Below are 72,089 nucleotides of genomic sequence, written 5' to 3'. Positions count from 1 at the left end.
TGTGCAGTTAATTGAGCTTGCTTCATATGACCAACGCCCCCCAGACTATGCTAGGCAGGAAAATATAGATTTGGCTTGGGAAAGAATTTCTCATGAGACGAAGGAGTCTGGATCCCGTTTCAGTTCTTTCAAATCAAAATAAGCGCCTTAGTTCAAATTGTCATTTAAGAACGGATGCACCCAATGTTTTCTCTTCCTAATATTGGTTTTAAGCATCCTGTTGTATTAATATATCGTTTATTTCACATATATTTCCGTCTTAAATACAATTTCTTATACAGTCACCCTTTTTCCACATTACAAGGTTCGGCTGTATACAACTATCATTAGGTGTCTTCCATCTTGCTAAAACGGTTGCATTAAATGTCAAAATTTCGTATCGCGTGTGAACGCGATATTTCTTGATTAAAATAAATTGACTTTAATTAAATAAATTAAGTAACATCCCAGTATTTTTCTTACGGTCATCGTCCTCTCTTCTCACGCCGTCGCAACCGATCTCAACTACCACCATATTATGACAGTATCAGCATTATTATCTTCCATTATAGAAGGTAAGTGCACGAAATTAAAAAATACTATCATGCGTTACGTCGGACGAACATACCCACTTAGGATGTGAGCAACTAATCAAGCGTAAGTTTCCTCAGTGTGCGCCTACTAATCTGAAAACCAGTTTCCTGTTTGAAATTGGTGATTTTTCTCTGAAATTGCCGTTGCGTTGCAGTTGCCAGTTTCCTCGGTGTGTCCTCGCCCTAACCCTGACCGCTCACTTTGGTTTGCTACTCGTACTCATCCATGACTCCATGACGTCCATGACTAGTTTCCACATTCTAGGTTTGTTACCTGAATGGATATATGGAAAATAAATGAAATGAATGAATGTCTTGTATAATCACTTTCCAGACGTTCCAGACTGGGGTCGTCTCAAAATAGTTTCGATCGTTTCGACGTTGCCAGCTTAACCAAATGGAAAATATCTCGAACGAAAATGGTACTATGTAATCATAAAATGAAATGTATGATGTGATACGCGTAAAGAGAGAACTGGAATATGTTGCATTGCAGCTGCCACTACATATTCTTAGAAAATTTTTTCTCAATGTATAATGTTTTTGAGTACAATAATATATTACAGCTGTTGCAGAGCAATTGGTATGACAACTGCCGAGCGTAATACAGATCATACAGATTAGCCGATGCTGGCATATGTGTGGCAGATGGTACGGAAAGTTTGTTGTTGATATCAGCCGCATTAGCTTTTAACAGCTGTAGAAGAGTGGATGCAATGGCAGCTCAGGTAATACAACAGCTATTGTTAAGAATCAGAAACATATTACGTGAAGCCCAATTGCATGTATTTCATAAATTTTGTTTCTAGGTGCACGAGTTCAAAGTGGAGATGACGTGCAGTGGTTGTTCGTCAGCAGTGGAAAAAGTTCTTGGAAAACTGAAAGGTACGATGTTTGGAACTGCAGTGGGGTTATATAACTGCCAGTTATATTTTATTTTCTTATACCATAGTTGTATAGTTCAACTGCCCAGATTGACTGCAGTATGTACCAGTAGTGTTTCTGGCTGAAAGATAAGGTAAAGATGTCCCAGTTCTTAATTAATTAAGCATCATGCCATGAAGACATGGGGGAGTGGAGGTATAGTTCCACCATTCTTGACTTCAGATCTAGATGGAGGTGAGTGATAAACTTCATACCTGTGCCGCTTTACACCCAGGAAAAGCCCCCCCCCCCGCTACCCATTGGACAGGAGGCTGAGTCGCCCCAGAGTTGGTCCAGACTCTGTGGAGAAGAGAAAAATATTGTTTCTGCAAGGAATTAAACCCCAGTCATCCAGCCTGTAGCCCATTTCTATACTGACTGAGCTGTCTCAACTGCTGTGTTGATAGGTATTTGGGTGAGTGAATTCTGTTAAAGTGTCAGTCCCTCATGGCTTGTGAGAAGCACACTGCAAAACAGAAGCTTAGTATATGGTTTTTTTCCTTCCTGCACTAAACTCACTTGACTTTATCTTGCAGCACAAAGCCCAACCAGGAATATTCACTGGGGGATAAAAATTGTTCCAAAATTTAGTGTAGTATGAGGGTCCTATGCCATACTGAACATTTTATACCAGCATACATTTTTAAATAAACTACTTTCTTTGTGTATATTGACAGCCAAATTCACTGAAACTCAAATGTGTCATAATAAAAGCAGACAGCATGAAGTTCCAATGGGATCTGTGTATGCTCATATTTTTACATTGGTTTGTAGTGTAGCTCTGATATGGAATTTTTATGCAAGATGTTACTATACTCATAGTACATAAGTAACCAGGTATAATCAGAAGTGGATAACTTTTACAACATGAATTTTAATTTCTCTCATATCTGCCCTACTCACTGAATTTCTGTTCCTGTTACCTACTGAAATTTTATTATGCCAGTTGTTTAGAATATGCATGGTACATATGTCTTCCTTGCAGGAAATGAAAGAGCTCTATGAAATTAGTCCATAAGGCATTCATGCAAAAGTCACAGAATGTTTGCTTCCACTAGAGAACTAAAAAAGTTTTTGGATTATATGTCTGTTGGTGTTACCTAACCCAACATTAATGTGAAGAACAAAACTTAATGATAAGAGGGAATCAGTGTTATTCCAAGCTCATCAGTGTCCACAGCTCAGCATCCATCCTAATTACTCATTACTCTTAAACCTGACCATCAACTCATCCATGTAACAGTGATACAGAGTTTATGCAGTTTTGAAACAGTTCCTTTAAATTCTTTATTTATGGTTACTTTTTATGATCAGTGTAGCTTAGACTGCGTGGCACCAAATGGTAAAGAATTGGAAAGGATGCAATAGGAAACAGCCATGGCCCAATTTGAAGAACTGCCCCACATTTGACTGGAGGGATTGAGGAAAACCACAAGATCATCAATCATTATAGCCTGTATCCTTGCCAAGATTTGAACCACATGCCTTTCACACAAATTAAAAGTGTTACTATGTGATCCACTTTGCTCAGTAAAACATACCATTAATGACAGGCAATTGCTGAGTCCACCTGAGGCCATTTTGCACAGTTTTAGCTATGTATATATTATGAACGCATGAGATATTCCACACACATGCCTTGGTGGCAAAAGATGTAACTCATATTTAATGATATAAATCCTTACCGACGACAACTTTTGACAGACATTTTTATTGGAATTAGTCAAACATAATCACCTTATTCAGCTAGTTACAAGAGTGCTGTGTAACATAACATTTAAACACACTGAATGTCAGTGCCATAGTTTAATTTCTTCATACCTTCCAGGTTGCAGGTGCAAATCTTGGTCCACTGAGCAGCTACTCAGATTTTTTTTTGTGTTTTTCTTCAGTCACTCTAGTAAAACACCTGGATAATAATTACTGCTCCTTTCCACACACTGTCCAATTCATTATTCACTCATAATTCTACTGTCTTACACTGTTTCATCACAGCCTATGTCAGCATCATTGAATCTCTTATATTTGCCTGTAAGAAGACTGTCCATTTCTTCTTCACAATTTTCCTGTGTTACACCTGTTTCAACTACATTTGGCTTGAGGACCCTCCTGGAGAGGTTTTAGACACTTCCACACTCCTCGCAGAACTTCAGAAACCCCCAAATTACAGTCTTTTGTGTATTGCTCAAGAACTATTGTCCTAACTAACTGACTGACTCCATGGAGTTGAGCCCTTCTTTAGAAGCCACCATTTATGCAGCTACTCAAGAATTTCCCAACATTTTATGGACCCAGAGGTTCATTTCCATGTTCACAAGAGACCTCCACTGATCGCTAACCTGGTGGATACTGTTTAGGTGTGCATTCAGTTCACAATGGAGACTAAAACTGAGGGCCACCTCCTCTTCCTGGATATAGATATTTACAGGAGACCCAACGGTTCTCTGGGCCAAAACCGCAAATCCACCCATACAAACCTCTACCTTAATGCTGCATCCCACCACCACCCTTCCAACAAGCAAGCTGCACTTTCCACATTGGTGCACAGGGCTAGAGCACTGTGTGATCAAGACAGCCTACATGCGGAGTTGGTGCTCCTGAGGGATGTATTCAAGAAGAACGGATACAACAACCGGCGGATCCGCAGAGTTCTCAACCGTCAGCCCAACATCAGCCGGCCTGAAGATAAACCGGGCTCAGTCGCTTTCCTGCCCTATGTTGGGTCTATATTCAATGGTATGAGCAGAGTTCTGTCCTGGCACAACATCAGATCAGTGGATCTGCCTCCAAACAAATTATCCAGTTTCCTCCGGCCAGTCAAAGATAGCCTGGGACTAAGGACACCGGGTGTATACAGTATCCCATGCGAGTCCTGCAAGGTCTATATTGGGCAGATGGGCTACTCCGTGGACATGAGGTTGAAGGAGCACCAGCAGCACATCTGTCTCGAACATCCGGACAAGTCAGCTGTAGCTGAACACAGCATCAATTTGGGACACCTCATTCAGCTTCAGAATACCTCCATCCTTGCCACCAAGACCCGATATATAGAGGATCATTAGGGAAGCCATTGAGATTGAACTCCATCCCGACAGTATGAACAGAGAAGGGGGTTTTGTCTCAGCAAGTCATGAAAGCCTCTCATCTGTTCCCTAAAACCCCCCCTTGGGACATGACGCCAGATCCTCAAGTCCACACAGTCCATGACTGACCCACATAGCAAACCCCTTCAGCTTAAGGGTTAATGCCCTCCAATTAACCTTGCCTTTCTCCCCCAACACAATATCCTATACCTGCTCTAACCTTGCTACAGTTTCCTAGACCCTTCCCTTCTCCCTCTCCACTGATTTCCCATGTAGACTTGTCCCTTCCTTTCCTGCTCTCATATAGCTGAGTTTATTTCAAACATTAGTCTGCTTGCACCTGTTCTCACTGTCTCTTCGCTTGTGGATTTTCTTATTTTTCCTTCTACCCTGAAGATGGAGGTGATACGTTCCTCCGAAACGTCGGTTAACACCACATCTACACAGTGCCACATCCCAGAAGATCTTCAAGGCTTCACTTGCTGTATCTTGTATCTGTTATAATTTTTAAGATTTTTGTTTTCGGTTTTCCAGAAATACTTGTGTCGTATGAAAGGTATCCAAAATAAAATAATTACATCTTAGAAAGCATTTATTGTACACATTTATGGGTTACACCATTACAGAGGGAAACTATCAGAGTTTTTTCTGATATATAACTTTCTCAGTAAATTTCAATGTGGGCTCCCTTGGTGACATGACAGATCTCCAGATGATATTCAACTTTGTTCCACATTGCTTGAAGCATGTTTGGTGTTACCATAACCACAGCATCTCTTATGTGGGCTTTCAGGTGTTGAAGGTCATTGTCACCAATTTTCCCATCCAGAATGGTCTAAAACAAGGAGATGCTTATTGCCACTTTTTCAACTTTGCTTTAGAATATGCCATTAGGAAGGTCCAGGAGGCCAGGTGGGACTGAAATTAAATGGGACACATCAGTTGTTGGTCTATGCTGATGATGTGAATCTACTGGATGATAACGTAGATACCATAAAGAAAAACACACAGACTTTGGTCTAGAAGTAAACATAGAGAAAACTAAGTATATGTTGCTGTCTTGTTACCAAAATGCAGGGCGAAATCATGACATAAAGGTATGTGACAGATGCTTTGAAAATGTGGCACAGTTCAGATATTTGGGAATGATGATAACAAATCAAAACCTGATTCAGGAGGAAATTAAGAGGCGATTGAACTCTGGTAATGCTTGCTACCATTCAGTCAAGAGCCTTTTGTCTTCTCATCTGCTGTTCAAAAACATAAAAATTAGAATATACAAAACTATAATTTTGCCTGTGGTTCTGTATGAATGTGAAACATGGTCTCTGACATTGAGGGAGGAACATAGACTGAGTGTGTTTGAGAACAGGGTGTTGAGAATATTTGGAACGAAGAGAGATGAAATGACAGGAGGTTGGAGAAAACTGCATAATGAGTTCCATAACTTCAACTCTTCTCCAAGTATAATTAGAATTATGATGAGATGGGCAGGGCATGTAGCATGAATGTGGAGAAGAGGGATGCATATAGGATATTGGTGGGAAAGCCAGAAGGAAAGAGACCACTGGGAAGACCATGGTGTAGGTGGGTGGATAAATATTAAAATGGATCTTAGAGAGATAGGTTGGATGGTATGGATTAGATTTAGCTGGCTCAGGATAGAGATCGGTGGAGGGCTGTTTTGAACAGAGTAATGACCCTTCACGTTCCATGAAATGCTGGGAAGTTCTTGAGTAGCTTCACAATTGGCATCTTCCTAAGAAGGGCTCAGCTCCATGAGTGAGTGAACTCCTATGCTCCAGTTTTACTGGTGAATATTTGGTTAGATTGCGATAGATGTAATTTTTATGGAAAGTGACATAAGTTTCCTTGCAAGCCTATCCACTGGAACACAATATTTTTAGTCTGTTGTAATTTTTATGCAGTGTAAAGCGGTTCAAAAGAGAATAATCCTGGAATTCAGATGAATTTTGTCTAACTGTAGTTGTGAATCAGAAGTACAGTTTATCATGAAATTATACTGATAACTGTGTTCTAATATTAAAGACTTGTGACAGAGGTCATGTTTTACCCTCTAAAGACATCATTGTAACTGTGTTTGTTATCTGTATACAAAAATGTTTACATCATTTTCAGATGGGAAGGAGAGGCCTGTTAGATAAAGCTAATTCTTATCACTAGTGATAAGGCCATAATGCTAACTTGAGGACTGTCTGTCTTCTTATGCTTCCATGATTGCAACTGTAATTTTGCTATGGTGTAAATACATATTGTAGTTTGTTTCAAAGAGAAGAAGTAGACATTCCTTGAACTGATGAATTAACGTTTAAACAAGGTGCAACAATTTATTTCCAGGAATAGCCCTGTGAAAGCAAAATTTCCTTACCTGTGCACTAGCAGCTTCTCTCACCTTCGAAATACTCTCCTTGTGAAACTATGCGCTTTGTAAGATGATGATTACACCACCAACAGTCTTCAAAATTGTTTGCCAGAACACCCCGCAGTAACATTGTCATGTTGTGTTGGATGTCAGGAATGTTAGGACATATTTGTCCCATCAAGGCATTTTTTAAATTTGGAAAGAACCAAAAATCGCAAGGGGCTAAGTCAAGTGAATAAATTTGATGGTACATTTTTGTAATGGATTTCTTAGCCAGGAACTTGTGAACTCTTAACACAACAGGGGCATTGTCGCAGTTGTGAGTCCACTTGTCAGGCCAGAGTTCAAGTCTTTTCCTCTGAACAGATTCCTGTAACCTTTGTCAGCACTTCCAAATAATACTGTTAATTCACTGTTGTCCATGTGCAACAAATTGATAATGAAATATCCCCATGCGATCGAAGAAACACACAAGCATGTTCTTGAACTACGAGCAAGACATGAGTGCTTCTTTTGGCCAAGGTGAATTCTGTGTTTTCCACTGCATCTTCTGGCATTTCGTTTCTGGGTTGTATTGAAAACACCAAGTTTCATCACCAGTAATGACCCTATCAAACATCTCTGCATTTTGTAACAGATGAGATGAAATGTGAAGCTAACATTTCTTGTCATCTGTCAAGATTCGAGGCATGATCTTTGCGGACATTTTTCTCATTCCCAAATCCTCCATAATAATCTGTTGCACTGTTTCCATGTTCATATTCAATTCTTCTGCTATTAGTCTCACACCTAAAATTTGATTTGAGCGCACCATGGTTTGTACTTTGTCCACATTTGCATCTGTCCTTTGCATTTTTGCCTGCCCGCTTCTTGGGTCATCTTGCACATCTTGCCCTTCCTTGAACTGCGTATGCCATTCAAAAACACTAGATTTCTTCATAGTGTATTCACCATAAGCTACTATTAATAGGGCTAACATCTCACCAGCAGTTTTACGAATCTGCACATAAAACTTGACGTTTATCCACTGCTCCAGATTCTTGTCACTCATTTTTCCACCAACAGTATACGATAGTTCTTTGTGCTACTGATTTATCTAATATGACATTTCCACATCCTAAAGTGTTGGATTTTTATGAAATAATAGATGAGTAATGAAAATGAAAAAAGAGCTTGTACTGACGCCTGAAACCTTTGAGAGTTCTATAATATGATGTCTTGGTTCTTTTTTTTTTTGTAAACTGCGGGAGTTTTTGTTGTGTATATAGCTGATATGTTCTTTTTTTATTTGTTTTATATTATGAATGCCTCGACTTGTCACCCATTTTATACTGTGGATGAATTTTTTGTATATACTAGTTGGTAAGATTAATTGTATTCTGGTTCTATTCTTATGTCTTGACTTAGTTCTTTGTACTACTTATCTATCTAATATGACTTTTCCACATCCTAAAGTATTGGATTTTATGGAAATAATAGATGAGTCATGAGTTCTATACTGGGGGAGTTTTGTTGTATATATGGTTGATATGTTCTTTTATTTTGTTTTATATTATGAATGCCTTGACTTGTTCCTGTGGGAATGGAATGCTTGTTTTTTGATCTGTGACTCATTCTATATCCAGTGGTTGTTTCCCAGCCTGTATCTGGATCTGTTTTTTGAATTTGAAATAAATTGAATTGAATTGAATTGATGGACACATACTGCTTCCTCTGCTGCTTGGGAGCAAACAACTCATTTGGTCTGTGGCTCATGTAAACGCAGGTTGGAACATGCCCAAATGTGCTTGGGTACATGAGTTTGCCTGACTCAACACCCTGGCGACATGCTGCGGCCATTCCAGAAATTAAATTGTCGCACCTTATATATGGTTCAGATTACAGTCAAGTGGTTTGTAATACTGTGTAGTCTTGTAGGCAGACACCAGTATCTTGGAGGAACATATTGCCTCCAGCTTCCTGGTCGAAATGTTAAAGGTGAGGAAATGGTCCATTTAAATGTGTGACTCATGATGTGGGATAAGGAAATTGGACCTAATTCAGGCCAATGGAATTGGTTGGTTTGGTGAAAACATATTGGTACCCTGCAAAGGACCATTTTCCTGCATACTGTTCCCACTGACGTAGACAAGGTTTTATTTAATTACTTTCTTCTGTGCATCTGAGCAACCCCCTCTGGTGCAACCTGTGTATATAATTGGACTCATTCCTCACCTTAGACACTTCAGCCTTCACCACCATTCCCATAGCTAATTTCCATGGCATCCATCTTAATGTTTTTCTGTATTTCCTTCTGGTTTTAAAGTTGACATTTTCGAAGAGGTTTCACCACCAGAGTCTGGGGATGTTTGTTCAACATGAAAGATTGAGTAGCATAGAGATGAACTTGGACAAGTTTGGTTTCCAAAATTTGGGTGTTTGGTGTTTGAAAATGATTTATATTTAGAAAGGAGGCTGATGCACTGTTCATAAGGTTTAAAATAACAAACATATCTATAATTCATGGAGGTTAAAATCTTTGTTTCTCTTTTAAGGCCAAGGTGTGGAAAAAGTGGACATCTCATTGGAAGATAAAATTGTACTTGTTACTTCTACATTATCAGCAGACCAGCTGCTGGAAACCATCAAGAAGACTGGAAAGGAAACTTCTTATGTTGGTGTGAAACAGTAACCAGATGGGTCATTTTACCACAACATTCCCGCTTTTAAAATTTAATATATTATCAACAAATATTTGTGTCCATCTTCAGCTTGTAAAATATAGTTGTCTCTAAACATGATCCGTATCCTGTTTGTTACCAACAGCATAAGACTGGCAGCTTATAACATCAAGAACGATAGTCATTTATTGTGATATAATGTACCGGTAAGCATGTTCATGTATGAAAAATTTATGTTTAGTTACAGTAAGAATTTCCCATAAAGTAATAATAATATATAGTTGTTTGGGGAAAAAGTATGTTTCTAATATTTAAACAAGGTGTATATGTGTATAACGTACTGTATATGTACAACTGTACTCAACAATTAAAGGCCGAAGTAATGACATGCTTAATATGTTCTAGATTATAGCACAGTATAATTGTTATAAAATAGGTGATCAAACATATTCATATGCGATCCAAGTGCACACGGCTGATTTTTCTCTCATTAATAGAATTGACGTTTATTAATTGTTTCCAAGTTTTACTGGGAAAAATTTTCTTGACTTGAAGAAGTAGCATAAAGCAAACTGGTGTAATTTTTTNGAACCCTTTAGGCCGTGGGCAAAGGATTCCCGAATGATTGTACTACATGTTATGACTTGTCCATGTGTTACTTTGTAACAGTTACGGATGTTAATAAAGATGAAGATGAAGAAGATGAAGATTAATATGTAACATGTGTTTTCAGTTAGCAGAAGAGCAGCAAGTGTGAAGAAGGCAAAATTTATTTGTTATTGCATTAGTTTTCTTCCTTATTTGTGATTACAATAGGCTAATTTATATCTCTTTGTTTATTCTAAAGAAATTCAGTAGTTGTGTTGCACCATAAGAATTCATTCTTAACAGCAGACATAATTCATAATTCATAATTTTATTTACATCCATAACTGTAAAATATACAATCGGATAAAGTCAAAGGGAATATATAGATTTAATAACAATCACACCTAACATAATCAAAGAATGCATAAATACTTAAATATATTATATAAAAAACCACCAGCACATGCATTAACAGACAATTACAGTCATTTAATTCAACATCTTACATATAAAAAAACTCCTGAAGAGAGTAGAAGGCATTATACAACAAATAACACTTCAATTTCCTCCTAAACACTTTAAAATCAGATACATTCTTTAACTCCATAGGAAGATTATTGTATAGTTTTATGCCCATGTTTATCACACTTCTCTTGCAACGATTTGTATTACAATGTTGGGCACACAGATTATGTTTATGCTTTGTATTGTAATTATGCACATCAGAGTTCAGAGTTGTATAGATTCTATTTTTTATGATAAAACATAAAATCTCCAGTATATACAAAGAAGTAACAGTTAAAATTTCTAACTCACCAAACAGCCTTCTGCAGGATGCCCGATTATCAACGCCCATAATGGCTCTTATGCATTTTTTTTGTACTTTAAAAACTGTATCTATCTCTTTACCTCCACCACCCCAAAACATAATACCATACTTAAATATGGATTCAAATTTAGTAAAATATACATTTCTTAATACCTGTAAACTAACAGAATTACGTAAGGATTTGATCAGATATAGAGCCTTGCTCAGCTTAAGGCAGATATATTGAGTGTGATTCAACCAGCTCAAATTTTCAGAGATATCAATACCCAAGAATTTCACCGAAGATGAATATACTAATTCCCTATTGAATAAACGTATGACCGGTCTGTTCCTAGAAGTAGATCCTTTTCCATGGAAAAATAATACTTTGGTCTTGTCAGTGTTAACAAAAAGTTGATTCACATTAAACCAACTTTCTAGTTGATCAATAACCTTTTTGATTTTTATATTTAAAGAACTAAGAGAGTTATCAGTGAACAATATATTAGTGTCATCTGCAAATAGTACAACCTTAGCCTGAGGTATAGCATGTGGCAAATCATTAATGAATAATAAAAACAACAGAGGACCCAAAACAGATCCCTGCGGAACACCATGTTTAATTTCCTTAAGTGACGAGGTAAAGGACTTAGAATAACAGGATACATGGTCCTGGTGATAAATTTCTACATTAAAAATATATTGACTGGGGAATGTTCTTACACTTTATCAGCCAAAATCTGTTGCTTCTTGTAGTTGTGTTTGCTCAACTCTTAACATAAGGGAACTCAAAAACTATTGGAGAAGTAGCATTATCAAGCTAACATGTACAGAAATGCATTAAGATCTGCCCTATTGATTGGGGGTCTGTTATTAACTGTCTTGTGGTCCTGTTCAGAAGATAACATCAGATTTTATCCTTTTGTTTGTCAAAAAAGTAGTTGATTCTAGAGTGCCTAGAGCCAGTGCTTGAAATGACCTCTACCTGCTTATAATTGAAGCGTCAACAAGTTTGTCTCTCCGGTAGATGCCACTAGGATGCAAATAAAACAAGTGTGCATTCAAGTGTTATGGCCAGTAACAACTATTGTGTAGGAACATCGAGACATGCTACTAGGAGACAGAATAAAACATGAATGCCTAAGAACAATGTTTCTCAACTTTTATTTGTAAAGTGCCCCTTTAAAAATATTTTTCAAGTATCCCAGATACCTAAAATTTTCAAGCACAGATTTTTCTGCTATTGCAATACATTTGTTTAAATTATGTGATCATAACTTGTTGTTTGAAAGAAATTACATATAGGCAGTACTTGTGGTTGTAGTTATGATTGTGCAAAAAGGGTGCGACAGATTAGATGAACGTAAGTCAAATTTCTATTCTTAGATATACATACAGTGATCAATATAATTTTGAGAACTGTAAGTAATTTTTTTTAATATGAGCTTGTTTGAACGAAACATTTTCAGGCCTAGGTTCTGCACTGCTGATGGCCCGAATTAAATATTTTCCGAAGACACAGTTTATTAATTTAGTTTTCAATTCAGGCAGAGTGGAAAAATTTGCCAAAGATAAACAGGTTTATATGAATGGGAGAAGTTCTGTGAACCATGTTGTTTGTACTGAACTTTAGCTTTCTGCCAGAACTTGGGAACTTCTGTGAATTTCGTGCCTTTCATCTTCAGTACACTGTTACTAGAAAACTAAAAAAGTTGCACCTTTATTTCTTCTGAAGTCTCTGTTTTCTCAGCACTCTTGTCATCAAATGGATTCAAAATCTAAAGCTTCTGCTTGTGTTAGCTCCATCAAAGTCCAGAAAATATAATTCAGAATTTAATTCCAACATTGTCAAGTGTTATGTTATTAGTGTTTTGACATGTTCATCCAAAGTAATTTTATTTTCTACACAAATGTCAAAAGATAGTGAAACAACAAAATTTCAAGAGAAAGTGTTATTTTTCCAGAATGCTATTTTTTGGTCGAATGCTTGTACTTTATTGTGCAAGATACAAAGGTAGGCTAATCTGTAAATCCACAATTCACTTTGAAAATATTTTACCAAATCAGATTTGATTTCTCAGAGAAAGAATGCACATTCAGCCTTTAGCTGAAATGGATGATTGAACAGTTTGCTATATGACTTACAAAAATTTCCATGATGTAGACCAAAGAGAAGGAGAGAGTATGAAATCTGAAATGTCATGTTTTTATTTTTCAACATAAAAGAACTATATATCAATTATGGACCACCCTGAAAACCTGAAGTATCAAAAAAGCTGGGATATTCAGTCAGTAAATTAATGGGCCACAAGGTGGGTGATCTGATCTGTTCCCAGCAGAGGCTGGAATTTTCTCTTCTCCACTATGTCCAGGCCAGTCTTGAGGCTCACCCAGCTTCCTATCAATGGCAATTTTTTTTATTGCTAGTGGGGTGGGACTAAATCCCATGTACTGCGACCACTTCTGCCCTGTTGTACCAGCCCAAGATGATAGGTGAGGGTGATTATGATGATGGAGAATTTGGTGGAATGGAGATTGGCAGGGGAAACCGAAGTACTTGTAGAAAACTTGCCCCAATGTCACTTTGTCCATCACAGATCCCACTTGACCAGACCCAGGATCGAACCTGGGCCACCGTGATGGGAAGCCAACGACTATCTGCTTGAGCTGTGGCACAGCCTATCAATGGTAATAGTGTTATCATTTCCCAGGGTTAAAATTTTGAGATTAGGAATGCTTGGAGCTTTTCCTACACGTCCCCTGTTTGCTATCATGGTGTTTGACACAGAAAAAACGTTGTGGAAATGGCCAGATGTCCTTTTTTTTTTTCAGAAAAATGATTTTTAATTCAGAATTATTGGTGACTTAAGGGTATTATTGTTTAAATATACTGAAATTCTGGGATCTATGTGTGTCAGACTGGCACAAGCTGCAGCAAGTTTACAGATTCAGAATTGTAATCTGCTCCATTATAATCGAAGTATTATGGAGGCTATTAACCAGAGGTCTCAAGTTTTTATATATGATTTAGAGAGAACAGTTTTATAATATTGTATGAAAATGTATTGGCAGTTTTCTTAATGTAACTTTATAATTTAGCATACCGTTTTTCAGGTTATAAAATGTAATTATACTGCAGCAAGTAGCTGTTCTACAGGGAGATCACCTCAGAATCTGCTACAAATCATTTGGCTGCTGAGGTAGAAGGGATGCACACACTCCTCATGTCAGTTTGGCCTGCATACATTCAGACTGATGGCATAATTGATAAACCAGTATCCTGTACACAATTTCCTTTAATGTCGCCCCATTAAATGGCAGAAAAGCTGCTGTAGGGCAACCTTATGTATTACTATATGTTGGTCAGTCATAATCCAAAGCACCTGATAATATATTAAAAGTTCAGTCAGTTGTGTTACTTCTTGTGTTAAAATGCCATTTAAACATTACACTTTGAAACGCGCATGTTGATGTATGATATCCATGCGTAAAGTAAGGAGAAGATTCTGGCATAAATACCAGGAAGTTACAACTCCCCAAACAACCAGGTGGTCAGGTGGTCTTGGAAGAGAAATCAGATGAACTCACTGCTAGGCTTGAACATTATCTTTGAAAATCTCTTAGATGACTTGCACAACAGAATGAAGTTTCAGGTGATTTGGGTAGGTTTTCTTTATGAGTTGTTGGCCTATAGGCTTACTGATTATGCTACCAGTTCAAATGTTTGTGAGACTTGTTGGTGCGAGGAGTGCAGCGCAAGATTTGTAGGCCTAGAAGTCAGTGCATTAGGAAAGTACACGTTACAAGTTCTGTTCGTATCTCCTTGTTTGCTGTACTTTCCTTCCTAACAAAAGATAGGCTTTTCTTATCATCATGTGAATGTGTGTCCATCTGTCTTATAAAATATTTTTCAGCACGAAGGACCACTTACAGTGTAATTTGCTGTAAAATTGTGTTCAATCAGCATTTGTTTTAGGATTAGAGCTCTTTTTGTTGGTACAGTACAGTACAGTACAGTATAGTACATCCAGGCTCTTATGAAATTTGTAATGAACTTTTGGCTTTCATAAAAGGCAGCTAAGTGACTTCTATTTTCTCAGCATGGGCTGTGCTCTGTAAAAGTTTAGTTTTAAATGTAACTGACACAAATGTGAATGGCAGTTGGCTGCACTTGCTTTGTTTGGCTGTAAGGGAGTTGAGTTAGGGTAACATTTCAAGTAAAGCAACTAATCTTTTTTAGGATTTGAGGTTCTGACAGCAGTGGTTATGAAGAGTTCTGTCATGTAGTCCACTGAAAGTCAACCATCGTTTCAGAGGAACATGTCGCCTCAAAATTCAAGGTCTAAGAATAAGGCAAGTGAGAAACCAGCGTGAAAGCTGGTAGCAAGCAGAACTCTGCTAATGAAGGTGATGTTTTCCTCCAAAATGTTGACTGACCCTCAATAGACTACATGGCATTATATCCCAAAAGATAGAACCCTTCAAGTGCTCTTTTCCTTTTCTGAGCATTTTATTGTGAGAAAATGTTAAGTCAGTGGGATGATCACCAACAACTGCAGGTAATTCACAAGTACCATTCTTTTTGATGTCAGTCGCACAGTATGTTGTACTGTCACCCTCAGGATAAAATAAATTGCAGTAATTGTATTTAGAATTGAGGGAATAATGGAGTTCTACGAATATGTTTTTTTATTTAAACTTCCTTTCATTTTATTCTGGATGTTCCCTATTCAACAGATTTTAACTGGGTGTATCCACCCTCACCTTTCCTTTGTTACCTTTGAGTACTGGCACTTTTCTTTCTGTAGAAATAAAGCACTGCTTAGGATAATCCCTTGAATGCCGAAAATGCAAGTGTCTGTAACTACATTCTTTTCAGTCCAATTCATTGGTTTTACAGCACAAATTGGCTCTTCAGTCATGAACTCTGGTAGTTATTTTGCAGATGTTGAGTAGGTTATAGTTGATATATCAGCTGAATGTTTAGTTATTTAACAATGCTTCTTCAGTGGCATGGATTATGTAGAGTAAAATGATGGTGTAATTATGTAAATTAGATGTAAGAGAGTGGACCGCCAGAGAAATCCTGACATTCATAATAGGTTAAAAGTGAACAACCTAATACAAGATATAAAATTATATCAGAATAACTGGTTAGGCCACCTGGAAGGAATGTATGGAAGCCACGCAAACTACCTTTTCAGGATCAAACCTGGGGATGACAGGATGCTGGAAGACTCAGGGAAAAGTGGAAAGATCATGAACACCTTGAGCTTTAAACGGTCAAGTCTTAAGACCTAACACTTGTGTATGTTCATAAAAAAGAATGTGGAAGAAAATTGTGTTGTGTTTTAAGGCACAATTGTATGATTATAATAGTGTGACTGAAGAAAACCGTGAAAGACTCATTCAGGGTTAAAGGTCTCTTGGGTGAAGATTTATAACCCATGATCTTCCAAATGAAACAGAATTGCTAACTGCATGACCATGATGTTTGGTATATAGTTGCAAGATTACTTTAGCTAAACAGGTGGAGGAGTGGTAACAGTGTTCTAGTCAGGTCAGAAATGTGTAGATTTTAGGATCACATGTTGATGATGACAGGGAAAGTGGATAGATATTTGCGAGGAGATAGAAGGAGAAGTACAAAAATTTCAAATTTAAGGAAAATACCTCTTGAATAGGAGGAAAGTTCTCTACCACTGAGCTAAGTGGCACACTAAGAACATTATTTAACATGTTGGCTGACTATATTTCCAAGACACAGTCAACTGCACTGTCAGAATGGACGTACCATGTGTCCAAGATATCTGTATGTTCATTCTTAGCTCTGCTAATATGTTATTTATTATTCAGAATCATTCTTCCATATGATGCTATATAGTATGTACAATTTAAAAAGCCGCACTGAATAACAAAAGTTCAAATAAATTTGTCATTATAGCTAGTCCTTGGTATTGAGGTTTGCTGACAAAAAATTTGTATATCATGCTATATATGCTTCATGTCCCATATAATCCCATTTGATTTTATTATTCTATCAATATTAGGTAAAGAACACAGCTCATTATTTAATTTTATACATCATCCTGTTACTTAGTTTCTTTGATCCAGATACTCACCTCAATTCTCTTCCCAAGTCTGCTCAATTTATGTTATTTTTTAGGCCGAGAGATAAATTGATATATCCATAGGAAACTACAGTATAGTTTTATATATAAATAATGAGTTGACAGTTTATTGTGATATGTAGTTCTGAGCTGTGATTTTTGCAGTTCTAAAAGTCAGATTTTTGTGTCTCACTGAAAGGAATGTGCAGCAGAAGAATCTTCCTTGTTTAGATTTCATCTTGTTAACAGACTTCCTTCCTCACTTTTTATTGAACTACAATGCTTTCTAACTAGGACATTCACCGATGGCTATAGAGCATAACATCAAGGTACATTGTCAAGCCAGAGAAAGGCATAAAAAAGAAAGGAAAAGTTAATCTGTTACCAGTCTTTTTTTTCTGAGAAAGTGTATCTCCATTGTCTCCAATTGCTCTTGTACTCTCCAGTGACATATAGATCATAATTCTCTATTGTAAGAGGGACTTTCAAGCATCCTAGATGACATGATGTTATGGCAGAAGTGGAGTGAGTACCTTTAATATTGAACTGACATAAAGCCTGTAACAATGGAATATTGTAAAAACAAACTTTGATAAGAATACCTAATCTCAGTATTTTGAAAAGTTTTGGAAAGACATTTCTATTTATACCAAGATACAACCTGACAGAATAACTGTGTGCTGAGTGATACTATTCTTCCATTCACTTTCTTTCATTATATCTCTTTCGTCTTTTCTTTCCATTTCCTTTATTATAATGAAATGTTTTCTTTTTATCTTTAGTCTTATTTTATTTTTATCATTCTTCTTTTCCTCCATCTCCTTTTTATCAGTACTTTTATACCTACATTTATATCATAACCATGCAGAAAAATGTGCATTGTAATTTGAGGAACAATTTGTCTTGTTCATGATGGTTACTTATATTTGAAAATTGCTGTACTTGAGCCAGCCAAAGAATTCTCATGAGTGGGGATAAGAGCTGCTAAGAGGGGAAGGCCTGTTCCCCTGCCCTTCTATCATAGCCTGCCTGCTGGTGCCTCTTGTGTAATGCCGTAAAACATGTAATTGAGCCATTTATGGGGAAGAGTGGGGATGAGGTAAGGAGAGTGCAGGAAGAGAAGGCAGATGGAGCAGGGGATGAGCCATGAGAATTCTTTGTCCAGCTGTGCTATAGGCGTTTGTACTTGAACACTTAATTTTTGTGACCTTCACAACATATTTCAGTACCATTTTTACTATGAAAATATATGAAGGTTGTGTACTCAATATTCTCATCCCAGTGCATTTCTTATGAAGGACTGGGGTAAGAAATTGTTTGTACTTGAACCCTGCATGTAAGAGCAGCAAAATTAATCTTGAGGTTGCCTTAGAACATTTTCTGTTAATTACCATTTTTTTATATGTTGTGCTGTTTGGGAGAAAGAGGATGGTACAGATGGGTGGACGTTTGGCTGTTATACATATAGATAGTGATAGTGTGGGGAGCCATGATAGCTCTAAAGTCAATTCTTGGCAGAAGCATTGAGAATATTTCTCTTTGCCACAATATCTAGACTGACTCTGGAGACGGCAACACTGCCATCTATCCGGTGGGCATTAGGCATTGAGAGGACCAGAGCATGAATCTATTTCCAAGGTTATTGGAAGCAGCTATTTCCACACTCCCATGTGCATTAATTCTGTAGCACTTAAAATAAGACAACTTTATTTTCTGCTTATAGTTTTAATGCCAGTTTTCATGCAAATTTTGATTGAAGTGACTGCATGGAGGATCATTTTCTGTTCATTCACATATTACAGCTCTTAAATTGCTTAAATTAAATAAATATTAAAAGGGTGGGTCAGGTACATCAGAAGCTGCCTGGTAATTTTGATTTTTGTTTATATTGATAGCATTATTATTTATTTCCTCCATAGCTGTAGAGAATTACAATTGTACATGTCAAATATCAACAACCTTACATCAAAAATAACATAAGTAAAAAATAACATAACATTCACACAGTGATTCATCACTATAATACAGCAATAGATTTCGAAATACATTTTTAACTTAATTTAGGAATAATAAATACTCCAAAAAAGACATAAGAATAAATATTTTAAACATATAGACAGATTAATGTAGCCTCAACTGTATGTGAAACTAAAAAAAAAAAATTGTTCAGTTTTTTAAAACTGATAATTTGCTTAGTTTGCAAAAAAAACATTTTGAATTAAATATGGATCTCATTTAGATCTACAGCTTTTATTTGAAATATTTTTTATATTTTTTTAACAAAATAAAATAGAAAATAATTATGATGTTTATAGTGGGATTATCTTTGCGACAATTGATCTGTAGCAAGTTAAGATCAGCAGTAGTGAGGTACACAGTCACAAAAAATATTTTTCACCCCTTTCTTTACTCCATAACTATATTTCTTTCTAAATCTTGATGACTATTTCAACTCTCCTTCACTAAGTATACTAAACAGTCTCTTTTTATATCTGCATTAGTATAATAAAGAAATACATATTCAGCTTTCTCCATCAGAGTAAGAGTTTGTGAACCCTTCCCCTGACCTTGAAAATGGATAGGGGAAAGCAGGACAAAAGAGAGAGAAAGCTTTCTAGGTCAAGATGTACCAGTGTTGGTGGCAAAGAGAGTACAGTGCCCTAGTCAAGAAAGAGGAGCAGCAGAGAGCAGTGTACTAGGATGGTGGACCAGCACACTGAGTTGTCTATTACCTCAGCTGTCAGTTCATTGACTAACAACACCGAAGTGTCAAACACAAACAAAGATGTAGACAGCAAGTTTGACTGTGAATATGAGGTAAGAAACTGTTTTTTGTTGTTTGTTATAGTGTGTGTGGAAAGAGAGAAAAGAAATGGAATTGTTTGTAAAAATTATCTTAATATGAGAAAGAATGGGGGCACATGGTAGTGTAGTTGGCTGAGGCACTGTGCTATAAGCCGGAAGGTCGCAGGTTCAAGTCCTGACGAGGTGGATTTTCTCAGTTGACCTAATCCTTCCAGTTGTGCTATGACCCTTGGCTTGACTCAGCCTCTAACTGAAATGAGTACCAGGATTCTTCCTGGGGGGTAAAGGGTGGCTGGCATGTAAGACTGACAACCTTACCGCCATCTGTGAGCCGATTGTGTAGAGAAAATGTGGGAGCATCGATGTCTCAAAACCCTATGGGCCTTCATGGCCTGTTGAATGTATAAGGGGTGGGCCTTCTTGGCCCTTGCACCACAACATACAGTGGTCTATTGTGCTTCTCATGGCCTGTTACAGGGATAACTTTTTTTTTATGAGGAAGAATAGAAAGATATTAGTGAAGCCTTCAAATTAAAAATTAATCAGAATCCTCTTTGGTTTTAGTTCTAAGGTACAGGGGATTTTGTGAGCATTGACTATTTTGGTGGTAAAGATATTTCCTTCTTTTGTGGAACCTCAGATGTCATTATTGTTCACAGAAGTCCACCATTGGACCCTATCCTGAGTGCAGTCCTAGAACCATTTTAATATTACCATCCCATGTGCACATAGACCTGACTAATGGCCGCTTTTCTTGAAGTTTTCTTATCAAACATTTTATGTATTTTTCACATGCAGACTACTTTTTTCTGACCATTTCAGTTTTTGTTAAATTGGTATACTGTAGATCTCATAAGATTTACAACTTTTCTTTGAAGTATGCTTGTTATTAAATCCAATAATTATGATTACATAGTGTGGTACTTGAGCTGTGATTAGTTTGCAACAGTAGGTTTGATAATTCGTAATTTATAATTTATTTACATCCATAAACTGTTACATAAGTACAACTGGACAAGTCAGTTTAAGCCATCTAAAACACTACAACTGAACAACTCTTAAACCCCAAACAATACAATATTCTGCAGGAATTATGGTTTAAAATAGGAGTTAGACATAAATACCCATGTTCATATGCTTTCAGGAAAACTGCAATAGATACCCTGCCACCACTGACACACAACAAAAAATGCACAAAGGCCGATACCGATCCACATGGAATGAGAGAGGAGTTTTCTTTCTGACAAGTCTTGGATTCACAACAGGTAAATTGGCTTGTTAAAGGGTTTGCATATTAAGACACATTTTAACATTTTTGGAGGCAGCACAATTCTGTAAACTGTTGCTGAACTTATATCTGACTGCACGATGCCACATTCTAGAAGACAATAATGTTTGAGTTTGCTATGAAAAAAAATTGAGTTTACTTATTTGTTCCATCCTGGAAACTGAAGATGCTAAAGTAATATCTTGTTTAAAGAGACCGTAGAAGGCTTAGCATATCAGCCAGGTTAACTTGTCTGTAGTATGAGCCACTGAAATGTTGCAGGTTTGCAGGGTATCTGTGTGTTCCCTGTGCTGTGTGAAATGAATGGAGGAGCAGCCTTCCTACTCTGCACTGTGATACTGTATCTTGTTTTGGGTATTCCTGTTGTTCTGGTGGAGAGTGGCCTGGGGCAGGTGGGTAGACAGTCACCAGCAGTTCTGTTTCCAAAGTTGTGCCCTCTCTTATCAGGTAAGTAGAGTATTTTATATTAACACTAACATAAAACCTGCTGAAGTTTTTACAGAAAATTGTTAAAAAAGGGACTTTTTCAAAAATACCTAACCTCTCTTTGTCTTCAACTGGAAGCAGAGCATTATGATTGCCATCTTCTAGTTTAACACTAAACAATAAACATAATCTTTCAGTCACAACTTACCAATTAATGCTTTATAAATTTCACTAATAGCAGTTATTTTCACATCACCACACAGGCCATTTCTTCCCATGTAAATTTTATTGTCTTCCCTTGTGCTATATGGGATGGTGCATTGTTCTAATGCAAAATACATTTGTCTGATTAAAGATTGATTTTTTTTTATGAATACAGTTCTGTAAATATTACAGGACTTGAATGAAATGTTTGTTTGACTTTTTCGAAGAAACACGTTTGTAATGGATAATTTGTTTTATATGAAAATATGTGGAATATATCATTTAGAGCTTCGATTTTGACATGTTTTTTCTTTCTCTCTCAAAGACTGGAATTTTCCATTGGAGTCTTTGTTATTTTGTTTCTTGGTTCATGTTGGAAGACCCAAGTGTCATCACCAGTCACCATTTTTAACTGGGTACTTCAAACAATCTTGCAGAAAGTTGCGTGCAGCCTTTCTCATTTTTTCTTGCAACAGGGATCTTGTACTATCACTTTTTCACAGACTTTCATTATGTTCAGTCTTTGATCAAAATCAATCCTACAGTATCTCTGTTAATGTATAGTTTTTCTGCCATCTTCCAAATAGCCAGTTAATAATTTCTCATCATTTACATACTCTTCCGCCCCCCCCCCCCACACACACACATTTTGACCAGCTCTTGAAGTTGTTAGATGGCACTGAAAAGGCTACTTCCTATCTTAGTGTCAGGTCTGTGCATGCTCTATCACAGTTTTTGTTGCATATTTTCCTGTTATCTCTGTTTGACAAAGCCTGGTCTCGGGTATTGATGTAGCTGTAATTATACTGACTGGGCTGTCCAGTGATTGAAGATAGCTCTTTCTAAGGGAACCAACAGAGTAGGTGTCTCTCCCCCTCACTTCCAAAATATTGTGTTCTCTAGTTTTTAGAATACTGGATGATGGACAAAGTCCAGAACCCTGTAATTCTGTGTGTTAAACATCATCATCAGAACCTTTTAGACTCTACTTATTACACTCTTGGATTTATACTTCTCACATATATAAATAGTTAAATCCCTCTGGTGTTCAGAAATTTTCGGCTTTCAGCTTTGGTTATGATCACCTAACACATTTATTGTCATGAGAGAAGGTTCTGGTGTCCCAAACCATTAATTTTTCATTGGTGTTGAATTTCTCTCTGTTAAGAGCTCTGTCTTCTGGAACATAATGTCACCTAGTCAAGTGAAAGTCAACCAACATTTCAGAGGAACATATTGCCTCCATCTTCTTGATTGAAAAGTAAGCCAGGCAAAAAGTCAGAATGACACAGGCAGAAATCAGCTTTCTTTCTGTTGCTGTGTTCCAGTTTAATTTGTTTTTCAAACTACTTTTAATATAAAGCCATCATGAAAAGTTTTCATGTGGTTGACAACACACCAGTACTTTTCTTACATTACTGAAGGTAAAACATGTATTTGAATTTAGGGCCAACAAAGAAAGTGAATAGAGCAATTTCTGAAAATAGTCATGTTACAAGTGTGTGAATCATGATGTGATAACCGAAAATCATATTTTTTTTTACATATGAGTCTTATATTAATAGTCTGAAATGTTATTTAGTTCAAACAATCTCGAGATTGAAGTTATACAGAGTCCCTTTTTGGCAGCGGAATTTGGACATTGGGACATTGCAGCAATGGACTACAAGCTGCATTTAAACACTGTTTTAAACCACAAATGAAATTATGAAATTTTAGGGAAACACAAAGCTGAATCTTTAGAAAAGAAATCCACACACTCTGGAATAAATGACTTGGATTTATGACTTGCTGATTGGAAGACCAGAAGTTCACAAAACAGATTCTGAAATACCATCCCACAGGAAGATGAGATGGACACCCATTGAACTTCAATTCTGTGACTTAAAACATGTCACCCATACATAGCCTAATTTCTAGATGGAATATGATAATGACTGTACATTTTACAAATTTGAGTAAAATATTTCTAAACTGAGGCTGATCTTAAATGGAAAACTCTGTTGTTGGAATATGTCTCTGGCCTTATGAATGAAAAGTAAGAACTGATGTAAGAATACCTGTAATAAAAGAAAACCATATGAAATATATAATACACAACAGGATGCATTCATTCAAAAAATATGAAAACCATTTAATGAGGAGATGGAAAAGGAATTTAAAACATTTAACAAAGTAGTCTATTTGAATATTTATTCTGTTTTGTTCATATAATCTTTTTCCATTACTGTGTGCCTTTAAAGTTATCTGGTAAAGAATATTCCTGCCATTAATGGGAAACAATGAAGTTCGCCCTTAGATGAAGTTTGAGGGCTATTCTGAAAGTAACCTCCATTTGTTTCAGACAACTAACATAGGAGCAGGGGATAGCTTGCGTATGCAAAGTAGCATCACATGACTCGTTGCCTTATAAACTATCATATAACCGGTCACCTACTGTTTGTTTTTGTCTCCCCAGAGTGAGTTATGTTGTGTCCTGTGATTGATAATCTTGCCAGCTGCAAAATTCACGCTGTTATCCACTTTATTCATGCTAAAATCACTAGTGCTGTGGACATCCATCATGAAATATGTGTGGTTTAGGGCCAAAATATAATGAGTAAATGAACTGGAAGTCAGTGGTGTAGAATGTTCAAAGATGGGCGAGCAAATGTTCATGATGAAGAATGAAGTGGTCAACTGGCCGTCTGTAGTGGGTGTGATCTTGTTCATAATGTTGACTAAAAAATTTGTGAAAGACTGCGGTTCACAATTTTTTACGTGTTTTACGTGAACTTCTGCAAATTTCATGCAGTGTTCTTTACTACATATCACAGTCTAGGCTATCACAATTTTTTCTTAAAATGGCCTCAGAAAACGCTCACAGGTGCACACAAAATGTAGAGAATGGCTTTGACTTTGACTTTTTTTTAGAGATATACCACAAAGGTGGCAATGAGTTTCTCAGTCACATCATATGAGTAACATGTAATGAAACCTGGGTTTCATTTGTGAATGCTGAAACCAAAGCGCAGTCAAAGCACACACATTCACCAAACAAGGCGAAGAAGTTTAAACAAATGTTGTCTGCCGACCATAAAGCTAATGGCAGCTGTTTTCTGGGACAGGAAAGGAGTGCTGATGGTGGAATTCATACAACAGGGGGCCACAGTAATGTCAGAAGTATATTGCAAAACACTAAAAAGACTGCATAGAGCCATTCAGAACAAAAGGCAAGCAATGCTGACATCCGATGTATGAGTACTGCTCCTCCAAGACAATGTGTGTCCACATGCAGCTGCTTGCACTCAAGCACTGCTGGAGCATTTCAACTGGGAGTTGTCTGAGCACCCTTCTTACAGCCCTGATCTCACTCCAAGCAACTACCACCTGTTTACCTGCCTCAAGAACTGATTAGGATCACAGCACTTCAGCAATAATGAGGAGTTAATGGAAGGTATCGGAATATGGCTGAGCTCACAGGCAACAGACTTCTTTGACACTGGTATACAAAAACTTATTCCCTGATATGACAAGTGCCTCAATTCCAGCATTGATTACACTGAGAAGTAACTTAAGTATGCACATATTTTTAGTATATAATACTTTTTTTTTCTCATTGCTTGTTTTGTTAACAGCTCACCAGAGGTTACTTTCTGAATAGCCCTCATATATGCAGAATACTTTAGTGTACTGCTTGGAAAAGTAAAAAAGAAAGAGACAGAAAAGGAAAACTGGAAATAAGTTTTGCTCAACAACAGTGCAGTGTGTAGTAACCTGTGATTTATGTAATAAATACACAAATATATAGGGTATGTATCATGTAATTTATTTGTGTTTAGAAATAAGCACTTTTATTAAACAGAAACAGTTTCAGGTCCCTTATGATGCCATTAGGAAAAATTTACTATATTTGCAGTTCCTACTTTGCTTTGTGAATTTTGCATACAGTTAGATGAACTCAAGATACACTTCACTATAATTGAATTTTTCAAGAAACATTAACGAATATAGTATAGTATAGTATAGTATTTATTGCATTCAAGCAAATCCAATTACAGGCCAACACCACTGGACACAGAACAAGTCAAATATCTTCAACAAATGCTCCAACAATGGAACTAGTCAACATAAAATATACATCAACCTAAAATATACATAACACTATACCATGTTTAATTGTAAATAAAATAAGTTAAAATTGTAATAAAAACACATTACATAATAAATTCATTCAACTTAGCAACTTATATATCTCAAACCATAAAAGATCACAACATCCATCAACTATAATGAAGTATGTTCGTTACATGGCATACCAGTCAAGTTGGAGATTATATCCNCACCTGTTTACCTGCCTCAAGAACTGATTAGGATCACAGCACTTCAGCAATAATGAGGAGTTAATGGAAGGTATCGGAATATGGCTGAGCTCACAGGCAACAGACTTCTTTGACACTGGTATACAAAAACTTATTCCCTGATATGACAAGTGCCTCAATTCCAGCATTGATTACACTGAGAAGTAACTTAAGTATGCACATATTTTTAGTATATAATACTTTTTTTTTCTCATTGCTTGTTTTGTTAACAGCTCACCAGAGGTTACTTTCTGAATAGCCCTCATATATGCAGAATACTTTAGTGTACTGCTTGGAAAAGTAAAAAAGAAAGAGACAGAAAAGGAAAACTGGAAATAAGTTTTGCTCAACAACAGTGCAGTGTGTAGTAACCTGTGATTTATGTAATAAATACACAAATATATAGGGTATGTATCATGTAATTTATTTGTGTTTAGAAATAAGCACTTTTATTAAACAGAAACAGTTTCAGGTCCCTTATGATGCCATTAGGAAAAATTTACTATATTTGCAGTTCCTACTTTGCTTTGTGAATTTTGCATACAGTTAGATGAACTCAAGATACACTTCACTATAATTGAATTTTTCAAGAAACATTAACGANAAAGGCGTTTAAGGCCACTCTAAATACCTTATTATCATGTACTACTTCCTTTATTTTTAATGGGAGACAATTAAAAAGTTTAATTCCATAGCAATAAGGACCCTTCTGATGAACTGTTAAATTTGTCTGAGGGCAATATAAATCTAAACTGTGCCTTGTATTGAGACCATGAATCTGTGTTGATGTATGGAATAGACCCTTATTATTTACAACAAATATCAATAAAGAAAATATATATTGGGACTGGAGTGGCAAAATCCCCCAATCCCTAAATGCTTGTCTACAGGAATCCCTTGCTCTTAGCCCACTCATAATTCTAATTATTCTTTTTTGAATTCTAAAAATTTGTACACTAAACGAGGTATTACCCCAAAAGATAATGCCACAGAACAAAGTGGACAGAATACTTAGAATGTCAAAACAAAGTTCATAAGGTGATAATTATAAAAATGCATTTTGAACTACTGTTCATGAGAAAGAAGTTATGCTAATAGTCTTCATGTCCATGGGACTAAAGCCAGAACAGACTTGTAGGTTACTTGTAATAGGCAGGAGATCATTAATGGCAGGAGTCTTTATGTGATACTGAATTGTGACTTGTATTAACTGCATGTGATAATTGAAACAAATTATAGATGTGATATATCATCTCTCCATTACTCCTGAATGAAGTCTCGTAGGTGGCAATCATAATGGCATTTATGAGGATCACTTTACCAGTCTATGAAATTACAGCTGCTTTGTTCACAAAAGAATAAGCCTTTTAGTATGCTTTCGTTGTGTGACAAGGAAAGGTGGGTTTATGGTATCACTATGTCTGTATGTTCATACATGTATATACCTTCTAATAAATTCTTAATCAATTTACATATTATTGTGGCACTTGTTATGAACATAATAGCATTAGAGGCCACCTGGTTGTTGTATTGTTTAATTCCCTACCATCAATGATAACAACATGTAAGCTGTGCAAACTTGAAATATAGGGTTGATTCAAGCCTGTTACTTGTGTATAATACAGGATGCTGAAATCTGATGTGATGCTAGGTCAAAAAATATGTAGCTTTTGGTAAGACTGTCCTTTTTTATATTCTATCCTTTTCATCCTTTTTGAAACAGTACAGTGGTCAAGCAAAATCTGTATTTATCTTTTGGTTTGGTGGCGGTAATTAATGGAGCATTGGAAGTAGTCATGTGATAAATGTACAGATGGGGATAGGTACAAGTACTTGGAAGTTCTATATGAAATATGTGTTTACTTTTATATGTTAACAATTAAAAACATGGGAATGGTGCAACGTTTATATATTATATTATATCAGGCAAAGTCAGCATAGTCAGAACCTTTACTGGTAGAAATCACGCACAGAACTTTGTCACCAAGTTGTACGAGTATAATTGTAGTTCTTACTAGCCGTGACACGTAGCCTGTAGCATTCAAAGGAGGGTAGCCTCTGGTTTTCTTGCTTGACTTAATCTTCAGCCCTGATGATGGAGGAAACATATTCCTCCAAAACATCAGTTTGACTTTCTTTCACTGGACCACATGGTATTATATTGCTGAAGACAGAACTCTTCATCATAAGCTGTTGTTTAGCAGTGCTCACTGGATCATGTGCGGCAGAATGTTTGTTCAGGGTGTCACAAATTCTGCTTTATTAACCGGTTTCTGATTCTTTCTGTCTGTAGGTTTGGGTTTCTCCATGTGCTGGAGTTCTATAGTGTTCTCCATTTCTGAAGCCTGTTTGCTGTCATGGTCTGTGCTGTACATCTACAACTCAGGAGACTGTGACCTTCCTTGGGCACATTATCACAATTATACTGGCAGTGAGTGCAGTTGGTTATCTCCTTTGTGACTTTGACAATATTAATACAAGCCTAATTCTGTAGTAACTTCATAGGGCTTCTGTAAATGCTGATAATTTAACTCAAAATCTCAAAATCGACTGTTGAACTGCCTCCACATTTTCTGGTGTTGTAACGGTCCGTTGTCATCCTGATGATTTTTTCACCACACTCCTGGTTGTCCTAAAGTTCTCTACCCACAAAACAATTGATTTCCAGTCGGGAAACAGACCTCTGGGCTTAATTCTGAAGTGAGTACGGAACGCATGCTGCATGGCCACGTAGGAATGCTTGTTCGAAAAATAGGCTTCAACAGCAAACGCGTGCTACTCACTCGTCCACCTCATGTTTCCTACTGAGGGGTATTAGAAACTTCCGTGACTGCTGCGTTCGCCCAGCCTATCCCCACTTTTCTGCGACCTCCTCTCCCTTCACAATGCGTCTTCACAAAAAGGAAGTTTCTGCACCCCACCCTGTAATAGGAGGCTGGAAAAGAGTGCATAATAAGGAGCTTCAAAACTTTTACATCTCGCCAAATATAATTAAGACCATCAAGACAAGGAGGATGAGATGGGCAGGCTATAGCATTCATAGAGAGAGGAGGGATGAATATAGTTTTTTGATGGGAAAGTCAGAAGGAAAGAAATCACTAGGAATACCCAGATGTACATGGAAGAATAATATAAAAATGGATATTAGAAAAATGGGATGGCATGGTATGGGCTGGATTCAACAGGCTCAGGAAAAGGATTGGTTTCAGGCTATTGTGAACATAGTAATGAACCTTCAGGTTCCATAAAATACTAGGAGGTTCTTGAGTAACTGAGCAACTGGTGGCTTCTCAATAAGGACTCCTCTCCTTGGAATTTGTTAATTAGTTTGTTGGTTGATTTGTTTTACATTAACTAATTAATTTACTAATGCTTCTGATTCATTTTAGTGACCAGCTCAGCAAAATACTTCACTGGTGAGATCCTAGGTGTATCTTCTGGGTTGGAAATATTTGGCAGCATTCAAGGCAGTTTGGTAATTGGACTAGCAATTACATGGGGTGCTGTAGCAGCTTGCCTTGCTGCAGGAATACGACATACTGGAAAGGTGAATTTTGTCTTGAGTGGATGGAAAAATGTCAAATAGAAATTGATGGCTTCTATTTAACCTGTCATATCTTGCAGCAGATTCATGTTAAGTTGCGGCGTATGGATTGACAGGAATTTATGTTTTACCGAAACAAACATAAAGTAATCCCTGTACCTACAAACTTTGGTGGGTAGCACAGGTGAAGCACATGTATAACACTACGTATTCTTAACTTCAGCACTAGATAGAGATGAGTGGTACACTTCATAAACTTTATCTTTCAGAAAAAGTCTCTGCTATCCCATGGTCAGAAGGGTTGATGAACCAGAGAGCTGTCTCCTATTTTCATAGCCAACCCATTTCCCATTAGTATTTTATGTTTTTGGATAATGATGTTAATTTACTGAGCAAAAACATTATTACTGTGAAGAGAAGCTTAGAATACCATTAGATAGTAGCAGGGAGGTTCATGAAGAAATACACAGAACATTACATGTATGTTCATGCCTGATTACCATAGTGCAGGGTGAAATAATTTTATGATGATAACTAATGGAGTCTTTGAAAGTATGGCTAAGTTCAGGTATTTTGAATTAACATCAAAATTACATTCAGAAAGAAGTTAAGAGCAGAATAAATTAAAAGAATATTTGCTACTATTCAATTCAGAATCTTTTATCTTCCAGTCCTTTACCTAAAACCCCTATGGATTAAAACATTCAATAAATTTACTGTTTTTTTTTCACAAGGGTGTGAAACTTGGTCTGTTATCCTTTAGGGAAGAAGATAGTTTGAACTTGTTTGAGAACAAATTGCTGCAGAGAATATCTGGACCTAAGATAGGAGATAACAAAATGATGGGCTTCAGATTTCTTGTTTTTCACCAAATATTATTAGGGTGAACAAATGGCAAAGGCTGAGGTGGGCAGTATTCTTGACAGAATTTGATAATTTTCTAAACCACAGAAAGTTTCTCCCAAGTCTCTTTGGCCCATATAACATTAAACTAGCCTGCCTGGTCCCCCAATCATAAATAATTTCCCATATCTACCATGTAATTATGACATATACATGCTTAGTGATATGCTCTGAAATATAAAAGCAGAGATATTTCCTGTTGTGTAGCTGTGCTATGTGGCTACACCAATAACTTTCCTTGTTGCTGGGATCCTACTGGTTCGTGGCCTGCTCCTGTGGAGCAGGAATGTGTCACAGGCTGTGTCACCGGACTGGAGTAGCCTAACAGATCTCACTGTATGGATGGCGGCTGGCTGCTATGTGTTCCACTCACTGAATCTTGGTCTTGGAGGTTTAACAGCAATCAGCAGCCATAACAAGCAGAACACAAATCTACTCAGGTAAGATCTAAAAGTCTGTGTTGATATATTATACAGTTCTGGACATTTATCCATTCATCATGTTTTAACACACAACATTTCGGAGACTGGACTCTGTGTTTGTTTTCAGGTAAAAGCATACTGAGTTGTGCCCAGTTGATAGGGACTGACTTTTTCGGAGATGGAGACAGAATCCAGTCTCTGAAATGTTGTGTTTTGAATAAAAAACAGGACGATGGATAATGTCCAGAAAATAATTGTGACAGTTTATGGTGTTGGAAAGAGGTTTCATCTGTAAGCCAACAAGCACTGCATTAATACTGAAAAAAGCCGGAATATCTTGAGTCAGATCTGACGTCCATTGCTAGACAACGGCTTGTTAAAACACGTGGCCAGGACAGCAAGCTGGAATAGACCATTTCTGAGCAACACTCAGTAAACACTGCCTAGAGACGTCCATTGCCGGGCAACGGCTCAATAAGCGTTGTTCCTGCAACAACCAATACACTAGAGATAAAATCAATGTGTTACCTAAAAATGAAAATACGTTCCTGCAGCAACGGATAGACCAGCTACTGATTCTCTTAGGTAACACTGGAAGTTAAACCCTTGAAGATGACGTCTTCCAGTCCGTCCGACTATAGAAGATAAGAGATCAGAGAAGACCGGAGTGGAGATCAGATCAGAGACGACCAGAGAAGAGAACAGAGATCAGAGGAGACCAGAAGAAAATTGAGAACAGGTCAGACCAAAGGAGAACTGAGAGCAGTTCAGAGCAGAAGAAACAAGCACAGCCAAGAACCAGAAGACGAAACGCGAGAGACATTCGATTAGTCAGGTCGCATCATCTGGAAGACGTTATTTCAGAGTGATTATAATCGTAATTGTAAACAAGTTATCCAGTAAACAGCTTTGTCAAATCTGGAACCCATTAATTTCTTGTCACGTTTTCTGGATATGTGACAGTACATTAACTGCAAGCATGATATAACCATGTAGTAAGCATGTGATCAATCTTCTGTACCTCCACTCCCCAGTCTTCATGGCATATTGCCTAATTAATTAAGCACAGGGTGACTTACTTTTTTACTTCATCTTTTATTAGCTGTGTGTAAAGTTGTCATGGGCTTTGTTTCTTCCCCATGACTGAGCTCATATCAACACAGATAATATTCCCTAAATCATCTGTCATAATCTGATATAAAAGATGAATAAAATATTATGAACATTCTGGAAAAAACCTCAAATCTTACATTTTTGAAAAAATTTGGCCCTGTTGAAAGAGGCAGTAGGTTCCTCAGTAATGTCAATGTTTATATTTCTCAGTGCAGTGCTATTCACAAACAGTTCATTGCATATTGCAGAATGAGAAACCACTGTGGAAATGCAGATGTCCCTTAGGCATAGTAGAATTTTTCTCCAAACATACTCTGTTCTGGTAGGTAATTGGCTTCTTGTAACAAGGCTGAAATCTGTGTTTACATCATCATCTCTATATTTAAATGTGACCTAGCCCTGTCCAAAGTATAGGGTTAAGGTTAGCTGTCACGACAACAAATGTTTTCATGATCAGTCAGTATTGTTCAGATTGGATTTTATTTCCTGCTATGTATATTTCAGTCCTCATGGGACCATCATCAGGCAGTAATATGTGATATGTCTAGGGTTATTGAACTCCTAATATGAATCCATATTTGCACAATGCATCGTACTCTATAATATAAATTGTGCGTTAGGTTACAATATAAGTATTAAAATTAAATAATAGTAGTATACCTTGGATATATATTAGAAAATATATTAAATATTGACAATTTACTATAGTAAAAGTATTAAAAGATATATTAAATTTATATTTTAACAGGTTTTCAAGATTAAAATGCCAAATATAGTGCTAAGTTACGACATTAAGTTATAGTTTGTGTGGGTCCATGTTGTTTAGTGTCCATACTGTGGAAGTCATTATGCCCTGGGGTATGTTGTAGATGTATTATGAAAGCTATTGTGAGAGGTTGTTGTGTGCAGTATTAAGTATCCTGTTCATTGATATAAAGTCATATGATATTTGTGATCATTAATTATGCATATGCACTGGATGGGCATTGTATGCTCATCATGTAGTAAGTGGGTTGATAAATGTAAAGCTTCCAAATATCTCTTATCCAAAATTGTTTTCTGTTTCTCTGTTTCTACCATAGTCCATACTTTTAATATTATCACTTGCTGAAGTACACTGTCTTTACCTGGATAACGCTTCATGTCTTTTTGGCTTCAATGAATCAGGGAATTTATGATGGACCTGACATGTGACTTGGATGGGATGGACAAGGAATGCATGCAGAATTTTGTCGGTAGAAAATGCCAGAATGAATCTTAGGAACATAAATTGTGAGTATGGAAGATAAATGTAATTGGATGATGTCCATGGTGAGTTCTGGTGGTAGGAGCATTAAAACATGGAGTATGTCACCAGAGAGTTGGTTAGATAGTTAGATTCCCTGCCCATACAACAGTATTTCAATTTTGTCTAAAAGTGCTGTCTTTATTTGTTAGGGATGCAGTCCTGATATGCCTATTCCACTTTGTATGGGGTGTCATGATGTGGCTGGTATATGTGTGTCTCATGGCTGACTACCGAGCCAGCAATCAGTTTCCAAAGAATATCACTGGGGGACCTTGGATTGTATTTGTTGTGTTTGCAAGAGGACTAGCTGCTTTACCACATGGAATTGTATTCTCATTGGCAATGTACATCATGGTATTCTTTGTGGGTGAGTATTACAAATCCAAAGCTAAAAGAGCTGTATATTTAACTTGACCCTTTGCACACCACAAGCTGCTTAGATTTGCTTGGTGTACTTGTGTTAACACTGTCACATCCGAAGAGAGTGGCTCAGTGTTGGTCACTTTGTACAGCATTTGTCAGTAGATGTCAGGTATGATGTATATATTTTGAGGAAGGAATAAGCTTTCATGTATCACAGTTCTCCTGTGTATAGAGAAACCTACCTTCATAGCCACCATAATGCTTAGAAAGGAGAAGGAACGTTTGTCTAAATTTTTTTCCTTTGTTACTATTACATTGAAATTTTTCATGATGCCAAATGGCTGAGAATTTCTTAACTGAGCAACTACTGATTTATCAAGGAGTCTGTGTATGTAGTTAGTTATGATGCCTAATATGTCAGCTATCTATGGAGCAATCTGTGATCAAAATATAAATTAACTTCAAGTTTTTAAATATGGTACAAAGAAGCATTAAGTTTTTGTGTTTCTGATGGAATTTCAGAGATATTTATTGGTTAAGAAACAATATAACAGTATGTAAATTAATATGTAGTATTAGCACTTGAAAGCTTTTGTTTTTTCATCCTCTATCATAGTGATATTTGTTCTGTATGAGAGTTGTCTAACTTACTGATTTATGTTAGATTTTATAGTATATATGGAAGCCACATTCTCCTTGTTGGCTACATCTCCCATGTTATTCATCTTAACATCAGATGGATATACAGCAACTATTTTGTTGTGAAATAATAGAGTAAGATCTGAGGTATTGCCTGCCTGAATAGGATCACGGATGGTTTTAAATAAGTTCATTGAGCTACATTATTGATTTTATTTTCAGGTATTGGTACACTGTTAGGAACAATTTTGGTTATAGTTTCAACATTTCTTGACTTCTTCCCTGCACTTCATGGTAGGAGAGGGCCAGTCACAATTTCTGTCTGCATTGTCCTGTTTCTGGTTGGGCTGCCACTTACTTCACAGGTAATATGACTTCAGATCCAGTCATTCATTTGTAAAGTATGTAATATGTTCTGTTAGGAGGAGAAGTTGTGTTTAGTACTTTAGCATCAAATGAGGGCAGAGAATGATTGTATACAGTTGATTCAAAATTGTATGTTCTAATTTAAACGGCATAGCTTGTGAACAATGTATAAATAGAATGAGATAAATGATGGGAAAGTTATCTTATTGTTTAAGCACACATGTTAAAAAGACTTTTGGAGAGTGTGGAAATACAGCTCCACACGTAATAAACCTCAATATTAAACTGGGTTAAGTTGTAAGTTTTATGTTCTCACAACCTGAACTCAATAGATAGCCAGGGTGGACCCAGGGCTGAGCTTGACTGGTCATGGTAACTCCTGTTGGGAAAACCCTGATTGTCCTACCCATAGCTAGTCATTATACATATTTACTGAGCTGTCCCACCTCATCAACCTAAGAATAAAGCCACCTGAGAAAGGAAAAGTAATAGTTCTGGAGTAGCTATTTGATCTTTTCGTGATCCTGTTATTTGTTTTTCGGTGAACTTATTGTTTGGCCTTTTATTGAGCTTGTTCAATTTTTCAGCAATTCTCGTTGTTTTGTCATACAGTGAGCCTGTTTTTGGTCTTTTGGTGAGCTTATTTTGTCTTTCAGTGAGACTGTTAGTCTTTTAATGAGCTCTTTTGGTCTTTCAGTGAGAATGTTGATCAGGCTTGATATTAGGGCACAAGCAAATTAAAATGCATTTATACACATTTGACAGTAGTTTCCAAATTGGATAATAGCAGTAAGATCTTGTTAATCCTGCTTTGCCATGGTATCAATGCATGATTTGTTAACCTGTTGTTACCTCATATTGTATTTCTCATATGTATTTTTATTCATTACATAATCTTCTTCTTCTTCTTCTTCTGCTTCTTCTTCAGAGTAGCTAATTTTATCTTGGTACTATGTTTGTCTCTAACATTTCTCAGTTATTAATTCTAAAATATTATGACTCACTGAAGTTTTCTATGAACCCAGAGGAAGGGGAACGTCTGCCATTGAAAGCCTCTACCAAGCAAAGGCTAGAAAAAATACGAGAGAGAGAGAGAGAGAGAGAGGGGGTGAGTGGGGGGGGAGCACGCGAGCCCACATGTTCAACTTTTTAGAGACAAACTGTGAATCATAATTTCAACACAGATTTTGCTCTACATGTACAGGCAGGTATATAGTGAATACATCCTGAGAAATGACGCACTGGAGACTGCCTTTTCCAATATGATATTGCTCTTCCTCACTCTGCTTTATCTGGCCAGCAACTGCATAGCCGTTATCTCTCACCCACCAAACTCCCGAGGTGTAGCACCATGTGATTTTTACCATTTCCATATGTCAAGTTAGTGCTGAAGGGAAGAAGATTGATGCAATCATCACAATCCATGCAAAATCCGAGACTTAACTTTAGGAGTTCAAGACACAGGTCTTCCACAGACGCTTCTAACAATGGCAGAATGACTAGACTCACTACAGCAGGTTACTAGGAAGTTTCTTTTTAAGTGATGGCAAGGAATTACCACTAACTGTGTTCAGTAAAAAAAAATCAGTCCAAAAATTTTTGGCATTATCATTAATTACTATGCATATAACTGAGTATGAGAAAGTTGTCTGATAAAGGCCACACTGATCAGAGTTTGTGTCTGAATTCATTAACAGTAATGACAATTTTTACATGTATCAGGCATATTCACAAAGTTTGTTCAGTCATTGTAAATAATTTATAGCTATTTCATAAGTTTTGATCAATAGATTTTTCCTTGTGAGGTGTCCATCCCATGTTCACTTCAAATCTTCATGTGCAGCATTCCAAATAAAAATAATTATTCACCCCCACCTGTAAGATATATGTCTGTTTTTCATCAGGCTGGATTCCACATACAATTGCTGCTTTCATACTACTCTGTTAACTGGCCACTCATCTTGTACTCACTGTGTATGACCCTTGCTATCAGCTACTCCTACGGACAGAAGCGGTATATTTCTGAACTATGCTGCATCAGCAATATCAAGCTACAAGAAACCACAATGACTCATTTGATTGTGCTCTTCACAACAGGTGTTCCTGTGCTGCTGATGGTAAGTCACAAATACTGCTTGCTTTATGATTCTAGTTTCAGTTGTAATAAAACTTTTTAACAGTTACTAATATTATGCACTACTAGCATCTTAATGCAGAGCAATTTGCACTGTCATTTCAGAAACTATTTTTGTTGCTCATGGTGGTTACTTACAATAGCCATCAAATTTGTTGGGCATTATTAATTTCCTTCTAAATTTCCTGTGTCCTTTTCATATTTTTTCCATTGCATTCTCTCTCCAGCGTTTCTTTTCCATTTCTTGTCTATTCTATTGTCATTCCCTTCTTCCTTCCTTCCTTCCTTCCTTCCTTCCTTCCTTCCTCCCTACCTCTCCTTCAAAGTAAACAGCTTCCTCACCTATATTCTTTCATACCTTTATCCATTTCATAACTTTGTCTCCTTCTGCCTTTTCTCCTGCATTCCTTTTTTCCCATCCCTTTTATGTGTTTATCCTGTCATCATCCTTCTCCCTTATCTAGCAACAGAAACAGATAATTTGGATATTAACCCATTTCCTACTAATACCAGAAGATAATTTGGGTTTTGCCACTTAACCTAGCAATGATGGAAGATAGTTCAGGTTTTTGTTCATATTTTATTAATGGCATAAAATTTGGGTTTCTCCCAACATCACGGCAATGACCCTAATGCTTTTCTTAGAGAGAATAATGTGTAATAAGCTGGGTTATTCTCAAACTGATGCACATAGCAATATTAACAAGAATTCCATCTCCAAGAGGCTTGCTTTTGGCTTCACCAACTTTTTTCTGTGATTCACCTTTTGTGAATAATGAGACAGATGGACCGCCTTTGGCAACTATATTTACATTTTACATAAACATACAGTTTCAAATCATGCATAAAACTAATGCTTGATAGGGAGGGCATGTCTCTGTCTGCATATTTCATCTCTGAAACTGCCCAGTTTTGAGGAAGGAGGCAAGGATGAAGCCAAAATCTGTACCACTTCTTTCCACATTCAGCTTACTCTTCTGCCCTGAAGATGAAAGCAGCATCTTGCTCTGAAGCATCCTCTGATTGTTTACCCTTGTCTCCTTCCTTTTGTGCAGTCATCTTCTTTTTCCCTCTTCTCTGCCTTCAGCCCATGTTAATGTTGTACCCTCACACCTAACCTGTCATTGAAACAGGCCCTGCATGTCCAATGTCTCTTGACATCCCTGTACCACCCACTGGTCACCCAGAGCCATTATTTTTACAGTATTTCTAATCCCGTCCTTTCAAGGTCATCAGATTCTTTCTTCCTTTTTCTTCTCCTGTTGATTTGCTTGGGCTTCTACCCCTATATCCTGTAACTTTCTTCCACTCTTTGCTCTGTCTCCTACTCTGAAGATATAGAGGGCACATTCTTCTGAAACATTAGTAAACATGTACATGGTGTTACACCCCAGAAGACAATAATATTCAGTCACAGCTGGCAGCACATTCCTCCAGACTGTGGTACACATCTACCAGCCTACACAGTCACAGCACAGAATACAGCAAGTTTCATAGTCATCACTATAAGAGCCTCAGTTGTTGCATGTGCCAGTGTAAATTTTGCACATAAATGGATCATTAATTATATAGCTATAACACATTCTTTATGAAGTAGAAAGAAGAATGTCTGTCTGTCTGTCTCTGTGACCTAGTGTCAGCACCTGTACTGCAAGACAGATTTTCATCAAATTAAATAAGCAAGCCTACTTAAAATTTTCAAGTGCCTCTGATTTTCAGCTATAATAATCCATAGTTAAGCTTGATTTACGTAATGAAATGGATGGACTTCTCTGTATATTCCAGAAACCATGTCACAGATGATGTTGAAATTCAGTATGAGAGACTTCCAGCAAAGGTTGTCAGAAGTTCCAGTTTTCAGCCTTATTGGTCCATAATAATGCTTGGTTTACATAAAAGATCTTAAATTGATTTTCTAAGTAACCTATGAACTGTTTCACAGATATTGTTAAAGTTTAAGTTTCGAGACTTTTGACGAAATTTTTTGGGCGCTTCTGATTTCCCGCCATATTGACCATAATAAAGCCTAGATTACAGAAGACCATAATTGGACATTTCCATATAACCTATACACCATTTCACGGCTTTTGTTCCATTTGATATGGAAGACTTCCAGCAAAAGCTGTAAGGCATTTCTTATTTTCAGCCACATTGATATGTAAGAAAACTTGGTTTACACTGTTGGTAATTCATTGCAACATACTACGGGGTACACTCTTTCCAGTCTTGTTAATTTGTAGTTCTAGCTCCATAATATAGGTAGCACTTGAAGACATTCCATTAATCATTTGTTGTATTTTACAGGTCCTCTTGTTCTGCAGTTTCTACCATACAAGCAGCCCTCCTGATGGTCAAACCCCTTATCCTAGTTGGGCAAAGGCTGTGGGGTGGCTGCTCTCTACATCGCCAGCTGTGTTCTTACTTGCTGGCGCAGTTCTCAGGTTCTTGCAGTTCTGTCAGAAACAAAGTCTGATCCAGGTATTTTATCATTTTATATGCTCTTCACAAAGACGTATGAGCTTCATTCTGACCCATCTGTCTGTCTGCCCATTCTTCTACCTGTGTGCTTGCAGGGAGGAATCATGAATGACAGAATGTTAAGGCCATAAACAACAAATTTTCTAAGAGCATATTTGGACATTGGGAGACAGCTGACATTATGGGAAGAAAGGGATGAAGGGATATACATGTGTTTTAGTTTCATAAAATCAGTAACTTTACTTCTTATACAATCTTGGATTAGCAGTGAAGTAACATTATTTGTGCATATAAGTATTGGTGCCTTCCAGGTATGTGCCATGATTGGATTGATGTGAAACTTCTTGTTTCAGAGTTTTAAACTGCTGTTGAAACCAGATGAAATCTTCGCTGAAACGTTATCATCATCGCACCACTCCTCAAGCTGTGAAAAGACAACTATGACCACACCGATTATTGCAGTGGAGAGCAAGGATTTCTTCTTTGTTCCCTCAATTAACACAAGCGATGGCAATAATAACTTGAGTTTGTACAACAACAGGAGTCACAAGGCTGACCCTGAGCACAGTTCCTTTTGATCTCTGATGGAACATCAGGATGTTTCATCCATGTATTTTCAGACTAGTTTTCCAGGTATAAACTGTCTGGAAGAGATTGTCCCCTCCCCATTGAGTACTGCAATTGATCTCGATCACTGTTGATGGATGGGATTATTGAAATATGTTTGGTAGTGATGACCTTGAATATTTTAGTTGTGTGTCCAAATAATTCTCAGGTTGAGAATTTGTATCTGTGGTCTATGTTTTCATCATCACTTCTTACCGCTTCAGTGCACTAACTGTGGATCATTCCATAAATACACATATTGCAGTTTCATCTGAATATCACACACTGGGTCACCACACAATGGATCATCTCATACTTTCCAGTATTTATCTCCTTGCTTCATGATATCAAATCAAAAAGCTGTCTCATAAGGCCCTACAGACAAGTCATAACTTTTATCTCTGTGGAGAGAAATGTGAGAATATTTGACTGGATAGCTCAGTCAGTAAAGTAACTGGCTACAGACTGGATGGCTAGAATTTGATTCTGAGCAGAGGCCAGTTATTTCTTTTCACTGTTACATCGAGATTGGTATTCAGCCTCCATTCAATGTGCAAAGAACAGAACCTCATTTTATGAGGTTAAAGCGGGTGGAGCATACAAGGTCTGACAATAAAGTTTGCGAACTCATGACTGTGTGCTTGCCATGGCAGCAGCGGACAGAAACCTCAGTATGATTTGATGACATTCACATATCAGCGTTTCACAGCTGTGTTGTTGTTAATCTATGCCAGTCTCTTTGTGAGTGGCATATATTATTGTCTGAGTGCGTTTCGGTGTGCCGTCATGATAATTTCAGGGCTTGAATTAGAGCAACGAATAAACATTAAATTTCTTGTTAAACTTGGCAAGAGTGAAAGCGAAATCAGAGAGCTGTTAGTGCAAGTTTATGGGGATAATTCTATGAAGAAAACAACGGTTTACAAATGGGTGACACGTTTTTCTGAGGGAAGAGAAAGTGTCACCGACAAAGAGAGTTCAAGATGGCCAGCAATGAGCAGAACTGAAGGAAACGTTGCAGAAGTTCGTAAAATTATGTGTAAAAATTTTCGGCTGACTCTCAGGAGCATAAGAGAGCAAGCAAACAATGACAGAGAAACAGTCAGGAAAATCTTAACTGAAGACCTTGACATGAGAGAGGTGTGTGCAGGAATGGTCCCGAAAGAGCTCACCAAAGAACACTGTCTGTGAGGGAGTTTTAGCTAGTAAACAACTGTGCTGGAACACCCTCTGTGTTCATCAGATCAAGCCTCCAGTGACTTTTTTCTGTTCTTCAACATAAAGGAGATATTGAAAGGAAGGCATTTTCATGTCATTGATGACATCAGGAGTAATATGATGGCAGCTCTGAAGGCCATTCCACAAAACCAGTTCCAAAATTGTTTCGAAGGGTGGACTAGGCACATAGCTTCCCAAGGGGAGTACTTTGATTNGGTCCCGAAAGAGCTCACCAAAGAACACTGTCTGTGAGGGAGTTTTAGCTAGTAAACAACTGTGCTGGAACACCCTCTGTGTTCATCAGATCAAGCCTCCAGTGACTTTTTTCTGTTCTTCAACATAAAGGAGATATTGAAAGGAAGGCATTTTCATGTCATTGATGACATCAGGAGTAATATGATGGCAGCTCTGAAGGCCATTCCACAAAACCAGTTCCAAAATTGTTTTGAAGGGTGGACTAGGCACATAGCTTCCCAAGGGGAGTACTTTGAGTACAGTGATATTCAGCAATGAGGTATATAGCACTTTTACCGCGATGAGTTTGCAAACTTTATTGTAAGACCACATAATTCTGACTGCTCTCTTCCATCTGGTAACAGGACTAAGAATGTATGGGGTTTCACTTCCACTCCTCCTGTACACCCTCATGGTTTGCTGCTTAGGCACAGAGACGTCTTTTGCCTTTTTTAGTAGACTGTATGCCAGATGGACTAAATTCCTATAAATGACAATGCCTCTACAGAAATATTTGTAAAATTCAGGCGGTATGAATGCCAGTTCTAAAGAGTTCTGATGATAGTATTATGCTTAGGATTACTGGGCTTCTGGAATTTGCCCATTCTTTGTACACTGAACAGAACACAACTTCTCATAAACTGGGTCTGTTTCTACTCTCAGGTGAAAAGTTGAGCTTCAGTAATCCTCGGAGGTAAATATGTTACAGTTATATGGTTGATTTGTTTTATTTAATAGTTAGGATTGATAAAAACCAGCTGGTATTAGCCTGTGGTGTTGAGTATGATAAAAGAAAAGAAGATAACTGAGCATGTCTTGAGTAGAATCCCCATTTGATATACTTTTTAAATGCGGCACTTAAAATAAATTTTATACAGGAAAATGTAAAATAAAGTAGATTAAATTTATCATCAGTGTCACAAATTTGACCCAGTGACCTGTTCCTTTCCCACCCTGGAACTGATTATCCTAGTGCGCGCGCAACTGTGAACTGTCACACGGTTCCTAAGTAACAGCACAACATTCATCTTGCTCTGGTATACACCGCATTGTCTGTGTCAGTATTCGTGTGTGTAGTTTGTTTCAAGGCCGATCGAAGCCGGTCCCAACCTATGGTACAGAAGCGAGATTCTTTCTGAGGGTGATGAATTATATCTGTTAGGGTTTGTAGGAATGGTCTGAAGGGCAGTTTAGGACCCCAAAGAGAGGAAAAAAGTCAACGGAGAAAGAAAATGGAATCAGTTTACATAATGTTCCTGTGCATAAATCATTAAGATTGAAGAATTCTATCTTGACATCTATAGTACGGTAAAACTGAACTGACGTTTCGGAGAAACATATCCACTCCATTTTCAGGGTCGAAGAACAAGCCAAATAAAAGCCAACATGAAGCAGGCAGTAAGTGAGCTGCTTCCTTCTGGTTGACTTTCACAGGACTACAGGCTTCTTATTCCAAAGATAGAATTCTTCATAGTCACTTCTCTGAGAACCTCAAATCCAATATTATTAAGTTTGGATGGACTGGGCAATTAGCCAGAATGAATTATGTATCTATAATTTACGTATGATTTTAAGTTGCAATAAGTGTATTTAAGACAACTACTAACGTGCTTTGACATATAGTAATCGTGCAGTATCCCATCATTTCATGTTATCATAATAGATACACTAGAGCTTGTCCGTCGGTTTCTACATATCTTCTGACGACTTCTTCACAAAGCTCAGCAGGAACAGGAAGTATGAATACGTCTCATTCAACACCTGCAACAGACGAAAAAATGTTCTCACTGCGATCGCTTATTTTTATCACAATATNTCTAAGGTCTCCGATTTTTTTTCTCACACAATAACCATACAAACAATTTGAAACTTCTGTCACTTTTCAACGTAATCTCCCTGCAGCCATACACATTTTTCACAACGTCTACACCTTGATTCCATGGCCGCTATGAACGCTTCTGTAGAAGTCTGTTTTGACCACTGGAAAATCGCGCTTTGTTTCAGGATTGAAAAACGGCATCCATGTCTCATCCATTGTCACAACTGATGAAAACAAAGTCCCATTCATGCCTTCATCACGTGTCAACATCGCCTGGCAAATGCCATGCACAGCCTTGTGGTTGTCCACCAGAATTTTTGGCACCCACCTGGAGGATATTCGCAGGTCTTCATGCAGGATTGTGTGCACAGATCCCACGGAAATGCAACTTTGGAGGCAATGTTTTCCACACTCAATCGGCGATCCTCCAAAACAACTTTCTCAACTCGCTCGACCATGTTGTCAGACCGGCTGGTGCGAGGCCGAGATTGTTTTGGTTCGTTGTCACACGACGTTCGGCCTTCTTTGAACTGTCACACCCACGAACGCACATTTTTCACATTCATGACACCATCACCACATGTCTCACTCAACTGGCGATGAATTTCAATGCGTGTCACGCCACGCAAGTGGAGAAAACGAATGATTACTCGCTGTTATTGTAACGAAAACGTCGCCGTTTTAAGTATCAAAAAACACTTCTCACTCTCGCTGCCACCACTATACTCGTAGTTCTGTGTGCTGTACAGTGCTGCCTTCTCTGTCACGCATTCACAAAGAGTGCACACGTATTTTAAACTAAACCGCATGTGTCTATCTGCTCCCAGTCCTGAGAAAAAAAATCGGAGACCTTAGAATTTGAACGCCCCTCGTAGTATCACAATGTCACCGATATTGGACGGAAATTAATCGAGAGCATTAATTTTGTGACACATGAAATTTCCAGGCCTGTGACGGTTAGTGGGTTCTAGATTGTGATGCTGTTTAGTGTGGTAGAAATTTGCCAAGGTTTATGGGGCAAATTTCTGCCTCCATCTTCAAGAGAGAAAAGGAAATTCGTGGGAAAACGAGGGTACAGGTATAGGGAAAAAAGGAAATTAGGGGTTTGAAGGAGCCAATGGAAGTCGGTGGCTCGCATTGAGAGGCCCAATTAAAGGCCACAGTCTCCAGTTTTCCCAGTGGCAGTCATGGTTTCCCTCGTTTCAATAATTTCGTTCTCTTGTTTTCTCGTCCGAGTTGCATTTCCACCCTGAAACTGTTAGCAGCATATACATCTGAAACGTCTGAAACACCATCCACAACAGCATGATGTAACAATTAATGATCGTAATCAACAATTAAGCTAGTTTTAATATATTTTGAAGTCCATTGGTGAAAATCCAAGCGTAGCTTGAAAAAAAAACGAGACTACTGAAACTATCAATTGAACTACAGCTTCAGCAACGTTCAGGTTTCTCACCTTCAGCATGGTGCGGCGAGACACAGGAAAAATCTTTCCGGCTGTGAGGGTGAATTCTTCAGACACGGTCATCAGAACATTAATTGAGCGCTGATGGGAAACGGGTGAACCAGCCCAGTCGCTCTTCCATGCTGCTTCGCGTACCAGGCCAGACTGGAAAACAGTGCAGTCACATGTGCTATACCGGGCACTAATACGTTTAGTAAAAACAACTTGTTTTATGTCTATATAGAAATGTTCACAGAGCAGAAGTGCCATATATCAAATGTGTCAGAGGGTTAAGAATATCATCTTCCATTAGTTCCTTAATAAAAAAACTCCGTGGCTTTTAGTCCGCAAGCGAACTATACCGACCGAGCGATCGCCGCTTGTCAGCGAAGTCAGTGCCAACTTTAGCTGATAGAGGGTGTCGCGTGGTCAGCGCAATGAATCCCCACTGCCGTTAATTTCGGTTTTCTAGACCGGAGCCGCCGTTTCCTTGAAATAACTCCTCAATTATCCTCACGAGGCTGAGTGGACCCCGTTCCAGACCCACTACTTCTCAGAAAATCCCGTAGCGCGTGGAATCGAACCCGGACCTCTGGATCTGTAGCCAGGAACCCTGACCACAGAGGCTGTCAGAAATCAGTAACTTGACATAAAGTGAATTCAATTTACAAGCAGTAATTCATGTGTAATGTAAGAGCCGTATATACCGTATATATTCGCAAAAAAAACGGCGTATATATAAAGTGGCGTGCCGCATAAACGCCAGAATATCTGAGTCAAAGCTGGCGCCCACTGTTAGTCAACGGCTAGGTATCCACGGTTCCGTAGCGTTGTCATGGTGACAATGAAACAGGTTGAAGCGACAAAGCTACATAAGAGTCGTTACCACGCAAGTGAAGAAGTTCTCGCGTCAAGCAATATGCTGGAGACCGTTGCATTGGAAAACACGAAATAGGAACCTTTCGGGGCCGTGTCTGCTATTCGGTAGGCCAAGAACTTACATCAGGAAGATTACAGCAGATATAACCAGATCAGATCAGACCGTAGCGGAGATAACCAGAAGTGGGCTAAGATCAGAACAGAAGCAAGAGAAGAACCGACAGATGTCTTCGTGAGGCGTGGTTACAGTGAACATCAGAGTGTGATCATTGTTCGTAATTACAAAGGGTTATAATAATCGCGTGTGATAATTGTCTGTAGTTCCGCCTGGCATAATTCTCCAATAATCCGCTTTCCCAAATTCGTAACCCAATAATTATTTGTCACGGATACCCGGATACGTGACAATATATATGTTATGTCAGTAAGTGAAGCAGGCTTTAAAATGGACAAAATTAAACAGGGATCAAATTGGCTTAACAAATTGTCACAAGTCTCTAATATCGAGCTGGAACAGAAGCAGGTAGGAGTTTTGTAAGCTCTTAATTTCGGACACGAATTGGTAGTTTTCGAAAAACAGATGTTTGATCCCGTGCGAAGGCTGAAGCCTGGTCTTCAACTGTGGGCCTATCCGCTTGTATCACGAACATTAAAAATCACAGCCGAGCACCAGCACGAACATTCTGTGCAGCAACTGTTGATAGTCAAGCTGATTATTTTTATGGTTCCAGTATTTGGATATACTCGGATATATTGCTTGCTTTCATAATTCAATATAAGAAATTACTTTCTAGCTTACATTTAACTGAGCACATATTTTTAAATACAAGAATTTTTTTATAATATTCGATGAAATTCCGAGGCTTATGTAATGGTCCGAGATACTGTTTGACCGCTTACGGTATGCATTTATTTCGAAACGGATTACCTGTTCTGTAAGCTCATTGCCAAACCAGCAGAAGATCTGTAACTCAGCCAGCAAGACGAGTATAATAAGAAGTGCCTGATATACCTCGCTGTATTTCCCCATCTGAAAAGCAAGTGTACCAGATAAAATGTTATGGTGTAGTGGTGGTAGTAGTAGTAGTACAGCAGCAATAGTACTAGTATAGTATTACTATAAATTCTAGAAGCAGTGATAGTGGTAGTAGTAGTAGTAATAGTAACAGTAATAATAATAGTAGTAGTAGTAGTAGAGTACTATAAGAAGTATTAGTAACAGCAGCTTAATAGTAGCAATATCAGCAGTAATGGTGGTAGTAGTAGTAGTAGTAAATTTGACTCTGTACCTAGCCATCACACCATGAAAGCGTACAGGGGGTGTTCGAGATGAAGCTTCACGTATTCACCTCTCCAGCATTGGATGGAGATGAGTGGTCAGCTTAATAATCCTACGTTTTGCCATCCTCTCTGGATAAGAGGACCTGGTGGATACAGGACTGAATAGACAACAGAGCCGCTCTGGACGTGGAGGTGGGGGGGATGTTCGGCCCACGTTGATAATAAATCATATAATTTAGTTTTGAAAACACGAGAAACAGTGCACGATAAATATCATTTTAGCACTGTTATGGGGTCGCTAGCGGGGGGGGGGAGTGATCCAATAACGCCACCATTGACGTATATAATTATGCGAATTCCAAGGAAAAAGCACAATACACAATTTTCAACTATGCAGAATATAATTCATAAATGCATTATCATAGAAGTCCCCGCCGTTTGGTCGGTTCAAGATGGATATATACGAGTACATGCACTCCCCCATACGTCTTCATGGCGTAGTGCTTAATTAGTTAAACACAGGGACACTTTGCCTTTTTATCGGTTAAATTTAGTGGTTTTGCCTGACTCTAGCGTTGTTAACACTTCGGTGAAGTTGGTAGGTTGCTGGAGCTAGACTAATTCTGACATTTTAGAAGGATAGAGCGACTGGTATGTTGTTAATTGGTTTGACTTACTGTTTGTGGATGGTCCTCCATGGTGCGACTGCTTCTTAAGGCTGAAGAAGTGGACGGTCCTTCTGGCCGTAGATTGGCGCTCTCATTACAACTCTATATGATAACATTTCCTGTTTTCTAGCCTTCACTTATATAGGAGCTGCGAACTTCTCCACACCAGAAATTTCGTTCTTTTTCTGTCAACATTAGTTCTCTCTCATTGCCTGTGCGCCCACGTAATTTCCCTAAGTCAGCGTTTTCGTCACCTCAGATACCGTAACCTATCGCAACTAACTCGACACAAAGAGTGCTGAATCGGAATTTTGGGGCTCTCCTGACGTACTGAATTTGTTTTCCCTCAGATGTTTTATTATCTACTTGCCATCGTAATACAAACCGTGATGGCCGCAGGGCGTAACAATACCATGATTACTGACGAAGATCAAGATGATATGGATATTACTTGGAATTCTAGTTACGTGGCACGGAGCACCTTCGTATTCTTGATAATGACAATCCTCAGTATGAAGTGTAGCTGAGATTAAATTGAATAGATAATGGAGGACATGGATTAGAAGTGATCCTATTGCCCAAGAGTGTGAAGTTTATCTAAGACTTCTCACCCTAAACGCGTTCTATAAATTGCAATAAGCACGTTTAGGAATTCTACGAAGTCCTTGGAATGCCTCTGGCGGCTGAAGGACGTGAGATGTACGCAAGGAGTAGGCACTTGCGAACAGTCGCTTACAGCGTTCGCAACTTACAGGCTTCATAAAACAAGATTACAGGGAATAAAATAACCGACAAGTGAGTCTGCATTCTACCATCATGGACGAGAGTCCTTCTTGAGAAACTAATAGTGGCTCTGCTAGTCAGGACAATCATGTTTTTTTTTTTTACAGAAACTGAAGGTTCATTACAAAAGAGTTTTCAGAAGGTAAAGGGCAATTGTGTTTTCCTTTTGTTCATGGTTTAATTTCAATGAGCCAAAAAATGTATAAATAACAAATAATTGCATTCTAAAACCAAACACAAATGAAGATTTTGAAATTTTCGTTTAATTAAAATACGCACATAGTCAGTCGGTCTGAAACATCTTTGAGAATAGAACATTCATAATAAACACACCTGAGTTTCGCAAGAATGTTTTAATTTAAGAGTAATTTTAGGAAATTCTCCTTATTTTACAGAGAAACAAATGTAAACTGTCCATTTGATTCGAAGATAATCACTTCATTTGTTGCTACTCACGGTTATCAGACATAAGTGCTCGCAACGCCCTACAAAAAGTGCTCAGGACCAAGAGTATTGAAATGAGCACACAGAGAGCTGTCACTTAGCGAGGAAATCTGCGGTTCCTACAGCTCACTTTGTGCTCTTCTGGTAGTAACAGCCTCAGGATATAAGCAGCACGTTTCTCTGAAACATCAGCACCTAACTGCCGTCTTACGCGGCTGCACTAATGGGGGTGAGAACTCAAAATCTCACTAGAGAAATAGGGTTTAGAGAATGAATGGGATTAAACTGACACAGGATTCTCTTCAGTTTTACTGATGTTAACTCACTAAATCACCAACTAACTCCATGGAGCAGAATCATTCTTAAGGAACTAAAAGTTCTTCAGTTAGTCAAGAAATTCCCAAATCTGAAAGAGCGTTATCTTCTTCACAGCGGCCGGACACTTGTTCCTATCCTGAGCAAGGTAAATCCAGTCCACAGCTTTCCATCTTATGCCTTTAAAATCCATTTTAATATTATTGTAACAATACCCTTAGGTCTTCCTTCAGGGTTTCCAGCCAAATCTTTGAATGCGTTTATTCTCCCTTGCGTGGTTCCCGGAGGTTCTCCTCATGTCATTTTTTATTTGCTCAATTAATGGTATTGAACATTACAAAATAATTAGTTACTTACTTACCTTTTCGGAGGCACGGGGTAGCGTATTTGGTTGAGGCACTAGGCTACAAGCCGGAAGGTCGCGGGTTCGATCCCCGAGGTCATTTAATTTTTCAATTGACCTAATCCTTCCATCCGCACTGTGGCCCTGGGGTCGACTCATACTTTAACAGGAATGAGTATCAGGAATCTTCCTGGGAGTTAAGGTCGGCCGGCGCGTAAGGCTGATCCAATTGTCTAGAGAAAATGTGGGAGTCTCGACGTCTCACAACGCTATGGGCCTTCACGGCCTGTTACTTACCTTTTCAGTTTGTTAGCTATTCGCTTAGCTAGCCGTATCCTTTATTGCTTACTTCAAATATTAAAATCCATTTAGTTTTGCGGTACACACCGTCATCACTGTGAAGGCAGCGAAACACAGCCCAACGGCCACGAATATAAAAGGTCCGAGTATTACGAGATAGAATGTGTCCTCCAAGACGCTCATGAACCTGTAGTGAATAGAATGTCAAATATTTATGACGTTATTTACTCTGTTTCTTCCTTAGTGAGATATATTTATTAGCGAAATGTAGGCCTAATTAGCTGATATTTTTATGGAAGGATTGCATTAAGTCCCTGGGCTTATTACATTTGGCGAATGAAAATGCATTTTATTTTATTGCTCATTCAGTTAATTCCAGATCATTCACACCCGCACACCCTCTGGCCTTCACACCCGCACACCCTCTGACCTTCACACCCGCACACCCTCTGGCCTTCACACCCGCACACCCACTGTCTTGTTTGGGCACAGAATATTATCAGTCCTATATGTTAGAAATCAGTATAGAGCAAATATACAATTTTACTACAGTGTTCTGCGCATCGTCTATCCGCAAAAGTAGGCACTAACTTCGCCGACAAGCGGCGACTCGCTCGGTCGGTATACTTCGCTTGCGGAATACAGGCCACGGAGTTATATTCTTTGAACATCGAGATGACAAAGCAGCCAAGGTTTCGCAGAAACCCGCTGCCAACATGGCGTAGGAAGTTTCATGTAAGAGAACAACCAGTAACACACTGTAATTTGTTGGCCGTGAACAAAGTCAACGGTCATTATCGGTTACTGGTCAGAAAGTTGTGGTGTGGCGATGTGGAATTGTCACTAATCCAAGATGCTGTCACAAGCTCAGACAGTAAAGCAAAGGTAAAACTGTCCCTGTGCTTAACTAATCAGGCACTACGCCATTAAGGCGTATCGGGGATTGGATGTATAGGTCCGCATTTTCTTGACCTCGACACTAGCTGGAGGTGAGTGGTTAGTTTCACGACCGATCCACTTAACCCCCGGGGAAAGAGTCACCTGTACCCACTGGAGAGGACGTGGAGAAGAGTAACTTTTTTACCCTACTGGGACTCGAACACCGACACCTGGAATTCCAGCCAGCAGCCAGTCGCTATACCGACTACGCTGTTGCGGCTCATAGCCCAGACCGTATAGAGTCGAAGGGTAGGACGACTGTTGAAATAAGAATTCGAAGGGATGTGGGCTTATCTCAAGGCCCTCTTTCGGCATTTTCATGGAGGGCGTGAAGGAACACGCTAAACTTCACTCATGCCGATATTGGAACCGGGAACCTCTGGAATATAAGCCAGAAATATTATCTCCTGAATAAAGTTTCTCAGTTCAACTGATGTTGCTGCCAGTTCTTGTATACATCGATAGTTACCAAAAGGTGCTGGATTCTAACTAACAGTTGCCAAAAATCTCGAAAAATTGATCAGTTTGTCAGTATAATAAGCCACAAGAAGAAGGAAATAAAACCATATAAGATTTGAGATTTTCACGGCGGTGACTACGAAACTCCGAAACGTCGGTTAACACAAAATTTACAGAGCGCCACATCCCAGAAGACGGTATTCTTCGAAGTAAAACCAACTTACGAAAAGTCATATAAATCTAATATTCATGAAATAATTCCCAATATAATTGTGCAGTTTCAAAATTCGCAAATAATATATTTAAAATATATCTGTATACACGTATGTCTTCTACCTCTAGGTGTCGAGTTTTGTAATTAATGTTCCATTTTCTGTCATTACTAAGCAAATCGCATTATATTAATTATTGTCTCACCTCAAGACTTTCTGATGATGTCGTACGCACTGAGCCAGACGGTCTTTCATGACTGATTCTGGCTCTTCCTCCCTCTGCTTCATGTCTAGTAATGCGGTCTGGATCTTCTCCAGTTGGATGCAGCATGCAATCACCATTACTGAATACAGACTCAGCGTCCCACAAAACGCGAGAGAGCAGAACCAATTAGTGACCAACTGCACAATAAACTTTTGAAGATAGATGGCCGCTCCTGTTTCCTAGAAATTCTTGTTGTAAATTTTTTGGAAAATGTCTCATTTTCCAATGGAAATCTTTCCCTTAATATTTTTTTTCGGATACATAAAACATATATACAACGTTTAGGAGGGTGGCTTTACCACCGTCCTCTGTTTGAAAGCAGGGACGCCTCTGTGAGGTCCTGCTACCAAAATGGAGTCTTGCCTGTACCTATTCGTTTAACCTGAGGACTGAAGCAAGGCTAGATTCTGTGAAATGTGTTTATCCAGATATCGGGCAATAACCAAATATCATGGACGTTGAACATATACAATTCTTACCGTCAACGCAATAATACTTTATTATTTATTTATTTATACAACAACCACTACATGTTTCGACCTCAAATGGGTAATCTTCAGGTGCTGCAAGTTTCTCACATACTACTACCGAACCGAATTCCTATTTTTCTAAACGGTTCGTACAAATTAGTTCCTATTCAATTCACAAACTTCACAAAACTTAGACTATATTTTGATTAGAATTAACAATAAAATAAGAATAAAAATAAAAATATAGTGTGTGCTATATAAATAAATAATAAATTATTGTTTTGTTGACGATAATAATTATATTTGTTCATCGTACATACGTAACAGGAAGCAATCCTTAAAAATATCATGGACGTTGCTCTACTATCAAAACGAATTTAGACTGCTACAATTAATAAGCTATTATTCTAATAAAAACTGCTGTAAAGTTGTAGCTAATATTGAGAATCTGAGAGTAACACAGCCAGTCAAGAAATTCTCCGCCGCTTTTGTAACCTGCAACTTTATTACAGTGTTGACAGTAACCCATATTGAACTCTATTTTGGCGAAACTTCAATACCAGTAACGAAAAGTCGAACTTAATCTTGCTTTTATGAAAGAAGAAAGTGCATGAATCAGTTCTGGAAGTTACCGCGATTAAGTTACATTTTACCTGTATGATCAATATGAAGACATAAGACAAATTGCTTTTCTGGCCAAAGGGAATCCAAGTGTTGAAGAAGAGGGTGCTGTTGTTGGTTAATATGCGAAGAATCCAGTAGGACACGTGGCTAACAATGAGCGTTATATTTGCTCTGTAAGCTATTATCTGTATGCGGGAAATCCAGCCAGCCTTCGTGTTTGTGTCAGCCACGTCGGACCAGGTGAAGTTCTTTAAAATGCTCAGCAATTCTCGAACTCCTTGCTTCTTGAAACTGAAACAGGGTGATATTGTACACACAGACTAGCAGCCACAGTACTAATTGCAACCGATCACTTTATTTGGACGTTTATTTTCTTTTTCTAAATTTAATTAATCTCAAATCCACTGTATTTGTAAACCCTTACAATTTCATCAACTAATTTCCTATTTGCCTGAAAGCAGACCTACCATCGCATATCAGATTTACATAAATCATAAACATAAGCATCCTTATTGTTTTATTAAACGTGTATATAACGTTTGTATATGGCACTGCAATGGCAACCGACTAAGTGCTTTTATTTTCTAGAAGCACTCGCGACGTGTCTGTATCAATGATTAATCATCATAAAGTGAACATCTTTTAATGAGACACAGTACTATATCGCACATAGCTAATTTCCTTGCGGTTTAAGTTGGATTAAATTCAAATAATTTTCTTTGCCTATGTCATACATAAACATTTTAAAGTGTGTTAGTGAATTTCTGGACGTAACTAGAATATGTAGTGAGGTGGGTTCAATATTTTCATTGGATTTGTAGACAACTTACAAAGCAAGGAAATTAGCAATATGCAATTCAATACGTTTTTCTCATAAATGTTCACTTGATGATGATGATGATGATGATGATCAATAATTTATCGAAACATGTTCTGAGTTTAAAAAGTAAAAACAATTAACTGGTTACTAGTGACTTCTCATCTATGAATGTTGTATAGGTAAAGGGGGGGAGAAGGCAAAGCTATCCCTGGAACAGCCTGCGGAGACCCTTAGGGTTGTGAGACGTCGAGGTTCCCACTTTTTCTGGATAATCGGGTCACAGATGGCAGTAAGGTTGTCAATCTTATACGCCAACTGCCCTTTAACTCCAGGACGATTCCTGGTACTCATTTCTTTTAGAGGCTGAGTCGACCCCAGGGCCATAGTGCGGTTGGAAGGATTAGGTCAATTGAAAAATCCAGTGACTTCATCGGGAACAGAACCCGCGACCTTCCGGCCTGTAGCACAGTGCCTCAGCCAACTACGCTACCGCAAACGAATTTAGTGTAAAACGGTTAATAAAACGATAAGGACATGATACTTTAAAGGATTACGAAACTGGGTACCTGATGAAGAAATGCATCCAAATGACAGAACACATGGATAATAGCGGTCGAACAGCCTCCATGATGTACGATACGTCATGCAGGTTCTTCAGTATACCCATGACGACGAAGACTTGTGTGAGGTAACTACACGCCACGAGAAGAACGCAGTACATGTCGTAAAGTCGTGACCCTTTAACTGGAACTAATGGACAGGCTACCCACATAAATAACCACTGTATAATGCGAAATCTGTCATCACCCTTGTCCTTTCCGTTTATTGCAGTGTTGTCTGCCATGACAGATGTGACAGGAACGTGACGCAGTGTCAGTCCTTGTCAAACCTAGAACACAATGGGACAAGAAAACTTCCACCAGTAACTCAGCTCTGTTCATTAATTCATAGCACTTTGAATTCTTGCAAAAGAAAATACGCAGTTAGTGCTAAATTTTACTGAAAGTCTCTATATATGAATAAATTCCAACTAACTTATAAATCGGTCTGCAATTTTAAAATGAATTTTACATGTTACTTTTAAAAACGTGAGCCTACATAACTAATGATATTTAGTTAAGTTTCTCTACAACTGACAAAATTTCTTACTGAATATTGCGGTATGGTACCTACCATTCTGGCTTCTATTTTCGCAATACTGAGTTCGAGTCTCGGCCCATAGACCGGGGTTCATGACTGAAAGTTTTGTAGCTTTCCTCATTCTCGTCAGGAAAATCCTGAAATAACTCCTAATATAGGCCAGGGCCGTTTTAGTCCAGGTGCTTCTCAATTCATAATTCTTAATCGTCCCATCCCTTGACGCCATGTTAATAAATCAGTTGCAAAATTGTGTGTAAAACCCTGAAAAACATATAAAAACTGAATCATTGTTACGCACATCTGCTGGACCTCCTATTAGTAATGGCATCTAGTAGCAGTAGTACTCAGTCAGTATGAAGCTATATACACGAATCATAACCTTAGTTCCTATTGGTATATGTCGTTGCCTTCATTTGAAATTTGTAGGGCCATTCTTCCAAAGTTAGAGAAATTCATCAGAATATTATTCGTACGGAAGACAAAATGCATCTTCATCACACAGAAAAACTGTTCATAATGATCAGAGAGACAATTATCGCTTACTGTGAGAACTGTACGAAACACCAATAGTCTGCGTGGGCAAAACGTAGAGTTTCTTAGATGTAAAGCAGTTGGTATAGATAGTTAACATAAGTGCGTCAGAAGTTTAAGTAAGACTTTCATAATTTCAGCATAGTGCAAGATTTGTTCCATGTCCAACCTGTTGATGAGTAATGATTTATTTTGTGTTGTAAGAAAACGGATTTACGTTGACACTCATGAGTGTTCGTGATATTTTTAAACAACTTTGAAAAATTTTCAGAGGTTTATAAGGTTTGCTACTCTCCCAGTTAACAAAGGATTTACGTTAAGAATCACTGCAAACTCCTTTCTGGTCGTCTCCTCTTTTTCGGTTCCCCATTTCTTTTGGCGCAGGGAAGCAGTGGATGTGATCGCCTTCGAACTCGCGTTGGATGCCCTCAGTGTTCCTATTGCATATATTGGGATTTTTTGTTCCTTTAATGGTTGTCCTGGGGTGTAATTTTGTGTCTAAAATGATTTACAGTTGATGACACCTCTATTGTATAAAGAAGAGCATGTGTGTAATTGTTTGTTGTGTGTACGCGTACATTTCCACGCCATTGTGGTATTCTGCTTCGATAGACATGGAGAATCGCAAAGAACTCCTAACTTACTCCGTATGCCTATCTGTTATACTTTTTCTGATATTTAATTCCCAAATTTCCGAACATAAACCGCATTATTTGGAAATTCGCAAAAAGGCCAGGACTTGCATTGTAATGGAACAGCCAACTTCTCTCAAATTCTGTTACTTTATATTAATGTCATTCAGATCAAGGGGCACGCGGTAGCGTAGTTGGTTGAGGCACTATGATACAAGCCGGAAGGTTGCGGGTTCGAGACCAGATAAGGTGGATTTTATTCAGTTTACTTAATCTTTCCAGCAGCACTATGGCCCTGGGGTCGACTCAGCCTCTTAACAGAAAACAGTACCACGAATCTTCCTGAGGGGTAAAGGGCGGTCGGCTCGTAAGGCTGACAATCTTACCGCCATCTGTGAGCCAATTGTCTAGAAAATAAGATCTAAAAGTTTGTGACGACGGCACATTAGCACAAATATTATGTTTTTGGACATTATCCATCGTCTTGTCTTTATCTAAAAACCGTCCTGTTTATATTTCAAAACATAACGTTTCGGAGACTGGATTTTGTCTCCGTCTTCAGATGAAACCTACCCAGCTGGGCACAATTGATAGAGCTAGTCCCTGTCTCCGGACACCTGTGCCAGCTTCAAGAAGGGATACAAAAATCAAACACAGCACAAATCATCTGCGAGAGCTAAGAAAACATTAAATTATTGAAACTCCACACTATGAGGCCTTGTACCAGAGAAGAATCTCGATTGAAATCATCGTTGGAGAGAAGCAATACTTCTTACGGTACCAACACAATGGAAACAAAGTTTTTTCACTGCAACTACACTTGACCACTTTGTACTCTCTTGACGTCTGCTGTGATAACGGGAGTCCAGATGGGGAGATGTCCAAACTGGATTGACTGATCGGATGGTCCAGCAGAGATATGTGGGCTGATTCCTTGTATTTTCTGTATGTTGGGCTCAATCTACAAGACCTTCACCTGATTGATACTTATGCTCCCTGATCTTAATATATGACAATTATACACAAATTGTATGATGATAATTCAGTTCCTTTATTTGAGTAGCTTGTAATAGGCGAGCACTGTAAATATGCACAATAATGATAATGATGATAATAATAATAATAATAATAATAATAATAATTAATTTCTTTAAGTGCTTTGTAAAGGCGAGTAGCCTACAACAGGCGAGCGCTGAATGCATACGAAACTAAAGCCAGACTAACAACTAGAATAAGAATTAAACACTGAAAACTGAAACAAAACAGACAGCACGAGAATATAGTAACAGGAGCCGTGAACTAAGTAGGGTTCAGTACAGGGAAATGTAACTCTGAAAAGAAGGCCGCGCCATAGCTCAAGCGGTTAGTCCCCGGCTTCCCACCGCGGCGACCCAGGTTCGAGCCCGTGTCTGGCCAAGTGGGATTTGTTGTGGACAAAGTGGCGCTGAGGCAGGTTTTCTCCGAATAGTTTGGTTTCCTCTGCCAATCTTCATTCGAGGAAATTCTCCATCATCATAATCACCCGGAGCAGGTACAATAGGCCAATCAGTGGCCGACGTGCCGAGTGGACCCCGTTGGACTCCACTCCGCACTATGTGAATTAAAAAAAATCTCTAAAGAGACGGTGTTTTGACTATAAAAATGTCTGGAGATTTGCAAATGCTATATGCAGCTGTGACGCTCTTTGATGAGGATCTATGGTAGGCCGCACACCGGCTTGCTACAAGACATGTAACAGTCAAGACACGATGTCTGCGACATCAGGCAAAGAAAGAGTATAGTTGAAACGAATGAGGTTATGAAACCCGCCGCACACCGGTCTGAGTCATGACGTTTCACCTGTGCTCCTTTCTTTGCATCATGTCGCAGACATTGTGTCTTGACTGTTACGTGTCTTGACGCATGCCGGTGTGCGGCCTACCTTAGTCTTGAGACATTACTCACACTAAAGCTTTCTGAGTGCATTGAGCCCGATAATATCCATGAGGGAGCAATGGCTGATTTTATTCATGAGAACATTAACAAGAAATAAAGCATCAAGATAAAGTGTTCTGAAATTTAAATAAATCAAAATTGATGTATAATTGCGAAGAAAATTGGACTGAATAAATCGACTGCAGCATGAATTTGCGAACTTTCTTTGTACGTTTTCCACTTTATTAGAACCTGAGAAGTAAATATAATTCAATTCAATTCTTTATTATTTATATGCCGAGTCAACAGCCGCAAGGCCAAATACTGACAGAGCACAGGGTAGATACAAATAATTACATTATGGACAAACACTATATAAAGTCAAAGACAAATTACAGGCAAGCACTCGAGGAAAAACGCATTACTGCAGACAAGTAAACAAACAAAGAAATGATAATAATAGTAATAATAATTTCATTAACATAAATCTAAATCCATGATCTATTCTGACCGTCTTACAGTGCATACATTTATTCACCTTACTCTTCTCTCTTGCACTACATGTTTCAGCACAAAAGTGCTATCTTCAGGTACTTTTCTATGTACGTTGAACTACTTTATTGCATGCCCTGTTGTCTTTGTACTAAAATATATACACGTCATATATACTGATAAATTTTAAAAATTAATTAAAAATATTAAAACTGTTCAGGATTTGTCATCCTTGTGTCGTATCTCAATACGCGAGTGCAAGAGAGGAGAGTAAGGTGAATAAATGTATGCACTGTAAGACGGTCAGAATAAATCATGGACATAAATCAGTGCAACAGGACGCTAAAGTATAACATTATAAATCTAAATGTTATTGAGAACTGAGAAATTAAACGTATAGATTTTCAGAGAGGATAATAATAATAATAATTCAGTTTAATTGTTGTTTATTGTACATGCAAATAATAATACTAACAATTACATACTATATTTAAAAATCGTTTGGGGAGAACTTTCCTGGCTCCGAATACGTCAACATCCCTGCATATGACATTAGCAGCTGCTGCACATCTAATAATAATAATTTTAAAATTTTAAGCAATAAAGAAAAGAGCTGGCTGGAATAGGAATCTATTCTACGACAATCAGCTCACAAGCGAACACGCAAACCCATCACATAATCTGCATTTTATGATCTTTTCTTTATTGCTAGTGGGGTGGGACTAAGTCCCTTGTACTGCGGCCTCTTCTGGCCTATTTTACCAGCCCCAGATGATAGGTGAGGGTGATTGTGGAGCAATTGGTGGAATTAAGATTGGCAGGGGAAACCGAAGTTGCCCCAGCGCCACTTTGTCCACCACAAATCCCACTTGACCAGACCCGGGATCGAACCCGGGCCGCCGCGGTGGAAGCCAGTGACTAACCGTTTGAGATATGGCGCGGCCCATTTTTTGATCTCAGTATAATATTAGTAATACTAGATTTGTAGGGACAGAAATCTGAACAGAACGCTTGTGAATTCTGTACGAACTCCTTGTTATGGCCATGTGCAATGACAATACAGCGACTGCGCGGATTTCCTGTTTGATTGCCGACCGATGGAATAATAAACCAGAATGCGAAATTCTGTAAATTTACGCTCGTAGACTGCTAACATGCCTACGGAATGTAGTATGTGACATTTTTGTGCATCAATATTGTACATCAGTGGCAACGGTGTGGACTTCGAAGTTATAACTTTCAACATTCAGAAAGCGGTGAAGTGTTAGGCGAAATTTATCCCGGTCAAATTATTAATGTGTAAGCTACGCCATCTTCTCTCTACAGTCTGAGTCATTTTAATGTAAGGTAAACGTTACGAATCCTTCATTTAGCTACTTTTTAATCTTCAACTTTCTACGAGTAAGATCTGTACATCCACCCCTTCATAGGCTTAGTGCTTAATTAGTTAAGCACAGGGACAACTTCACCTTTACAGTCTACGAGTATATATGACTAATGTCTACCGCTGCTTGTTACTGAGTACAGTGATAATCCTTGTAAGATATGGATGGACATTCTTTTAAGTTTTAATTAATTAATTTCAGTTGTTAATGTAAATGTAAGCAAATATCTCTACTAACTTTAATTTTATGGGATTAAACCCGACGCACTATAAAGTGCTATTCTCGTAATAAGAAACTTTCCTTTGTGGAGTACTTAGAGAAAATTAGTAGTTTGAAACAAACGTTGGCTACTTTATTATTCGTGAAATATATCTGTCGAAACTTCTCTTATTCTTGACATAAGGCCACCCAACGAAGTTTTGTATATACAAATTCATGTGTATACTTTAAGTGAAGGGAAAATTATACTCTGTGACTCCTGCTTGAGCCTCAGTGCCTCCTCTCGAGTCCTTGACTTCTCTCGCCAACTGCGCACATTGCACCTGCATCTTTAAAACGCCATCTGGACTTTGTTTATAATTCCTGCGATGTTCACACAACGTGTGGAAAACTGAACTTCTTCAAAGAAAAATATTTAGGGGAGAGAATTAAATTAAGAATTATTAATAGAGTTATTCAGGTCCAGGTTCTCAAATTTTTAAATTTTAAAGTGGATTGCATTTCTTCTTCCCTGAATATTTAAAGGTTTCTCTATTGAAAAGTAATAGCAACTCAAACGAGTGACACGGTTCACATGCAACTGGCAACAAATGCGAAAGAACATCTGGTTACATATTGATTCCTTTCCTAGATATTCATTTATTCCTACGCTCCAAAACTAAGCAACTAGGAGAGGCATGTCAAACTCAACTTGTACAGAGGGCCACTTCAGCCCTATAAACAATAGTCCAGGGCCGCACTTCAAAATAGAAATATACATTAGATTTTGATACAAGGAAATTTAATTCTATTTATTATTTAGGAATAATTTCAATATAATTACCTAAAGTCACATATCTTACAGTTTTAAAAAGCAAGAGAATGCCATTTTTGACAAGTATCAAACAGCTTTTCAATAGGTAACAAGAGAGATTACACAAGAAGTTATGTTAGAAATAGCAAAACATTGAATTTCCTGCATCCTGCTAATTTATGTCTGCTTGAGACTTTTTGTCTTCTGGTCTTTTGGAAAATTGTCTTTACAAAAAATATTTCTACTAAAATTTTGATATTGATTTTAATATCAATTAGCTCTAAAAGTTGAGGGGCCGCACTTTGTGGCTATGGGGGCCGCATGTTTGACACGGCTGAACTAGGATATTAAAATTGTCTTCTGGCATATGACGCAGTGTAATTCGGCAGATCGAATATTAATGGGCATATCACTATGTCAATAGGTCTGGCGACTGATGCATTATAATTTATTGTACCATTTTTTTTTATATTTTATAATCTGACCTGTTTTATATTGGCATGAAACTTCGTGTCTGCGACAGAAGAGCATACACTGAAAGTGTCTGAAAGCGAAGTGCCGAGGAGAATATTTCGACTGAAGAGAAAGTAAAAAGCGCATGGGGAAAATTAAACAAGGGGGAATTTCATAATTTGCAAAAATACTATTACGGTCGTCAAATCAAGGAGGGTAAGATGGGAAAGATATATTGCACGCAAAGACGGAATGATCAACAGGCACAAGAATTTAGCCGAAAAAAAGGTCTTTAGGGAGACAAGGGCATAGACGGGACAACAATATTAAAATAAATGTTAAAGAAATAGATTGAGGTGTGGAATGGATTCATCTGGCTCAGATCAGTGTCAAGTTGCAGATTCCTGTGACCATATGATGAATACTTGGAGTTCATATAAGGTGGGAAAGGCTTTGGTAAATAAAATGACCGTTACCTTCTGAAGAAGAACTCTGTTGCATGCAGTTTGCCATATAAGAGTCAATTTTTATAATGTTAAAAGAGACACATGCGTGGTGGTGGTAAGAGTAGATCTGTAATATGTTCTTCATGCTATAAAATGTGAGGCGAGAGGGTGCCGTACTTTGGATAACGTCAGGTGCCTATTGGAGGGCCACATGTAAAAGGTCGATTATAGCGTTCCATGGATCAGAACACGTGGGTTGGAGAACTACTGTAATGACGACCCTTGACAGCATTAATGAACATTAGGATAATGCAGGATTTGAGGTTCTCACAGCGGTGTAGCTTCCGGACTATAAAGCCGTGTAGTCCGCTGAAAGCCAATAGACGTTTCGAGGGAACACATGGCCCCCAAGATACAGCGTGAAAGCAGGTGGCCATGGCGTTATATCGCAGAAGATGCTTCTCTTCATCAGGATACTGTTTCTGTATTGATATTTAAGGGTCAGCACTTTTGTTACAAGATTATCACTTTGAGTTTATTATCCTTTGCACCGCGGGTACGCGGTAGCGTAGTGATTAAGGTATACTATGCTACAAGCCGGAAGGTCGCGGGTTCAAGTACCGATGAGGCCATTGGATTTTTTCAATTGATCTAATCCTTCCGGCCGCACTAGGCCCTGGGGTTTACTCATCCTCTAACAGAAATAAGTACCAGGAATTAATTAAATAATTTTCCTGGGGAGTAAAGCGCGACCGGCGCGTAAGGCTGACAACCTTACCGCCATCTTTGAGCCGATTGTCAAGGTAATGTGGGACCCTCAACGTCTCACAACCCTATGGGCCTTCACGGCCTGTTACAGGGATAGCTTTACTTTTTTTTACCGCATAAAAATAAGCGTTTGCATATCATAATAATTGTCTAGGAGCTGGGATAGCGTAGTCGGTATAGCGACTTGCTACGGGCTGGACGACCGAGGGGTCGGAGTTCGAGACCCGGTAGAGTAAAGAATTTTCTCTTCTCCACGCCGTCCAGACCGGCTCTGGGGTCCATCCAACCTCCTATTCAACTGGTACCGGGAGATCTTTCCCCAGGGATGAAGCGGCAGGGGGCAGCTAGTGTCGAGGTCAAGAAAATGTGGATCTATACATCCACTAACCCATACGACTTCATGGCGTAGTGTTTAATTAGTTAAGCACAGGGACAACTTTAGTTATATAATGATTGTCTATGGCCCCAAAGAAATGTACATCCAAAATACCGAGACCAGTGGTGTGAATGGAATCATGAAAGCAGCGTACTCTGTAACCAGTGTATGTCATGTACCTTGTGCAGGCAACCTTACGGAATAAAATTCCTGTGTATGTATGTTTGAATTTCGCACCGAAGAACAGTGTGAAAGGTGTGGAAAATGAAATATAACTTTATAATGATGATGTAACGGTCAGCGTCAATACCGGATTGATGACCTTCTCTCGTTCCTACACTAGACGGAATATACCTAGACACTGGACAGGCCAGTGGCGCTAGGAATTAAGCCACACTACACGCGGAGTGGGCCATTGGCGCAAATGGAAACAAACCCACATAAGTATTTTTTATCAGTGGCGTGAAGGGAACCACATCTAATCACATACAGTATTATGCTGTATAACTTGAGGAATGGATTATGGAACTTGGTGATATTGGGAAATATCTAGATCAGGGCTGTCCAACTGGGTGCACATGTGCAATAAAAAGCCCGCAAGATTAGTATTCCATTTTTCAAAAACATCGTGTAACGTTTTCTTGCTGTTTGAAAAAGAAGAGTGATGTTGTCGAGGGCTTTAATAAAAAAGAGCTTACTACATACTCTGCGTAATGTTTAAGATATTTGACAGGACACGTAGGAAATAACCCAGAAAAGCATGGAATTAGCATGACTCAATGACAGTAAGAGACATCGATACCATCTAGCAAACCTTCAGCACCTCATTCTTAAGCACCAGCCACCTCATGCCATTTAACTTATATATTTGTTGTTCGAGTCTTATGACTACAACTCTTCGTAGTATGGTTGGCCTTACAGACCTGATAATTGCAAGGCAGATATTTATAATAGCATAGTGGAAATAATAGGTACCAAAGTTACAATGCCTGCCATCAATGGCTTGAAGTTGGACAGCTCTGTACTCAGAATTATAAATAAACTTGAAAATTCTGCTTAAAAATTACAACTTAAGCCCATATATTGCCACATCATTAACGAGATCTTTACAACATATAACAAAACAATGATCAGTTTTCAAAAAGAGCAGCAAACACAGTATGTATCTCTTCCAACATATCTGTTGCTAGAGCGCTGCGGCCCTTCTTGGCAACGGCTCGTTGGTTGCACTCCCTGGTGAGCCGACATGCAGCATACGCGGCAACAACCTGTGGTGGAATACCGGAAACACCTTCATGCCGGTCACGAGCAGCCTCTGCGGCCGCCCAACAATAGAATGTACCTAGGGCCCCCGATAATATGTCACCTTGGCCACCACAACGCCGACCAGAACCTCCGGCCGTACACTTGACCACAGCATCACCATCTGAGCCAGTGGAAATTACGTCCGAAGCGCCTTTGTGTACTACTACAGTTTTAGTTCCCAGAGCCACCGCTAGAGACTTCACATGTTCAGGGTTTGGATTTGGCGTTGGGTCCCACTGCTTATCAAGCACCGCCTTCGCCAATCTACTAAATTCGATGGCATTCGGCGTCAATATGACGCCTGAAGGATAATTTCGAATTACTTCTGGATTCTCGGTGACCATGAATAAACCATCTGCATCGATTACAAGCGGTTTTCCATAACCTGGTAGGTATCTGCAAAACTGTATGAGGCTGCTAACAGTCTTCAGAATTCCTGGCTCCCTTCCAAGACCTGGGCCAATAATCAATATGTGGAGGCGTGGCAACCACGGTTTTATAAGTTCCAAAGCATCTTCAGCGTCCAGGATTGGATGGACGATCAGTTCTGGGCTGTATGATTTGATAACCGGTGCTGCGTTTAATGGGCAGAACACATGAGACAGATCGCAACCAACCTTCAATGCAGAAATAGCAGAGAAGTATGGAGCCCCTGTATACTCGAGCGAGCCACCGACGACACCTATACGTCCCGCTTTCCCTTTGTACAAAATATTTTCCATTGGTGGTACCAGCATTCTTGATTCCTTCAAGAGCTGAGCTTCCATCTGCGAAATATCCACATCACACATTTCTGTTGTTACTGTAAGTTGTAGTCTACTAGTGTATAACGTGCAACTCTGTATAATCTTCTTAAATATAGGCCTATAATATGTAAACATGGATTGCCTCTGACTTCAGCTCTGAAATGAACCATAAAATGTATAACCTACAACAAAATGTTGCACACACAGCATTTATTCTAGCATCGTAAGTTCATACTACACTTTAGATAATACAAACCCACCTTCCTTTTGGTAGTTAAGACTTTACTTTCAGCTTCAATACGAAAAATTTCCTACTCCTCCATGCCAACCTCACTTTTCGCAATTCATCATTCGACACAACACGAAAATGACATGAGACATTTGTACCCACCGAACGTCACACCGGTCCGATCGGTCCGATCACCCAATGTCCCAATGTGAAGCGACCATGGACGTAACATCCAATCCGAAGCGGGCATGGCTACGCCAGGCAGGTATGAATCTACCATCTGTTGGCAGCGTATGAAACCAACATTATACTCTGCACCTAGCATAGTGCCTGGGCAATAACGGAATGCAAGGGTCAGTATCGATCAGTATCTCGCTGAGAAGCGCGCTGTTCGAGTAGGGAAACGACGGAAAGTTTAAAAAACCACACCAAAAACATGATTTTAGAGAATAGCAAGAGCTTCAGGACATTGAAGTAAATCATCGTACTCGTTTGAAGCGGCGATTAGTAGATGCCGAGAACGGCAAGAAAGAAAATGACTATTTGACATCGTTAACTCCAAATCAACGACATTTATATGGCTGCGATTGACGTTATAAAAGTGCGAGCCAACTGACATGGAAGTTTCATCAGAATCGGCCAGAATAGAGCACTACAGTGGCCTATCGAGTATTATCAATATTGGTCAACAAGAGCTCTTTTAAGGACAACACTCAAACGAATTCCTGTAGTAATTTATTAATATATGTAATATATCTAAAGAAATGCACATAAATTAAATTAATTGTAATGCTAATTCTATGAACGAAATATCTCTCTTTTGCGGTGTATTAAATAAAATATTAATAAAACTTAGTCTTTCATTTTAGATTTATAGTATATTGCTGTGTGTTAACTGTTTAGATTTAATCCTATTATATCTGATATTTTGGCTTATCCAGTAGACTAAGACATACGTAATAGAAGCGTCAGACTATGCAATATCTAGTATAAATACAGATTCACTATCGCTGTAAATTCTTCTTTTTCGAATCAATATAGTGGTTATTTGTTTCACATTCATCTGCATGAGACAATAATAATAAGTTGAGTAGTATGCTCCTCCTTCTGTCTGTAAGCGTTCTTCCAGTAATTAATTTAACATTATTAAAGAACCTGTAAAGGAATACATTTACCTGATAATTTGTGTGAGTACAAAGCCTGATTTGTCACTCTGAAGGAAGAACGATATTTGTGGTACATAAAGAGCTCCTATGTAAGACAGAAGTAACATGAAGTTTGAAAAAATTGCATTAGGAGCTTCATACTGTCCATCACATGTTATTAGAATAACCAAAGTAAGGAGGATGAGATGTGAGGGAGGGATGTAGCATAAATAGGATAGATTGTAAATGCATACAACATTTTAGTGGAAAAAAGAATAGGCTGGTACACTTTGGGAGAGCAAGATTTAGATGGAGGGATGCCATTAAAATGGATCTTAAGGCCGTGCCATAGCTTAAGCGGGTAGTCGCTGGCTTCCCATCGCGGTGGCCCGGGTTCGATCCCGTGTCTGGTCAAGTGGGATTTGTGGTGGACAAAGTGGCGCTGGGGCGGGTTTTCTCCGAGTACGTCGGTTTCTCTTGCCAATCTTCATTCCACCAAATTCTCCATCATTATAATCACCCTGGGCAGGCTACAATAGGCCAATCAGTGGCCGCCGTGCCGAGTGGACCCAGTGCGACTCCACCCCCTCAGTAAGCAAATTAAAAAAAATGGATCTTACATATGGATGTGATGTGTACTATATTCATCTGGCCGAGGACATGAACCAGTAATCATTATCATAGACATGAACCTTCAGATTTCATATAGGGCTGGAAATTCCTTAATAAGTTGGGCACTTATCAGCTTTTCAAGGGCTGTGACATGGATCTTGTTACACGGAAAAGAGTACTGTATATATTTCAATATTCTTGGATGGACTGCATTTGTAATCTTCCTCCCTTCTCAATTTATATTTTTAGTAGTACATAATTGACTGCCTGTGTGGTCTAGAGGTCAGAGTTCCTTACTACATATCCAGAGGTCCCGGGTTCGATTCCCGGCGCTACCAGATTTTCTGAGAAGTAGTGGGCCTGGAAAGGGGTCCACTCAGCCTTGTGAGGATAATTGAGGAGCTATTTCAAGGAAACAGCGACTCTGGTCTAGAAAACCGAGATTAACGGCCATGGGGATGGATTGTGCTGACCACATGACACCCTCTATCCGCAAAAGTTGGCACTAACTTCGCCAACTAGTGGCGGTTGTTCAGTCGGTATAGTTCGCTTGTGGACTACAGGCCACAGAGTTTGTTTTGTACTACATAATTTCTACAGTTTAAAAATGAGTGGAGACTTTTTAACCATCAACCAATATAAAATATAAGCATTGCTAGAAGAAAAGATGAAAAATGGATAGGTAATACAGGACTTAAAATGTTTTACACCTTTCCTGCCCTCCATGGCTTAGGCTCAAGCCTGTTCCAGATTTACAGTCATAGCCACAATATCTCTGAGATTCATCTGTGTTGTAATGTACTGGAAGTTTTGAGAGTACATCTACTTTGATCAAGAGGGTTAACTTTTTCTCTCTGAAAGTATCCTCATCTTCCATTTACAGAACATAAATTTTGTTCCGTCCACATATTTTAATTTTTAATTTTGCTTACTTTGATAACATTATTTGACAGTTCTTAAAACTGAATTTCTGCTCTTTGAATTTTACTAATGAGTCTGTTTGTAACCCCAACCTTAACTTCCATACAGAAGCTTGGTAACTGCCATCACTTTCTCAAATTTCAACTCTCTCCTTCCTCATTTTAATGTTATGTTTATTGTTTCACATCTTTAATGGCATTGTATATTATTATTTTCATCATAACAAACTCCAAAAGAAATGTCTGGTAGTAAATATCTATGGTTCCGTAACTAAATCTGAAAGAATTATTTTGCAGAGCACTGTATATTTTCCTTTCTTTTTCTCTATCATGAATTCATACAAATGAATTAAAGAATTTATTCAGTACAATTCAATGAATCAATTATTTATTTATTTATGTGTTTACTCAGAAATGCCATTTACACACATCACCACATGAAAGACAAACTAATTCTGAAGGGAGAAAAAACACCAACACCTTGTTAATTATGCTGTAAAGAGTAATTCCAGATTTAATTTTACCATATGGCTTCGTCTGACTATGAAAAAAAAAAACGAGTAAAGCAAATGTTCAGCCAGTTACAACACAAGTAGAGGCATTTAAAAATTATATGCTTTTAAAACTTCAGAGATAACTTACAGATACACAAAAGATAAAACTAGCAAGACCTAATATTTAAAAAAATTCCTGTCTTATAACAAGAATTATTGTTTGCAAAGTTATTTTTTAGCTGAGATGTCAGTTATCTGCATATCATATTTTTAAAAGTCTAAAAATTATTACACAGACATGTTTTAGGGCAGTATTAAATGACAATGACTTGCATGAACCTCAGTTCAATGAGACATAGATGTGCCACTAATGTTTAGAGACTATATCTTTTGTCTTATCCTCAATTAGTGTCAGTCTCTCTTCCATGAGAACCATAGATTTTCTCAACATTTCAACCTGACCACAGAGATTTTCCACTGCTGCCAACACATGCTTTGTACGATCATCATTGGTCTCAGGAGATGATGAAATGTTGATGTCATGTGAAGAGGCAGGAACTGGCTGTTGTTTATATTGGCCTCTTGGGACTCTGCTTGTTCCAGCAGATGCCTCCAATGGACTTTCACCAGAATCATTGTAGTTGTAATTCTCCTCACTAACAAGGTCTATTACTTCAGGTGTACTGCAATGAGAAGACTGGTCAGGAACAGTTCTTTCCAAACGAGATGATTCAACTGTTGTTACCTGCAAGAAAAAATGTATATCTGTTTATGACACCCTCACATCCTGATGAGCTCAAGGAAAACTCCCGGTCTCTTGTTTCCTGGGAATAAAGCAGCTGGTAGATGAAGCAGACCACTAACTCCCATCTAATATCAAGATATTTAGGTCTCCTTGTCCTATGCTCCTTCACAGTGCAGTGCATAGGTTCAGGCACAACTTTTATCATTCACACCATTTTCCCATAACATTAACCATGCTACAGTTGTCTCCAGCTTCTCACTGTCCATCTCTGGGTTTAGCCCACATTAAGTTTATTAACAAAGTAACAATGGGAATGGTTTTATTCAAAGCACTTAGTTTTTAAGAAATAATAATTCTGTCAGTTCTCCACACTTATCCATCGCTGTCAGTAAGGTTTCTGACATTAAGGAGGAACTTCTGATAACATGTCAACTGACTACAGCCGGAACTTTAGCAGAAGTTCCTCCATAGTTTAGGCTTCACCTCTCGTAATGCCATAACCAAAGCAAGGACATTTTGGCTCTCTGGCCCCGCCATACACAAAGGTACCTATGGTTTATTCAGATTTTCAACTTTCTGTTACAGAATGTACTAATCTTGTATACTGTTGTCTAGAAGTGTGCGGACAAATATACCACTGATGCCTGTTGTCTAATAAGTATTACACCTGAGACATCTAGTTTCATAGTAGTGCTGTAGAAAGATTGTGTTCTACTTTTAAATGATAAAGGCCTTAAAAGAGTGGGTAAAATTATCTCTGTGCTTTACTAATTAAGCACTATGCCATGAAGATGTATGGGGGAGTGGATGCACAGAGCCATGTATTCTTAACCTCGGCACTAGTTTGAGATAAGCGGTCAGCGTCACACCCCAGCTGCTTTACCCCCTGGGCAGAAGAGACCCTAGTACCCATTTGACATAAGGCTGGGTGGGCCCCAGAACCGGTCTGGATTTTTAAGTCTTAGTTAAATACTGGAATTCCAACTTACATGTATATCATCAGACTGGTTCTCATCCATGACAACATTTCTAGCATCTACTTGAAGTGTGGTTGGAGAGCTCAATTCACTTTTCGATTCTTTCAAATGGGTCTGATGTGGTTGTTGTGGAAATTCTCGCAGCAGATTCTTATTATCAAAATTTGTCTTCCATACTAATATCTGTCAAATAAAAATGAACACACCAATTTTTTCTATAATAAACAAGTAAAAGTACATGTTTGTTACATTCACAATCTTATTTGTGCATCCATTGTTTATCTTCCATCAAAACTGCAACACTTTTTACATTCTACACTTCAACACTACATGTTTCGGCCCCAAATGGCCATCTTCAGGTGTTTCTATGTTACAGATATTTTACTAAAACTGTGTTAGAAACTGCTACACTGTTTTAATTTGTGTTAAAATCACATGCTGTAGTCTTCTTTTTAAGTAAAATGAGATAAAATCTTTTAAAATTTCTGTTGCATATTATTTCACCTCACCCGGGGTGTGGTCATTTTCGTAAATGTATCAAGGTGTTTTTCTCGGCAGCTTGCCCCTCATGTTTGTGGTGTACTTTCAGTTTTTGACTACCATATGCTCCTAGTTTGTGTGTGCTTCCTCCACAGTGTGTGGTGTTGTCTTTACTAGTCTCATGTAGTTATGTATGCCTTTTGTATTACTACTATTTATGATTGACTAGTAAAGACAACACCACACACTGTGGAGGGAAGCACACACAAGACTAGTAAGAGGCAAATGCTGAATTGGCTGAACTCTTCATGTTTGTCTAACTTAATCAGCGCTTGATTTCAGGAAATTAAATTTTGATAATAATTATATAAAGCCACATTACTCCTTGCTTGCGTGAAGAAATTTGTAAAGTTTCACTGCCAATAAGTAAATAATTTATTAATAAGGGAACGTGCTGTTGTGACTGAATTTGAGGACTAGCTTCTGATGTGCAGTTTCCGCTTGCCTAACTTATTGCTGTTATATGACCTGAGTGGAGTCAATTGTTCTACTGAGCTCGCACATAAGTTTCAAATGAGAGGAGGGTGGTAGGGTGGGGGTAGGGACTGAGAGAGAGACCAAGTTTCACACCCACATGTTACAAAATACCAAAAATTATAGTTTAAAAAACAGGGGTCAATGTGACAAAATTATATAATCATCTTACTTGCTATCAGAAAATTCTGCTGTATAGTTGGGAAGCATATAAAATGAAACTATACCAAATATTATTGATTTGCACAAGAAAACTTTAAACATTTATAATGACAATTCTGACTTCTTCAAGGAGTTTTGCTCTGACCTGCTGATCAACCCCACCAGATGCAAAATATTGTCCATTTGCTGAAAATGTCACAGATGTTATGGGTCCCTCATGGCCTTGCAGTGTATAAATTGGACGGCCCTCCAAAAGGTCCATTACCTGATAAAAGAAAAGTCTCTAGCATATATATATTTTAATAAACCTAACAAATGTATGTGCATTACTTCACTTATTCTTCTTGTTTAATTTACATTCTGTTCTTAATAGAAAATGTATCGTGAGATGATAAGTTCTGAATTTAGTGTCTGGAAGAAGTTTCTACAGAATATTAAAGAAACAAAAACAAATAAAATTCAAAACCAAGACATTTAGAAGAGATATAAAAACTCAGACACTACAGAAAAGTTGGCAAACTTCAGGATACATTGGCACTGACAAGTGGGGCATACAGACTATCATATTTTGTGGATTATTTCTTATTTCCTGACTTTAGATGAGTTAATAGATCATTTTAATATATAATATGTAACACTTTATTGTAAAGCAAATCTTTTTTTCTCTTTGGCGCTACAGCCCCAATTTGGGCCTTGGCTTATTTCCATGAAACTCTCCGTTTCACTTCAGTTTATTAGGACTCCTTGGGCAGGTGATCAGCTCATCACAAGGCCTCTACTTGTAGACAAAGAAAGAAAAACGCATGCACACACACACACACTAAACACCCATGCCATGAGTGGGATTCAAACCCACAATCATGGTTTCCAAGCGAGTGAAGACAGTATGTGCCTTATACTGCTCAGCTATCGTGACCGGCAATGCAAATTTTACTTTTCATAAATAAAACTGTCTTCAATCTTTAATTCTATCATACAAGGGCTTGCATTATTTAAAACAACACTGAAAAAAGAAACAAAAGTA

At 38.2% G+C, this 72,089-nt stretch overlaps 5 protein-coding genes across 16 annotated transcripts in view; 2 read left to right on the top strand and 3 right to left on the bottom strand.

The window, feature by feature from the left end:
- Positions 1-1,133: 1,133 nt before the first annotated feature.
- On the top strand, positions 1,134-10,017 carry LOC111862723 (copper transport protein ATOX1). The gene is made up of 3 exons (XM_023848351.2): positions 1,134-1,300; positions 1,382-1,457; positions 9,497-10,017. The coding sequence occupies exons 1-3, from the start codon at positions 1,289-1,291 to the stop codon at positions 9,631-9,633; spliced, it is 225 nt and encodes a 74-aa protein (XP_023704119.1). The 5' UTR covers positions 1,134-1,288; the 3' UTR covers positions 9,634-10,017.
- A 9,394-nt stretch (positions 10,018-19,411) lies between these two features.
- Positions 19,412-41,379, top strand: LOC111862736 (sodium- and chloride-dependent glycine transporter 2). Of its 3 annotated transcripts, XM_023848370.2 has the most exons (11): positions 19,412-19,945; positions 21,078-21,198; positions 21,483-21,668; positions 28,485-28,622; positions 29,581-29,738; positions 30,846-31,078; positions 33,611-33,828; positions 34,686-34,828; positions 36,734-36,946; positions 39,268-39,441; positions 39,795-41,379. In XM_023848370.2, exons 1-11 carry the CDS (start codon positions 19,829-19,831, stop codon positions 40,017-40,019), a joined length of 1,926 nt encoding a protein of 641 aa, XP_023704138.1. In that variant the 5' UTR covers positions 19,412-19,828; the 3' UTR covers positions 40,020-41,379. The 3 variants fall into 3 exon arrangements, with proteins under 3 accessions (XP_023704138.1, XP_033606664.1, XP_023704139.1); XM_033750773.1 differs by lacking the exon at positions 21,483-21,668; XM_023848371.2 differs by lacking the exon at positions 19,412-19,945 and having other exon boundaries at positions 20,368-21,198; positions 21,491-21,668.
- On the bottom strand, positions 23,857-54,965 carry LOC111862737 (odorant receptor 4-like). 7 transcript variants are annotated; one of them, XM_033750778.1, is made up of 9 exons: positions 54,741-54,965; positions 54,134-54,456; positions 52,777-53,038; positions 51,594-51,832; positions 49,866-49,965; positions 46,573-46,674; positions 44,778-44,930; positions 43,107-43,260; positions 23,857-23,911 (listed from the first exon to the last, which is right to left on the bottom strand). In XM_033750778.1, the coding sequence occupies exons 2-8, from the start codon at positions 54,409-54,411 to the stop codon at positions 43,189-43,191; spliced, it is 1,206 nt and encodes a 401-aa protein (XP_033606669.1). In that variant the 5' UTR covers positions 54,412-54,456; positions 54,741-54,965; the 3' UTR covers positions 23,857-23,911; positions 43,107-43,188. The 7 variants fall into 7 exon arrangements, with proteins under 7 accessions (XP_033606669.1, XP_033606668.1, XP_033606665.1 ...); XM_033750777.1 differs by lacking the exon at positions 23,857-23,911 and adding an exon at positions 34,805-34,878; XM_033750774.1 differs by lacking the exon at positions 23,857-23,911 and adding an exon at positions 37,307-38,317.
- An 8,807-nt stretch (positions 54,966-63,772) lies between these two features.
- Positions 63,773-65,205, bottom strand: LOC111862715 (ATP-dependent (S)-NAD(P)H-hydrate dehydratase). 3 transcript variants are annotated; one of them, XM_023848336.2, is made up of 2 exons: positions 65,028-65,205; positions 63,773-64,949 (listed from the first exon to the last, which is right to left on the bottom strand). In XM_023848336.2, exon 2 carries the CDS (start codon positions 64,900-64,902, stop codon positions 63,847-63,849), a length of 1,056 nt encoding a protein of 351 aa, XP_023704104.1. In that variant the 5' UTR covers positions 64,903-64,949; positions 65,028-65,205; the 3' UTR covers positions 63,773-63,846. The 3 variants fall into 3 exon arrangements, with proteins under 3 accessions (XP_023704104.1, XP_023704105.1, XP_023704106.1); XM_023848337.2 differs by having other exon boundaries at positions 63,773-64,923; XM_023848338.2 differs by having other exon boundaries at positions 63,773-64,788.
- Positions 65,206-67,818: 2,613 nt separating this feature from the next.
- Positions 67,819-72,089, bottom strand: part of LOC111862721 (POC1 centriolar protein homolog A) — a 6,799-nt gene continuing 2,528 nt past the window's right edge. For both annotated transcript variants that reach the window (XM_023848348.2, XM_023848347.2), the window contains exons 5-7: positions 71,211-71,330; positions 69,902-70,072; positions 67,819-68,912 (exon numbers count right to left, since the gene is read on the bottom strand). In XM_023848348.2, the coding sequence (XP_023704116.1) occupies positions 68,535-68,912; positions 69,902-70,072; positions 71,211-71,330 (669 nt within the window). In that variant the 3' untranslated portion in view covers positions 67,819-68,534. The remainder of the gene's footprint in view (positions 68,913-69,901; positions 70,073-71,210; positions 71,331-72,089) is intronic.

Source organism: Cryptotermes secundus, unplaced genomic scaffold, assembly GCF_002891405.2.
Source record: "Cryptotermes secundus unplaced genomic scaffold, Csec_1.0 scaffold5, whole genome shotgun sequence".
Classification (NCBI taxonomy): Eukaryota; Metazoa; Arthropoda; class Insecta; order Blattodea; family Kalotermitidae; genus Cryptotermes; species Cryptotermes secundus.
The sequence above is the reverse complement of the archived record's forward strand: the minus strand, read 5'-3'. Positions and strand labels throughout refer to the sequence as shown.

Excerpts from the sequence above, each read along its gene's own strand:
- LOC111862715 (XM_023848336.2), bottom strand. The coding sequence starts at position 64,902 with ATGTTTACATATTATAGGCCTATATTTAAGAAGATTATACAGAGTTGC.
- LOC111862737 (XM_033750778.1), bottom strand. The coding sequence starts at position 54,411 with ATGGCAGACAACACTGCAATAAACGGAAAGGACAAGGGTGATGACAGA. Across the intron at positions 51,833-52,776 it reads TCTTCATATTGATCATACAG|GAAACAGGAGCGGCCATCTA; the intron begins GTAAAATGTAAC and ends AAGAATTTCTAG. Across the intron at positions 46,675-49,865 it reads CTGCCTTCACAGTGATGACG|ATGGGGAAATACAGCGAGGT; the intron begins GTGTGTACCGCA and ends CTTGCTTTTCAG.
- LOC111862736 (XM_023848370.2), top strand. The coding sequence starts at position 19,829 with ATGGTGGACCAGCACACTGAGTTGTCTATTACCTCAGCTGTCAGTTCA. Across the intron at positions 21,199-21,482 it reads AAGTCTTGGATTCACAACAG|GTTTGCAGGGTATCTGTGTG; the intron begins GTAAATTGGCTT and ends GAAATGTTGCAG. Across the intron at positions 28,623-29,580 it reads TTATCACAATTATACTGGCA|TGACCAGCTCAGCAAAATAC; the intron begins GTGAGTGCAGTT and ends GATTCATTTTAG.
- LOC111862723 (XM_023848351.2), top strand. Across the intron at positions 1,458-9,496 it reads AGTTCTTGGAAAACTGAAAG|GCCAAGGTGTGGAAAAAGTG; the intron begins GTACGATGTTTG and ends TTCTCTTTTAAG.